This window comes from Canis lupus, chromosome 13 (genome assembly GCF_011100685.1).
Source record: "Canis lupus familiaris isolate Mischka breed German Shepherd chromosome 13, alternate assembly UU_Cfam_GSD_1.0, whole genome shotgun sequence".
Classification (NCBI taxonomy): Eukaryota; Metazoa; Chordata; class Mammalia; order Carnivora; family Canidae; genus Canis; species Canis lupus.
The window spans coordinates 21,019,325-21,091,413 of NC_049234.1; the positions used below are offsets into that span (position 1 = coordinate 21,019,325).

Consider the following 72,089-nt stretch of genomic DNA (forward strand, 5'->3'; position numbering starts at 1 on the left):
TCAATCATTCATGAGAACAGGAAAAAGAAGAAAACAATGTAGTAATGTTATTCTAAATGAGTGTTTAATGTTAAACACAATCACAAACACTGGGGTCTGGTGATACTTTTTTCAGATTTTCTCCTCTTTCTCTCTCTGTCTCTGTCTCTGTCTCTCTCTCTCTCTCTCCATATAGATATAGATAGATAGATAGATAGATAGATAGATAGATAGATAGATAGATAGATGATAGATATGTATGCATTTCAGAAAAATCCATGTTAAGAAAGGCCACATTCTAGAAAATCTAGTTTATGACTCTTATGTTGAATATTAAGCCAATTATTAAATATGCCTATGACATGATCTAGTCATATTTTATTTTTCTTACCTCCACATTTAGTATATAGAGAAAGCTCATGAATTACCCCCTGCCTTGCTTATAAACATCCAATAAACTAATTTGAGCATTTCTCCACTGGTTATTTAATGGGAAACTTCTGTGAATCATTTTGTAAAACAAATCAGTCTCAAGTCCTCTGAATGCTTGGCTATTTATGTATTAGATTTTTCTAGTATGGGGAACACCCATTTCTCCAGCAGGAAGGAGGACAACTCATTGCTGCAGGAAATGAAAGCTAGTCACTTTATTACTTTTCTTCACTGTCTCCGGCCCAGGCTAATCTTGTGTGGCCCAGGGAGGAGCTAAGTTGAAATAACCATTAGAACGCTGCACATACATCACCCGGGAAGTGAGTGTGGGTTGATCTGCGACACTGCTTTGTTTTGGCATTGTCACAGAATCCCCTCTGCTAACACGGAGAGGACAGATAAGCATCCCAAATTGATCATTCCCTTGGGAACACAGGGAAGGCTGCTCCTCCTCTCCATCACACATGAATCTGCAGTTAACCTTTGTATATAAATGTTGAAAGCTGTGCTTTATGGAATTTACAACCGTCATTCTCTTGTATTCCCAGCAAACTATCTTTAGCACGTGAACCTCATGGCAGGTGAAATTAAGGCGTTAGCATCCTATGTCGTTACCCTGATGAAACCTTCTAAATGTAGCCTAAGATTTAAGAATAGCATTCATGCATAATTCTTATAACTTGGAACCATAAATAAGTGAAAAGTGGAGTCATATCTTAAAGATGTCAGGCTAATAGTCGGAATGTGGCTTTTCCATAGTCGCTCATTTAGAACCAAAGGTGGAGTGGATGGATGCTATTATCAAATATACAAATCTATTTATATAAGTAATAAATATCATTTTTAATATTTATTTAATTAAATAAATATTATTGCCTCTTTAGTAACATTAGTATTATAGTTTGCCCCAGTGATGGTCTTAGAGAGATGTATACCTATTTTCCCGACTAACCGATTCATGTCACAGTAAAAAAATTAGAAACCAAGCCCTAATCCTGAATCTATTCATTGCTCTCAGCTCATCCTAAACATGGCCTCCCAAGGAAGACAGATAGTCATGTTGATCCTCAGCATCCTCCATTAGCATTTTTTCCTTCACATTACCTGTTGGTAATACAGATGCCGTTGACCTTAGTGACGTGTTGTCTATCAAGAGGAATTTGCAAAGCATTCATGAAATTTAGTCAAAGCTATGTTAGAAACATGACCAATACCAGGAACAATGGTTTCAGAGACTATCTGGGAGCCATTAAAGAGAGAGCACAGAGAAAAAGGTAAGTATCCATTCTTCTTTGCTTCTCTATGTAATTAAAAAGAACAAGTATTTTCCTAGAGTGACAATAGAAGAAGGAACACTTTTCAATTATATCATTAATCTCTTGTCATAATTCTACTCAGCACTTGGCTTTGTCTGTATGCACATAGGGGCATGTGTTTTCTCTTTTGACAAATCAGTCTTAGAAAGCAAGGAAAAAGGGGCAGAAGCAGTGACACTGCCCAAGAAGGGGCAAAGAAAGTTCAACGGAGTAGGTGATACTTGGGTTGGAATCTAAAAGATGATGCCGCTAGTTGGATGAAAATGGGGAAGGAAAATCAAGTCAGGAGGAATAGAGTTTGCAAAGGCATAAACAGGCAACAGTCTAGGCTTACTTTGAAAAACCATATAAGTTGAGCTTTAAGGCATGGCTTGTTAGCTTGGCAGTGATGAGAGGAATAACTTTCCATCTTAATTTTAGTTCTACCAAAAGAAGATTCTGAGGCAAGGATAGTAGTGCACAGTTTACTTGACAAGAGATCCCAGGAAACTCATTTAGGGGAATATGGGAGTAAACAGGGAAGGGGAAGAAACCACAATAAGGTGAGTTATGTAGCCATTATCATGGTGGACAACTGGAATCAATACTGTGAGGGCACTCTCGAAGAGTTTTTAGAATACACTTCAGGGTTTACCAAGGCCTGGGCAAGCTGGGACATTAAGTAACTAATTACACTGTCATCGTTGGAGAAAAGTACTAAGCTCTGGCATGTGTGGCTTGTTTTGTGCATGGGTCAAGTATTTTGTAGCCATCAAAGAAGTCCTTGGTCAGAGTCACAAGGGGTTTGCAGTGAGCAGCTTTCTGTGCGTAGGAGTAAATTTGAGGTGATATGAGAAAGGCATCAACAGTTTTTGCCCAGCCTTCCTTCCTACTATCTTAATGCTGTTCTTGTTCTCCTTCGGCCCTCCCCTCTCCCTGCCAGTCTTCTACTTACTTAGGAATGCCTCCATCAGAACTCATTCCTGTGCTATAAACAGAGATGCAGAGATGCTTTTCCCTCAGCTCCTGGAACACACTGGTCTCTTGGAAGAGAGATGGCAAAATAATAGTCTTATAAACTCTAAACCCCCAGTCCACAAATTGTTTTGACTTGACACTTTTCTACCAGATCCACCTGAAGATCCACTGGTTGTTGAAGTAACAAAATATCTGGTGAATTAGAAACAAGTAGAATACACTCTTCCCTTACAGAAGAGTCCAGAGTCTGAGCACTTCCTTTCAAGGAGGGTTTTGATAATCCCCTTCCAAAAACCTTAGTCAACACAGGAGCCCATATGTGTGGCCTTGTCAAAGAGTTAGATATTTTATACTCTTGTTAGGTTAAGAAAATGGAAATGAGGATTTACCTGAACTTTCACATTTTAAAAAATTCTCCTTTCTAGTTGAAGTGGGTTTGGAAGATCAGGCGTTCTGGTCTCCATATTCCTTGAATTGGTGTTGAGCATAATCTTGCTGAAAAGTTAAAGGAAGCTTCTGGTTCATGATACGTTCAAGTTATTGTCATCTCAAATGCATCTCAAGTGAATAATTTATTACTGAAGTAGAGATTTGGAGATTTGGAACTTGAATCATACGTTGACTTCAAATCACTCCACCTTTATAAATGTCAAGTTATTTATCTATAAATGGGAATAAAGGGAACACCTTCATGAGGTAGTTGAAAAACTAGATGAAGTTCTTTATGTGTGTGCAAGAATATATGGGTGTGTGTGTAAATTATTTTATTATTTTATTGTGTGTGTCTATACATTATCTTATTAGTCTACTTCTAATGCTAGAACTGGCTTTGTTTAAATAATTTAACTTCACAGCTACTAACTCTATAAAATGGATTGGATTATACCAGTGGTTCTCAACTGGGGCAAATGGATCTTTGTCCTTGTCTGAAGACAGTTTCGTTTGCCTGGGGTTGATAGAGACCAGAGATGCTGCTAAACATCCTACAATGCAGAGGACAACCCCCATAGCAAAGAATAATCCAGCTTAAAATGTCAATAGTGCCAAGGTTGAGAAATCCTAGATTAGATGATCATTAAAAAGATCAATATTAAGACTTTTTTCTCCCCAGTAAATTGCAAATATTTGTTTAGTACCAATGGCTTCCTGTTACAGTCAAAGGAAATCTAAAATCATCTCCAGGACCTGCAAAAGTCTGTAATCTGACCCTTCTTGCTTGCCTGGCCTTATTGCAAGTTCTGCCAATTTGAACTCATTCTGGTTGGGCCAGGCTGGTCTCCATACTGCTCCTTCAAAATGGCAAAATCCTCAGGGATTTGGATGTTCACTTCACTATTTTAGAAATCTCCTCCCTGCGTTTCTGCTTCTCTAACTTTCTCATTTTATATATGACTCTGTTTAGAATTTACTTTATCTGAGATGTTTCCTAATCTTCCCTTTTGAAATGCCCCCATGCTTCATCTTTATCTCCTTAGACTGCCTCCTGTTTTGGTCACTTTATTTTTGTGCACAGAGTCATCCCCAGTGCCTGGTACAGAGAAGGTGCTCAACAAACATATGCCAAATGAATAAATGAGTAAATGACTTGGGGTCCTATTGCCAGACACTTTTTTTTTTTAGCCCATAATATCTGAAGACTTTTCCACTTTTATTTTATTTTTTTAAAGGGTTTTATTTATCTATTCATGAGAGACACACAGAAAGAGGCAGAGACAGGCAGAGGGAGAAGCAGGCTCCCTTCAGGGAGCCCGATGTAGGACTTGATCCCAGGACCTTGGGATCATGACCTGAGCCAAAGGCAGACACTCAACTGCTGAGCTACCCTGGAGTCCCTTTTTAAAAAATATTTCATTCATTTATTCATGAGAGACACACAGAGAGAGGCAGAGACAGCTTTTCCATTTTTAAATACTGGTTTTAATTTTGTGATTGCAACATGAAAGATGCCAGACACTCTCACCACAAATAAAACTTAAGAGAAAAAAGATCTTATATGGATTACAAAGATTATAGATTTTAATCTTATGAAGAAAAAAAATAGCAATTATTTTTGCATAATTTGCAAGGATAAAGTTCTTTCCATTAGGAAGATAAAAATTCAGAGGAAAAGGCTCAAGGTTGCATTTATGTGAGGACTAGTGATGGACATAGTGATACTTTTCTGGTTGCTTCTTTTGTTTGCTTTACATTGTTTTGGTTTGATCCAGAATGCAAGAGATTCCCCCCTCACTCTGTGACATAGTTTGGAAGGTTATCCTGACTCCTAATGAGGGCAGGGCAAGATATTAGTTCCCCTTGTGTGCCAGTTCTTGCCTTAAGGCAAGGATTTGACAGCATTCATTATTTTAACAATCTTCTGAATCAGTATGATTCATTTGGTGTTTTATTTGCCTGTTTTATTTACATGAGCACAATAAGAGCTGCTGATTAATATACAAAGAACTTCTTAGTGTGTGGATTATAAAATAGCCCTAAATTATATTAAGACTTAAAAAAAAAGCCTTCATGTGGAGATTTTGTATATCCTCCAGGGTCATAATTTCAACTTTTGTGTGCCAGAAATATCGAATTGCCTTTATTAGCTTGCTTGTAGATAGCAAGAATCAATAAATATTGTTTACTTCTCAGGGCCTGGTCTGGCTTGCCTATCACAGCAGAAATATCTTTTTTTTTTTTCTTAATTCCGAAATCCCCCTAGCTTGTCTATGCTCCTGACCTGCCAGAAGGATTTATTTACCTTCTTGTAAAGCTGAGATCCTTTAGGTCATAGACCAGATAATAGGCCAGTTACCACGGAAGACTTTTTAGGTACCAATTCTCCCTTTTTATTATATTACCCAGAATTTCTAAAATAAACCTATTACATATATATATATATATATATATATATATATATATATATATATACAGGTATAGGAATGATGTATTCCCCTCTGGGCACATTGAGAGAGAATAGCTACCATCCATTGAAAAGTAATGCAAAAGGAATTTGGCAAACAAAAGAGGTAAGGAAAAACAGGTTCTGGTTAAGAACTCTAATTAAATGATAAATATGGTCTCTTGAAGTAGTATGGTTTCAATGAGGTGGTCTGATAATTGATTAAAAGACTTAACCTTAAATGTTTTCTTAAATATCAAGCCAATACCCCAAGGTATCTTCAGCTTTTCCTTCATCCGTGTGCCAGGTCCATGGTATACTCCACATGGAGGCTAAGTACTGAGCTGTTTGATTTTTCACAGCCACCAAGTAACAGGATTTCTGCAAGAATGGATGGCTTTCTGGTTTACTTTTCCCCTACAGGCTTAGATTAATCATTGGCACACAGTAGGGATGCAATGAGTGCTTGAGTGCTTTTTTTATTTTAAGAGTTTATTTAATTTTTTTTTTTTTATGATAGTCACACAGAGAGAGAGATTGAGAGGCAGAGACATAGGCAGAGGGAGAAGCAGGCTCCTCTCAGGGAGCCAGATGAAGGACTCTATCCCAGGACTCTGTGATCATGACTGGTGCCAAAAGCAGAGGCTCAGCCCCTGAGCCACCCAAGTGGCCCTGCATGGTTTTTTAAAAAATGTGTAATATAAACTTACTCAGTGATATTTTCCTCATTGAAGATATTTTAAAATAAATGAAAATAACCAGTGTTTCAAGAAAGATAAGTATCTAGTAGAGGAATTTAGATAATGGCAATATACATGATTTGATTCCCAAATATGCATTTTTGTTTTCATTTCAAACATCTTTTTTTAAGAAAGTAATATAAAAATGATAGATTGCTGCATTACATTTCCTGCATCTCAAAAATTTTAATTCAACTTCTAGGCATTTTCTTAACTATATACATTAACAGTATTTGCTCCTAATTTTGAATAGGAAGGGTATCCGTTTTCTGTTTCTTAACAGTGATATTTAGACCTTCTTTCTTTGATTCTTCAAGAAAATGGTTGACATTGAGTTTGAATAGTAATTGAGTCTGGTTCAGAAGGTATTGTGCAGTTATAGATCTCTCTAATTTTGAGAGCCTGAGATATTCAAGTATCCAAGTATTCAGCTTCATTTCCATGAGAAGGTGTGTGGATAACCATTCTGGCAACTTGAGATGACCCTGGAAGCTATTTGCAAATCCTGTCCACCACATAAGTGCTGAACTGGCTTTGGTGCCCACACAGGCTTTTGCAGCAAACTGGAGTTCAATATTATCAGCTTCAGCCTCCAGTGTTCTACTGCAATTTAGACTTGTCAAAGTGCCCCCAAAGTGCCAAAGTGCCAAACCATTTCCAGAACAAATGGCCCAAATCATTGTGAGAAAAATCAGACCTAGGATGTCCAGTAAAATCAACCAAGCTAGCCTTGATGCTGTGTGCCCAAATACTGCCTGCAGTTTCATGACCCAGAAGAAAAGCAAGTTGGTGAACATCAGTCCCACTATTTAAAAGCCCAGTGAAGATAAACCCTTATCCATTTGGAATCACAAAGGCAGTGCTCACTTGTGCAGCACATACACTAAAATTGGAATTACTGAGGCATTTGTGTCAGCCACTTGAGTAATCCAGTGGATTCAGACACCCCTGGGGCATCTTTATTGTGTTTAATGAGATGATAATCCACTTTTTTAACCATCAACTATGGGGCATCTTTCTCAGCATATCACTTAAAAATTCTTCCATCCATGCTTCATATTCCAGTTCTGATAAATGTCTGAAATGTTCTTTTCTCAAGAAGAGTTAAGATAGCTCCTTCCTGGGAGTAGAATAAAACTCTACAAAAGCAATCCAAAACTATTCAACCCAGGGGCGCCTGGATGGCTCAGTGGGTTGAGCATCTGCCTTGGGCTCAGTTCCTAATCCCAGGGTCTTGGGATTGACCTCCAAGTTGGGCTCCCTGCTCAGTGGAGAGTGTGTTTCTCCCTCTCCTGTACCCCCTGCTTGCATTCTCTCTCTCTCTCTGTCAAATAAATAAAATCTTTACAAAACCAAGCAAACAAAAATACTCAACCCAAAGAATAACTTTTATTATTTTTTTTCTTCCCTACACTCTCATTAAATAGTCCCTTCCACTTAGGGGGAAGGGCTTGCCACCATTCCCTTATGCCGCTGCACACTGACGTTGATCCGCCAGTAATTTCTGCACTGGTCTAAGAATTTCCATCAGGAGAGGAGCTACAGCTGTTGAAATGGCTAAGGACAGAAACTCTGCCCCCCACTGATCAAGCAGGAATGACCGAAACTTCTTTTATCAGTAGCTGCCTTGAGAAAGAGTCATTTCATGTGGTGCATTTTTTGGGTAAGGATCCAGATTTCCTTACTTTTGGTACTCCACAGGCATCCTGTTCTTCTGTAATTGAAAGCCCTATAAAAATGAAAGTATCCAGGCAGAAAAGCCAACCTATCACACTGATTCACTTCCAGGCCCTGACACTGATTACTCTGTGGTTAAATTTGTACTTGAGGGCAGTCCCAGAGGTTACAGGCAATGTGTTACATTTTCTCCAGTTGGTCTACAGAAAACAAACAAAAACAAAAACAAAAACACCACAGCTTAGTAGCAGACTGCAGGCCATAGATGAAGGTCGTCTTTGTTTGATTATCCTAGTAGTGGTAAAAGTCAAGATGATTCCTTCCAATCAGTGAATGTGTTTGTTGGCTTGCTTTTCTGAATTAGTAAGTATTGTAATTGCCTCTTTCTCTTCCCTGCTATAAACTCAATGAGGGAAAGGATCATGACCTGTCACTATTATAGCACCAAAACTAGGTACAATACCTGCGAAAAATAGATGCTCTGTAAGTATGCTGAAGGAAAGAATGCATGAGCCAGCAAAACTGTCTCTTAAATGCTCATTAGAGCACTGTGGTGAAATCAATTAGCCTTGACCTAGAAATCAAACATGTTCAAGGCATGATGCTCCCCGCCTTTTCATTACCTATCCTTTCCTAAATCTTGAAAGTTCTAAGCCTCAATCTCCCTAGCTGAGGAATAAACAGAAATCAGTGTGCCCAGCCCTTGTAAGACTTTGGAGCTTCTCCTAAGATAATGCAGATGAAAGCACTATGAGTTATAAGCTACTTTATAAATGTACACTCAGACATGGCATGTCACCCTGACACTGATCAGGGAAATAATTTAGGAAGGGAGCGGGGAGTAGAAGGAGGTGGAGAAGGTTTAATTTGCCAGAATTCTCAGGGGGGGGGCGGGGGCGGGGGTATGGTATGGTATACAGATGGAAGAAACATTTGATAAACTACTTGAGGTGTTGAGTGAGAGCCTTTACCACTCCTACACCAAGAGGCATGCTCCAATTTCAAATAATGCTGAATGAAGCTTCCTTCTAAGAAAGAGTTCTCCACTTCCTTGCACACTTTTGAATATAGAGTGGGACATAAGTATGGAGGCAGAGGTGCATTGCCTGTGGCACAGAGGATAATCCTCCCAGGCTCCAGCAACTTTTCCTGAAGATTAAAGAGCAAAAATTTATTCCTTTAAATTAAGACTTTGAGGGATGCCTGGGTGGCTCAGTCAGTTGGGCATCTGTCTTTGGCTCAGGTCATGATCTCGGGATCCTGGGATCAAGCCCCGCATCAGGCTCCCTGATCAGCAGGCAGCCTGCTTCTCCCTGCCCTGCCCCCTCTGTCAAATAAATAAATGCATAAATCTCAAAAAAATAAATTAAGAGATGATGTCTGCCTATCAAAGATAACAAAGTAAAAACCTGCCTGGGATGAACACATATTGTATACCCAACTTCGTATATAATCATGTCGGAGTCCTATTGGACTACACTGGACCTGAAGAAACTCCAGCCTGTGTATCAGAAAGTCAGAATATATTATATTCATGTAGGAGGGACCAAGCTCGATCTTATTAGCCAAAAAGTGAAGCTCACATAGCAATGTTTGGACAGACCTGGAGTCAGAAACTTCTGGGCTACCGAATGTTTGGAAGGTGATTATATTTTAGATATTGATTCAAACTCATTGAACACATTGCTTATTTGTACCACATTTTGCCATTCCCTGTCTCCAAATGGATAGACTCCATCCAAACTAGGCAAATGAAAACCGGTAACGGCTTGCTAATGGATGTCAGAATCTTAGCTCATTTTATTTCAGTGTTCTTTCATTTATTCCTTAATTCATCAAACATGTATTAGATGCCTGAATGGTCCAAGCATCTGGAGCTGCATAGGGAATTATAGTAAATACAAACAAACATTGTGTGTATGTGTGATCTGAAATGTTTACTAGCTGTGGTATGAGAGAAGAAACATACCATTAAAATAAAACATTTGGCTCTTGGGCTAATTTCCAAGATGTTTGAAAAAAAATTGTCCATTTTGTGCATTCCCTCTTCATGACTGGGTTGAATCAGGAATACAAAACCACCAGAGATTTGACTGCAGTATTTCATTTCTCTTATACAAGTTAAATAGAATACTGTCATTCAAATTATGCCTAATCTCCCCTTGATATTTTTGCAAGATTACCTGAAAACTTCAAAACAGTGTGAAATAGACTCACCTATTCATGAGTTAATTCAGCAAACATTTATAATACTTATCATGTGCCAGGCACAGTGCACAAGTACTGGGGAGGAAAGACCCAAATAAAGAGTTCTAAAAGAACTCATCTTTTGAAAATAATTAGCAGTTGAATAAATAACTTATAATTCACTATGGTGGTACAGTTCTATCAATTCATGCAAGATATAGAGGAAGCATAGAGGCACACGGAGGAAGGTGAGGTTCATTGGACCCGGGTGTTCAGAGGCTTCCCAGAGAACTGTTAAGCTTAAGTTATATTTGAAAGGAAGAATAGGGGGTGAAGGTAGAGATGGGCATGTCGATATGAAGGATCAACATTCATCAACAGACACCTGCAACAAAATGTGTGTCCTGGATCCTGGGAAATATAACCAATTCATGCCTGCCGGAGTAAACTATGGTAAACAGTACTTTTGTCAAAGTTGTGTTTTTTTGTGTGTGTGATATTACTAACTTGAGTATGATGAATCCTTGTGATTCATTAGTTGAGATTTGCGCGGAGTCTTCTACATTCTCTGAGTCTTCCACATTCTTTGTCTCTCCTTCAGACTGTGTTGCCTTTGTGATCGTAGAGTTATGATATGGTTAAAACCAACAATGTCCTTGTAAAAATGGTCAAATGATTGTAGAATTGACCACATGATGGCAAAGATAACATTGGGAGATTTAAATGCCTGTCTATGGTCACAGAAAGATTTGTCTAAGATCTGTATTCCTGTTTGCCATCTCCTCGGTAGCAGCTTTTATTTTCTATAGGCTTTTTCATCCCTCCCTTCCCCTTCCTCCTCTTCCTCTTCTTCCCCCTCCTCCTCCTCCTCCTTCTACTTGCCCTGCTCCCTGTCTTCCTTCTCCTCCCCCTCTTCCTCCTCCTCCATTCTCTATGACCCTCTATGTCTATGACTACATACTAAACCTGGACTTTCATCTATAAAGTATGTGTCTTTTTTTTAAGATTTTATTTATTTATTTGAGAGACACAGGGAGAGAGAATATGAGCAAGGGGAGGGGCAGAGGGAGAGGGAGAAGCAGACTCCTCACTGACTCCCCACAGAGCACAGAGCCCAGCCCGATGTGGGGCTTGAACCCCTCCCTGTAAAGTATTTATTATTTATTTATTATTTTTATTTATTTATTTATTTTTAAGATTTTGATTTATTTATGAGAGACACACACACACACAGAGGCAGAGACACAGGCAGAGGCAGAAGCAGGCTCCTCGAAGGGAGCCTGATGTGGGACTTGATCCCGGGACAGGGATCATGCCCTGGACCGAAGGCAGACGCTTAACCACTGAGCCACGCAGGCTCTGTAAAGTGTAAAGTGGTTTTAAATCTGTTCCTAGAATTCTTTAGAACTTCCTGTGAAGAATCCTTGGGGATGACTGAGTCAACGGCATTGCAGGCTTACTTTCTTCACAGATCTTTGACAGATTCATATAGATCTGCTATTTAAATTGGGGCTTTGGGCAAGATTTTATTTGTAAAAAGAGGATAAACTGAAGCAATCAGAGGGGCAGTGACAGTATCATTATTATATAGCTACCTAGGCAGAACTACTTTCAAACATGGGTCTTTTATTCTCAGATGCTCATCCCATTCAGTTATTCCAGGCGAGCAGTCTCCACCACATTTCCCCTTGTAGCAAAAGAAATCCCTGTCTGTGAACTGTAATAACAAAGAGGGTCATCATGTGATCCCTGTTTCCCCTCAACTGTAGACTTAACTGTCTCCTAACCTCCTTATAGCTTTTTGTTTAGAGATTTTATTTATTTATTTATTCATTCACTCATTCATTCATTCATTCATTCATTCATTCATTCATGAGAGACACACACAGAGAGAGGCAGAGACATAGGCAGAGGGAGAAGTAGGCTCCATGAGGGGAGCCCGATGCGGAACTAGATCCAAGGACCCTGGGATCAAGACCTGAGCCAAAGGCAGACAATCACTGAGCCACCCAGGTGCCCCTCCTTCTACCTTTAATCAGAAAACCTCTGTTCATAACTTTCCAGGATTTAATTCAGTTTGAAGATGCTAACCATGAATTTATTCCATTTATTATGCTCAGCCTTGGAAACACAAGGTTAAAAGTATATGTGTGGTCTTTGAAATGGAGTTTCTCATCACCTCCTCTGGGTATGGGAGACATCTACGTGCATACACCTGACTTCTTCAGTGAAACCAGTCTGCATTGGAGGCATGTTTTTATGGGTTGAATTTGTCCCTAGAAAGATATATTGAAGTCCCAACCCCCAGTACCTCAGAAAAGTGACTTTTATTTGGAAATGAGGTAGTTCCTGATGTGACCTGTTAACCCAGGGTGATACTGGAGTAGGGTGGTGGTCCTAATTCCACATGACATGCCCTTATAAGAGGATGGCCACGTGAAGATACTGAGACACAGGGAGAGAGCGCGTCAGTGTGAAGATGGAGGAGAGACTAGAGTGATGCATTCTCAGCCCAAGGAACACTAAGAGTTGCGAGCCATTATTAGAACTTAGGAAAAATATATGGAACAGAGTCTCCCTCAGAATTCTACCTAGGAAAGAACTAAACCTGATTTCAACTCCCTGATTTTGGACTTCTGGCTTCCAGAACTATGAAACAATCAACTATTGTTTTAAGCCACCCAGTTGGTGGCACTTTGTTATAGCAGCCACAGGAAACTGATACAGAAACATAAAGTTCACAGTAAAAAAGCCATTTTCAGCACTGCTGTGTGTCTGGCACACCACTGGGAGCAGGTGACATTTCAACTGGGGACTCAGAGTAAGTTGGGGTTGTCCAGAGGGAAAGGGGAGGATGGGCTTCCATAGGAGAAGAGAAAGCAGCAGCAAAGGACAGGGTTTGGAAAGATCTTTTGACGTTTGAGCAATGAATACTGGGTAGCCCTGTACAGCTCCCGCGTGGAACATGGGGTGCTTTGGGTAAAGGCTGTTGCAATGCCCTTTTGCAACAAGACAGTTTACTTAAATAATAATAATAAAAAAAAAACCTTCAAGTTTTGAAATCACTGTGTGTGTGTGTGTGTGTGTGTGTACGCGCGCGTGCATGTGTTTAAATATGTATCTATCCCCAGATGGTTTTTCTTTCTTTCTTTTAATTTCTTTTTAATTATGGCAGCTATTCTCCAAACATGTTTTTGTTTATCTCAAACTAAGTATACAGTTTCAACATATGGAGCATATTTTGTTTTACTTCAGTTTATCTTAAGAAATCAGCTTTCCTAACTCTTGTTGGCAGTGGACCCAAATGATTTCTTACTTTTTTTCCTCCTCTTTACTTTCTCCTCTTCCTTCTTTTCTTTCAGTTACAATTGGTCTCTCTCTCTCCTCCCCTTCTTTCTCCTTCCCTCTCTTCCTCCCTCCCTCCCTCCCTTCTTCCCTTCCTCCCTTCCATCCTTCTTTTCTTTTTCCTTCTGGAATGTTATAAAAGATTTCCCATGTTAATGAACTGGCTCATTTAGTGACAGGGAGCAATCATTCCTTGGCTTGTGACATTTAGTCAGCCTAGAAAATATACAAAGTGGAAATAAGGTGAATAAACGAGTCAGGAGTCATATTTGCTCTTCCAGTGATAACACCATGAACCTGGTATTCAAGTCTGTTCATCATCTGGACCCAAACTTTTTTTTATTAGCCTTGTGTTGCATGATGCTTTTCCAAACCTCAGTGTCATTGGCTCCCTTACTCTTCTTTCGTTAGAAAATGCATTTTCATCTTCTCAGCCGCCTGCACGCCACTTCCCCTTCAAGATCCAGTGCAGATGTCCCTCCCTTTAACACATTTTATGATGCTTCCTGGAAGAATTAATCATATTCTCCCCTGGATTCTCCTAGAGCTCTGTATATCCCTCCATCCTTGCTTTATTTTGGTTGGTATTTATTTTCCTATCTGTCTCTTCCACTAAACTGGGATCAGAAATGGTTTCTCATTGTTCCAAAATCTCCAGTCCAACAGAGCAGGGTCATAGAGTAAGCAGTCCATAAATTCTCACTGGAGTGAAAAGAGATGGCAATCCTTCTACAAGGATAAAAAGGTTGTCTTTAATATCCATGCAACTCCTCTTAAAATTATTTGCACACTTCCCAATTTGAAGAGTGCTTAGAAATGTCAGAAACTGGGCATCGGAGGCAGAGAGCCACCTGGAATGCTGAGTATAAGATTGTAGGGAAACTTATCCTCATAGCAGAAACTGGGCATCAAGCAGACTTTAAATGTAGCGTGGAAGTGCAGTGATACATTCGTGAATATTTCTGCAGTGACACTAGGAAAAGTGTTTACCACTTAAGCCAACTCTGAAAACTGGAATCAGTTGCATTATTTCTGAAATGGCTTCTGAGGGTAAGTGTGCTGTAAATGACTCATGAGGTCTGCCAGAAGCATGAAAGAAGGAGTAGTGTGGCACGTGTGATGCACTTAGCATGTCTGTACTCCCCTAAAACAATGCCAGTGTCTTTCGTTTTAAGACCCCCAGCACATTACTTGACACATTGAATACAATGGACATATGAATGAATGAATGAATGAATGAAGATTGCCTAACCCGATAAAAAGCAACAATACAAAACTGCCAGCTTCAGAGGTACAGCTCTATAATTCTTGCACCCCTCTATGATTATTTAGCCTTTTCAATGACCATGTGATATCAGACACTTTAAATATTATATTTCATGATCCCTAATTCCAGCAACTGAATTCCAGTATCAATGACCTTATTGTGGCTTTGTTTGTCCTTTAAACGCTGCTCAGTGGACATCTGTGCAGTGAGGAGGGTTAGTGGCCCATGAACTAAGCATACGTTCAGGCCATGTTACTTACAATGACTGGGGTCCCCTCTCTCTTCTCTGACCACTTTTTTTTTTTTTTTTAAGAGAGAAAGAGAGAGAGGGATGCCTCAGTGGCTCAGCGGTTGAGCGTCTGCCTTTGGCTCAGGGCCTGATACTGGGGTCCTGTGATCAAGTTCCGCATTGGGCTCCCTGCGAGGAACCTGCTTCTCCCTCTGCCTATGTTTGTGCCTCTCTCTCTCATGAATAAATAAAATCTTTAAAAGAGAGAGAAAGAGAGAGAAAGTACATGCAATGGGGAGGGGCAGAGGGAGAGAGGGAATCTTAAGCAGACTCCTCCTGCAGCACAGAGCCAACAAAGCTCAATTCCATGACCCTGAGATCATGACTGAGCCCAAATCAAGAGGTGGGCCCTTAACTGATGATCCACCCATGCACCCCCGACCACTTCTTTTTTTAACAAGGGGCTTGGAAGTAGCAGTAATATAAGGTGGTAAGGAGAAAAATGCAGAGAGGATAAAATGGATGAGGGGGATGCAGGTAGGCATGGGTGCTGATGGGTGTGGTCAAGGAGGAGGTGCAGTGCAGGGACCCAGTGGCACCAGGGTTCGGCCTCATCACACTGAGCCCCTGGACTTAACTGTGTTCCTCCTTGATCTCTCCTTCACTTCTTATGGGCAAACCAAACAGCTTCCTGTCCTGTTGTACTCAGACTTCTACATCTGTCTGGCACTTTCCACGGTAGAGCTGTGTACTGAACACTGATTAGGGTATGTTTGTGCCACATCAGGACTATGGGACTTTGTAACCTGGGAGAAATCTTACTGGGTTGTGTCCATCTTCGTTGGAAAGGTGGTGTGTGAAGGAACTGAGATTGCAGAGGGGAATTACCGAATGTCAAATGCTACAGACATGGCTTTATCCTGTCCTTGTGGTAGGATATTACTTCTCAATTGAGGAAGCTCCATCTCAGGCCCAAACCTAGAGATTGATCTTTCAATCAATCTCTACACGGTGTATCAGTGGCAGAGTTCTAGAACCTAGCCTTGTGGCTTTCACTGCAGTCTATATTTGTTTTTGCTTCCCCGACCCTCCTCTTCAGAAGCCAGGTTGTCTCTGCTAGGAAGTGGTTGGGTTTTTGTTTGGTTTCTTCGTTTGTTTCATTACAAAAGTGTAACCTCACTTATTAAATTATTATAACTATTATCATTTAAACTTACAGTTAAACAATTAAATAAGGAGTTTATGTTTATTCTTGGGAGGGAATTTTCTAGTTAAACATCTCACAGATCTGGTCCCTGAAGTCCTGAGTGTTTGACAAATGGCCTACCTGATGACAAATGAACTATAGCGGCAGAGCGGGGGTGACAGCCCCTCGCTGATACAAGTCTCCTGGCCCACTGCTGCCTTTCTTTGAGAGCTGAGTAATCAAGAGATAATAATCTTTCTAAGCAACATTAAACATTTCAAATGGTAATATGACAGTGGACTCCTAAACCACCTGTGCCATTGAGTCGGGAGTCTTAAGAGCTTTTCCACACCGATGTGGCATCTGTATTTAGCAGGCAGTTGTTCTTGGTTCTGAGTGAAAGAAAATGGTTATGATCAGGAACGATCCTCATCCGCATCTCCATCCCCATCCTCATCCCCATCCCCATCCCCATGCCCATCTCCTGCTATGGAGAGAGGGTGTGGTCCAGTCCTCCTTAGGAAGCAAACCTGGAAGGAAGGTAGGCAGGACTCCTACATGGGAATTTGTTATATTTTGCCACAGGACCACCCAGCTACCTATCAGTCACCAGCTGACAGATTTCCCTCCCCTTCTTCCTTGGCTTTGCATTGGGGAAAAATCCCTCACTGTCCTCTGTCCTGGGAGACAGCTCTTCCTCTCTTCAGCCAAGAAGCACACACTTATGATTAATCAAACTATGAATACATATTGTGAGTCTGAGGGTGGCTTCTTTAGAAACAGCCCCGGGCTGTGCAGTTAATGCTCTGAAGCACATTTTCACCCCAGGAGTTAAGCTAACTTTGTTGAGAATTGTCTCCAGCTCTGTCAAAGATGAAACAGAAGCTTCTCTGTAAACCTCAATTTCATGCCATGAAAAGATTGCCCTCTATGCTAAAGACTTTAAGAATGGTTTGGGGAGAAATGTTATAGACTTTTCAAACAGGAAACCAGCTAAACTCCCACAAATCTTCACATTAACATAGTGATTTCTAATTTACAAAGCACTTTCGGCTGGCTGGCCTTGTCTGTCTTTGACTTCAAACCACAGAACAGCCACACTGGTTAGGAGGAGTCTGTCACGGAAATCTACCCCCCTACATGCCATCCAGCCCCACTGACAACACTCGGGCCCTTGAAAAAGCCATGCTCCTTTTCTCTCCAGCATCTGTTGCCACTGTTTCCTTTTTCAGGACTTCCCAAAGGAGTCCTGCCCATTCTCTCCCTGCCTGTTTAATTAACTTCCTCTTATCCTTCAGTTATGAGCTCAATGCAAATTTTTCAGGGAAGTCTTCTTTGACCATCCTAACATTCCTTTGTCATCCTATTACGCTACACATCATTCCTATGTTCAACTTACTATTATTAGCTTACAGTAAGTAGTGGGGAAGGAAGTGAATGATCACCCCCCACCTGACTTTTCAGCTGAGAAATTGGAGGCTAAAAGCAACATACCTAAGATCATGTTACTAATAAGAGTTTGAGGAGTCAGACTTGAGATTTCACATTTCAACATTTCACATTTCAACATTGCCATGTACTCACTTGGGCGATTTTTCTTTAAATCTCTGGTTCTCTTTTCTTTATTTGTTAAATTCAGATAATAGAAACTAAGAGGATACTTGTTAAGTTCTACAAGAGATAAAGTATATATATATATATATATACATATATATAGATATATAGTGCTTCTCTAGTCAATAAACTCATTCATGTGTTTTAAGTCTGTTAGCTGAACTACTGATTCTAGTCTATGAAATGATTTTTGTCTTGCTCAAAGACATCAGTATCTCTTCCTATACATGGAAAATGTAAAGCAAAAAGAAAGTCAGTGCTAAATGCAATTATTTTCCTCTTTTCTCCTTTAGCTCATAATATAGTAGCAGAAGAGATTGTGAATGAGACCTTTTGAGGCAATAGAAACAAGCAAAACTAATACTTATTTAGCTTATTTGTCATCCTCCCAAGTGCCTGGTATAGTGTTTATTGCCTTCTCATCTATTCCAATAGACAAAGACCCTTTAAAAGACAGGCTCAAGATGGAGATGCAAATGTTCTGGACAGAATGAAAGGAAAGATTTCTCATGGGGAAATCAGATTGAACTCACTGTGCTTGTGCTGGTGGATTTGCTAAGAGATGGAGCTATGGAAACAGACAAGATGGTAGTTAAAGAAGTTGTCTAAGAGGGAAAAAAAAAGAAATAAAAAGAAAAAGGAAAAAGAAAAAAAAAAGAAATGAAATAGAAGAGGGGATAATCACCAACCATCAAGAGGTATTTCATTCCAGATTCTTGACACTTGCTCTGTGTTTGATCCACCAGGCCACCTGGGGTGCTCTATAATATTATGAAGTCCGAAGTATAATTGATGTCCTCTGAATCATATTCCTAAGCTAGTAAAAGTAGAACACAGACAAAGGATATTTATAGAAATTATAGTACTTCAATAGCAAGGGAATATAAAAGTACTATTCTTTAAGGATTCTATTTTAAGCTAAAGATGAGAGATAGATAATTGGAAAACTCACATGTATATGACTTAATATAAATTATCTAATTCATTTAACCTCAAAACTAAAATAAGCCACATAAAAATAGCTACATTAGAGGCAGTAATTACACATATTTAAAACTAGTTAGAGAGAGCTGGTTGAGATCATTGATCTGTATAGCAAGATGTTTTTATGTACGAGAACAGGCAAGGGAATTGTAGTAAAACAGACCTGGGTTCAAATTCTAGCCATGCCATTCATTGTATTATCTCTGTGACATTAAGGCTAGCAAATTAAATGTAGGGGTCATAATGCCTACATTATAGGATGCATATGATTAATAGGATTGAAAATAATATGAGTAATGTCCATATACTAACACCTATAATATAGTCTATTTCACAAATTCTGTTTTCCCCCATTAAGGCATTTATTCTTTCTGACTCTGATTTTCTCAGTACATTCTTATTTTTTAAACAGGAGAGAAAGGATAAAATATCTCTGAATACTAAATGGTATACAGTTGCCATGCTGCTGGAAACCAGAAAGTAAATGTGTTTTATTTACCGGGATGATGCTACTCTCATCCACTGTCCACCTGATTCCTTCCTCCTCCTCTACCTTTTCAACTCAATTTCTTTAATAAATACAGTGCTATTCAAGTTATCTACATCTTCTTTTATGAATGTTGGTATTTATTGACTTTCAAATAATTTTTCCATGTCATCTATTCACCAGTAGGTGAATTTATTGGTATGAAGTTGTATATAATATTCCATCAATATTTTTATATACATAACATCTATATTGATGTCTCATCTGTCATTGTAATATTGGTAATATGTGTTTCTTCATTATATGTACTTTAACTAGAGATTTATCACATTTATTGATATCCTTAAAGAACCCATTTTTTAATTTTTGATCTGGTTTTGGGTTTTTTTTCTGTCATTTTTTCCTACTGTTGTTTTTCTTTTCTTTTTTTTTTCTTCTTTTTTTTTTTTTATTTATTTATGATAGTCACACAGAGAGAGAGGCAGAGACACAGGCAGAGGGAGAAGCAGGCTCCATGCACCGGGAGCCCAATGTGGGATTCGATCCCGGTCTCCAGGATCACGCCCTGGGCCAAAGGCAGGCGCTAAACCACTGCGCCACCCAGGGATCCCTACTGTTGTTTTTCTGTTTTTTTATTCCACTTATAGCCACTGTAGCCTTTATTATTTCCTTTATTGCTAACTTTAAATTTTATTTCTCCTCATTTTAATTTCTTAAGATGGAAGCTGAGGTTATTTATTTGAGATTTTTTTCTTAATATTTATATTTTATTTACAAATCATATTACAAATAATAGATATTTATTTCATTACAAATTAACCTCTAATTCTGCTTTAGCAGTGTCCTGCACATTTTGAGATTTGGTGTTTTAATTTCATTGAGTTCCAAGTACTGAATTTTAAAAATTTCTTTTTTGATCTTTTTTTGGCCCAAAGTTATTTGGGAACGTATTATTTAATTTCTCATGTTTGAGGATTTTTCAGATATCTTTGTTACTGATTTCTAATTTTATTTCATTGTGATGAAATAACGTATTTTTTACTGGAATTACCTTACATTTTGGGGGAGAAGGGCCCAGAATATATTCTACCTTGGCAAATATTCTGTGTGCACATCAAAAGAAATATCATAATGTTATTGAGTATTGTGGTCTGTAAATGCCAATTAAGTTGGCTGATAGTGTTGTTTTAGTCTTACCTATCTTACTGATTTCTGTGTACATTTTCTGTCAATTAATGAGGAAGTAATCTTGAAATCTCTGATTTTAATAGTGGATTTGTCTATGTCATCTTGAAGTTTTACTAATTTTTCTTTCAGTATTTGGAATTTCTGTTGCTTGAGGCATAAACATTTAGGATTATTATGAATTTTTCCATTCTTTATTATGAAATACCTTTTCCTTATCATAGTAGGATTATTTGTTTTGAAATCTATTTTATTCAAAATTAATTAAGCTACTCTGCTTCCTTTGATTAGTGTTAATATATTGTTTTATTTTATTTTAATCTATTTTTATTTTAATCTTTTTGTCTTCTTTATATGTAAAGTTGTTTTATTACAGAGTATATAATTGAGTCTTGTATTTAATGCAAATATGGCTTTACTGTCTTCTCCTTCACAATGTTTCAGTGAAAATCTGCTGTCCTCATTTTGTTCCTTTGTATATAATGTCTTTTTTTTTTTTCTTTAGCTATTTTAGGACTTCTTTTTATCACTGATTTTAAGCAATTTGAATGTAATGGGCCATATTATTTTCTTCGTGTTTTTGGCATTTGTGTTCATTAAGCTTCTTATGTATACAACTTATTATTTTCAACAAATTTGGAATATTTTCAGCCATTATTTCTTCAAAAATTATTTTTCTCTCCTCTCTTCTCTCATTTGAGAACTCTAATTACTCATATATTAGGCCTCTTGAAGTTCCACAGCTGATCGATCCTAACAATTTTTTTCAACCATTTCTTCTCTATGAGCTTCATTTTATAGTTTTTACTGTGGTGTCTTCAAATTCACTAATCTCTTCTTCTGCAGTGTCTACTATGACATCCATCCCATTCAGTGTATCCTTCATTTCAGACGTTGTCGTTTTAATCTATAAAAGTTCAATTTAGGTATTTTTAAAAATATCTTTTATGTCTCTCTCTATATTTTAAATATCCCTTCTGGATAGATGAACATACAGAACACTGTTATAATGTCTGATTTAATGTGTTTTCTACTAATTTTATTCTGTGTTCATGTTGTATCCGTTTCAACTGATTGGCTTTTTCCCCTCAGTATTGATTGCATTTTCCTGCTGTTTTTATGAACTTTTAATCTTTTTTGGATGCCACAATTGTGAAGGTTTTTTGGGGGGAGTACTTTCCAAAAATATTCTGAAGCTTTGTACTGAGATGTGATTAGGTTATATGAAAATGTTTTGTTTCTTTGAGTCTTCCTTTTAAGGCCTGTTCGATCAGAATAGGCAGTTTTTAATACAGGTTGCATTTTCCCCACTATTGAAGCATAATTATTCTGAGTGTACTACCTAATGCCCAGTTCATGATGAGACTTTCTGCTCTGAGTAGTTGGAACAGACACTATTAGTGACATTATGTGACCTCTGGATGTTGTTCCTTTTCATTCTTTTAGTATATTTTTTTCCCCTCAGCTTTGGGTACTTTTCTTATGTGCTTATGCTTATCAGTATCCAGTGAGTATCTTGGATAGTATCTTAGATAATCTTCACCAAACTCTAAGATTTTCTCTCTGTTAAGCTTTCTCTTCTCTGGTATTTTGCCCTGTGGACTCTTGCTGTCTTGTCTTTCCTGGGCTTCCTGCTTCATTTCCTCAACTCTGGGAGACAGCCTGGATTCCCTCTTCTTGCACTACAGTCTGGAAACTCTCTCCAGGCAATAATCTGAGACAAGCATGAGATTCATCACATTTGTTTCCCATATCTTGATTGTCACTGTCCTTTAATATGTGATGTCCAATATACTGAGAACTGCAGTTTCACATATTTTGACAAGTTTTCTGTTTTTTTTCCCTGGTGTTAAGATAAATTATATCCCTTTAATTTCATTTCTCAAGAAGTAGAAGTCATAAATCAGATCTAGCTTTTGGTTCTAGGTCTATACTTTACTTACTTTGAAAAGTCAGTAACCACAGTAGATACTTTATTGGTCCACATGGAGATTAAATATCTACTTTATTTCCAAAACTTTTTTTTTTCTTTTTTCAAATCAGATATAACATTTATGTGAATGACTAGAACCAATTGGCAGGGAAATAATAATACTGTACTCTGTAATGATACAATATATTTATTCTTTCTTCCCTCCTTTAGAAAGTTCAACCACCTAGGAAAAATCATTTGAAAACTGAAAAAAAATTGCACTATGCAAATGATTTAATTTGAAATTAAATTTTAAATCTATACATATTTTGTTTTTTTGTCTTTATTTTCCTGGAGGGAACTCAGAACAGCCTACAGTGACAAGTAAGGACAATAGCAAACTCTTTTTGCCAAGTGATAAGTTTTATTTTCCATAGTTATTGCCCTTCATGTGAGAATTTTTAATTACCAAGCATAAAAAGTGATTATAAAAATCTAACTGAGCACCTGGCTGTCTCAGCTGGAGGAACATGCAACTTGATCTCAGGGCCATGAGTTCAAGCCCCACATTGGGTGTAGAGATTACTTAGATAAAAAAATATTTTTAAAAAATCAAATAGAAAGATTTTGAAATTTTGCAAAAAAATATATTATGGCTCTTCATGCTTAAATCACACTAATACTTCCTGATGAACTTCAAATTCAAATTCCGTATGACTCATGTAATGCAGCCCTATTATCTTAAAATTTGAAGTCTGCATGGCCCACAGATCCTTAATGAAATTATCTTTCTTCCCTGGGCATTTGGACCTTCTGTTTGTTGTACCTACAAAGTTATCTCCTACAGTAAATCCTTCAGACACATTATTTCTGCTGCTCTAGTATTTTTTTCCATGATTATTATGTGGCTGGATTCCTTTCAACATTTAAGTTTCAACTCAAATATTACTTCCCTAAGAAGTCTTTTTTGGCTATGCTAGTTAATGTTGTGGGCTTATCTACTATGGTAGTGGTCAGAATTTTAAGATGACCGACAAGTACCTACAACTTTGTATAATCTACTGTCTCTGAATACGCAGGAGTCCTGTGAATATGTTGGGAGATCCCTGTCATCATTGTGCTATGTTATTTGGCACAAGGAAGTATACAGATGTAATTGTGTCCCAAATAACTTGACTATAAATTAATCCAAAGGGCAATTATCCTGGGTGGCCCTGAGCTAATCAGGCAAGCCTTTTGAAAGAGATATTCTTCTGTTTATGTGGAGGAAGCAATCATTTTGTGAGGGTCTATGGAGGGAGACGCATGGCATGGACCTAAGGGCAGCCTCAAGATGCTGATATTACCTCCGACCAACAGCCAACAAAGAAATAAGGACTTTAGTCCTACAATTAATTGCAAGGAACTGAATTCCGCCATCAACATGAATGAGCTTGGAAGAATAACCTGAGCTCCACATGAGAATGTAACTCCAGTCAACATTCTGATAGGGGCCTGATGAGACCTTCAGCAGATGGCTCAATTAACTGATGCCCAGACTCCTGACCTAGGAAAACTGTGAGTTGATAAATTGTGCTGCTTTAAATTGCTAAATTTCTGGAAATCTGTTATGCAGAAATAGAAAATGAATATGCTCCAAACCACTCTCTATCATGCTGCTTTGCTTTATTTTTCTTCGTAGCTGAAAACTCTTTGAAATTATCTTATATGTGTTTCTTGTTTATTTCCATTATCTACCCCTAGAATTTACATTCTACTAGAAAAGCAGTTTTGGTTGTCATTCAGCCAGGTTGATTCTGACTATTTTGGCTATTTGGGAGGTAGATTGGAGAGAACTATAAATCTGTTTCTGTTTTGCTGTTTTAAAAAAAGAGAAGCTAATATATACTGTATAATATTGACATTTTCTCAGTGGGACAAAATAATCTTTCTTTGGTATTCTTCAATTTACTAAATAATTAAATATGAAAGAAAGACTAAAAATTCTTGAAAATGAGAGAAGCACCGAGCCAAAATTTCACATAAATCAGCGGCATGCAGCTCTGTTATTTTTCAAATAATACAATTGTTTATGGAAGCCATGCAACATTTCAGCACAGAATTTTATTTTGCATAATGAATTTTTTTTTTTTTTTTTGGATTTCACCCTCTGTAGTTATTGTGACCACATGTGGTACTGGTGCCAGAACATTCTTCCCTGGTGTGTTTCATGCCCAACATGATCCTCATATTCAGGGCTTCCAGCAGATTCTGTCTGTTTTGTGAATTATTGCTATTGTTATCCTGAAAAGGTAATCAGCAACTGCCTGTGCCAAAGAGGAGGGAGAGAGAGCTACAGGATTGTCCTTGTCCTCTTATGGGGAGAACTGAACTATGGGGCACTCTTTCCTTTTTACTGAACTAGCAAGCAAAAAAAAATATATTGTTCATTGTTTTTAATCATCATATTTTCAGGTAATGTATTCCTTTGGGTAGAAATTCTTCAAGTCTAGAACTTTGTGGCCTGTTATATTCATGTTAAGTCTTAGAACTAAACAAAAAAATGTTGCATTTGTTATCACCTTGAATTCCAATGTATTGCAACATTCAGGGTGTGCTCTTCCCTACTGTCTAATGTTTGTGGCTGTTAGCAACTATAAACGTGTGTAATATGCAATCTCACCCTCAAATCCTAGGTCTTTAAAATGTCACCAATTATTTTGGATTAAGATGCCTGCCTTCAGCTGGTCAATCTGTTAATGAAAGCCCTAAATCCTACCCTCTCCATTTAAACCAGTTTCAATAATATCATCTGAATCCATCCCGAGATTTCAAACCTGGCAAACAGCTTCAGACATATGTGTGGAAGTATTAATCAGTATCTTTTTGCTATGAGTTAAAAGATTCTAGAAATCACCCTCTCCAAAAGAAATATCCTGATCCTCATTGGCATCTAAAATTTTACCATTGAATTAAAAAAAAATTGTGCTCAAGATTTACTGCTTACAGAGTGATGGAGGTAATATACAAAATCTCTCATATAATGCATTTTTGTTCCCTGAAACAGAAATCCAGTTTAACCTGGTAGGCAGAAAAGCATATTGAAAAAGGACCAGCCAGGGAGTCCTGGTTTAAATCTTGCCTCTATCTCTCATTAGCACAGTCTTGAAAACTTCTGGGCAAAACCTAATACAATAGCACTTACCTTACTAGATTATCATAAATATATCAGATAACATAAGACAAAGACTAAAATAAAACATGATTATTAGTAGCTATTATTATTATTCTTTTAGATGGTCACCTAAAATACTAAGGCATTTATTGAGTGTTTTCTATATGCAGTTCACTAGATATACACAGAAATGGAATAGGTTTTGTTTTATGTGTCTTCCAGGACAAAGGAAGAATCAAATAAGGAAACTCTATGAAGAGACAAAGTTCACTCTATTCCAAAGAAAATAAAAGATAAATTACTATTTATCTGTGAAAATTAATACAGGGAAACTTCACTAAAATGGAGTTGAAAGGCCAGAAAGGGAAACTCTCATGGCCCTACCACTTGTTGTCGAGCAGCCCAGCCAATGAATGAGAGACAGTCACAACTCAAAGAAAAGCCACTAAAAAAAAAAAGGAAAAAAAAAAAAAAGAAAAGAAAAGCCACTACACTTCAAACTCGCACTTTACTTCCATGGTCTTTTTGTTTATAACAGCCCTTCCCAAACTCCCCCTTTCCTCTATAAAAGAGTGTTGCTCTCCTTTGTTCTCAGGCTTGCCTATGGTTTTGCCATAGCTTGCTTATCCCTGACTGCAATTCTCTGCTTTTCCTGAATAAACATTTTGCTGGTAAAATAACTGACAATTTTATTCTTAAGGTTAACAAGTCATGTTAGTAATGTTGTTGCTACTATTAATTGACTGATGATTTCCTATAGGCAAGATAACCTTGCTAATTGCTTTCATGTATTGTTAAATCTTCACAACACAATAGTTACTACTATTTTATGGCAAAACATACTGACCACGGTCACAAAGAGCTATGGAGCTATGTATGATTTGACCTCAGGTATGTCAGATTACAGAGAGGATAACAAATGGGACCTATAGGACTGCTGACTTGTAAGTATGATGTAATTCTCAATTAGACTTTGTATAACTTCACTTAAATTACTAAAGATTTATTAAAGTACTTAAACTCTGGATTAGTTATCATGGAGGTCTTACCTGATACTATGACATTTATTCCACATGGATATTTGGGGAACTTTGGGGATTTCAAATAACGTAATTGTAAATTTTGAAAGCATTTTGGAAAATTTGATTTGTAATAAGGAATATTTAGTCTTCCTCCCCTTTTCCTGCACAGAGTTCCCCAAACCCTTGTAATTTCTTAACTGGTGAGAGCAATGAAGTGCGTTTTGTTATGTTAACGAATGACTTTCAGAAAGCACCTGAGGATGGGAACTGGCTACCAGTGGATCTAACCTTGTCTTTAGAGAGTTGAAACGTTCAGTTCCACCCCACTGACCTCCAGAAATGGGAGATGGGTTAGAGATTGAATCAATTGTCACTGGCCAATGATAAAATCAATCATCCTGTATAATATAGCCTCCATGAAACCTCAAAAGAACCAGGTTCAGAGAGTTTGAGTTGATGAAAATATGGAGATGGGAGAAAGTAGTGTGCCTAGGAGAGGGCATGGTAGCTCTGTGCCTCCTCTCACATAGCTTGCTCTATGCATCTCTTCTATCTGGCTGTTCTGAGTTCCTTCCTTTTATAATAAACTGGTAGGAATGACTGGGTGGCTCAGTGGTTGAGCATCTGTTTTCAGCTTGGGTCGTGATCCCAGTGTCCTAGGATGGAGCCCGGCATCAGGCTCCCCACAGGCAATCTGCTTCTCCCTCCACGTATGTCTCTGCCTCTCTCTGTGTCTCTCATGAATAAATAAATAAAATCTTAAGAAAAAAATAAAATGGTAATTCTCTGAGTTCTGTGAGCCATTCTAGCAAATTAATCCAACCTAAGAGGGGGTGGTCTTATAGGACTGAACCTTCTGTCTGTAGAATCTGATGCCATTTGGATAGTGTCAGAATTGAGTTGAATTCATGTTGCTGGTATCTGAGAATTGCTTGTTGAAGGTATTGGAAAACCGCCTCCCCCATGTTGGAATTGGGTCTCAGACATCAAAACAATTTGCAAAAATAATTGAAGACATAAAGAGAAGGGCATAGTTGTGGATTAGAAAATGACCATAACATCACAAATAGTTACAAATACAGGTTCAATGACATCTAAAGCATCCCATGAAGTTAGTTAAAATGATGTAGAAACGTATTAATGACTTTATAAGAATTATACCCATAAGAAACCTCTAATAGCTGCTGATGGTAGTGATAATGGCTAAGCGACTTAAACCAATATGACTCAATAAAATTAAATGCATGTATTTGCAAATTTATGTATCTGTGTATCATCTCAGGGTGTAGCAAGCAATCCTATATGAATGTCAAGGACTGGAGCTGATTCTGTTCAGCAAGTATTTTAGTGTATTTTCACTCAAACTGTATTCAAAGAGGATAAGAAATCATCCTGCAAGGCTCTTTTCATTTGCTATTCAAGTGTGATCCTGCACAATTCTGGCTACAAAGGTTAAACTTGAGTGAGCCAGCTTGGGTACTTTTCTCGGTGGATCTTCTAAGGTTTTGCACACCTGGATAGATTGGACAACTGCCCAAGGTATATGGCTTTAAGGACACCAACATGAACTCATATCCTGCAGACAGCCATCCAGTCTTCTGAAATGGTGGCACTGGGATCATATCAATGGAACTTTAATTTTTAGGTCATGGTGCTAATTCTAGTAAAGACAGGCTGGATTGTTCTGGTTACAGAGATTTCATTGAGAGTTTTTGTTCCTTTTCTAAAAACAACCTTGATAAGAGGAAATTAAAAATCTTCAGTGGAGAGGAGAGAATTAGAAGAAGGAAATTAGGGCTTTCAGATTATGGGTATAGTTTGCAAAACAGGCTTTTAGTAGAAAAGAAGATACTTGAATCAGACAGCAATCCATTCAATGTAAGGATTCAGTAGAGCTTAAATCCCTGAATTTTAACATTGCTTTACGCTAGATAACAATCTACCAAGTGAAAATTTTCGTGACTTTAAAATAAGTAATAATAATACATGCTTCATTGGATTTGTGGAGATCAAATGAGATAATTTATGAAAATTGTCTTCTACACATCTTTACCCTACCTTAATCAAGATAATTTATTTTTTTCTCAAATTTACCAAAGTCCCAGAAATTATCTTTGTGGGTTTTATATTCTTTTAGACATGATTGATTTTAACTAGGTTATTGATTTTATGTCTATCATTATTATAAATATATTTATCATATTTTCCAATGTTAAAGTTATTTTTATTCCTATCATTTCATTACTAAGCATTTATTAGTTCTATCACCAGGTGTTATTGCAGTTGTATGTGAGTTTAGAATGTCAAAACAGGACATCAAACAATTGATGTTTTGGAAAAATGTGTTTTAGTTTGATGATCAAGTATTGATAATAACTGAGTATCCTCTGAAGGCTTATATTTGATACTTAACGAAAAATGAGTTTAACATTTATTCTCCTAGTATGACATTTTTTTCCCAAGATCTGTGAAAATTTATGAAGTCATGCGGTTTTAGATTTTAAATCTGAACATTTGAGGAAATATTTAGTGCAACCCTTCAATTCATAGATGAAGAAACCCAGGCCCAATATTTATGATATTGTCTATTAAATAAGTTACAAGATAGGAGTATGCACTTATATACAAATAATTATATATAATAATGAGGAAAACAATACACAACCTGTCAATGGACCACAAGGCTGTCATCTGGAACACTCTTCCCCACTCCTTCGTTTCACTCTTAAACCTCTCCTTATTTAAAATTTCTGTTCAGTTGCTTTTCTTTAGAGAAGCTCTCCTTGTGTATCTCTTGTGTGTCGAATACACACTTCCTTACATTGTCAAATGAAATGAAATGTATAGAGAACTTTTTTGGTGTCCAGTTTCACACTTAAAAAAATACATTGTGGAAAGATCACTTAACTGGAAATCTACCGTCTCAGCAAATACTCAGCTATACAATATATTACTGTTTACTGTAGGTATAGTGTAGTGCAGCAGATCCCTAGAGCTTATTCCTTTTGCTCCACTGAAACACTATGCCCATTGATTATAATTTCCACCTTTGCATGTATTACTTTCTCATTAATGTGCATATCCCCACTAAACTCTGTGTTCCAATACAGCAAGGGCACTCCCTGCCAGATGTTTCTCACCATGGAGTTCCCAGTGTTGAATACAAATATTGGCACATTATATATGCTCAATAAATATTTATTGGATTAACAATAAATAAGCAAAATGTAATCCAATGCTATTTTGAAAGTAATCTTTAAAAAATCTAGAATTTTAGGGGACATTTTTCTGACTACATTTGTCATCCTGGTGGTCTTTAGAATCATGTAAGTCCCCAGTTTATTCTTTTTTTTTTAGATTTTATTTATTTATTCATGAGAGAGAGAGAGAGAGAGGCAGAGACATAGGCAAAGGGAGAAGCAGGCTCCATGCAGGGAGCCTGATGTGGGACTCAATCCTGGAACTCCAGGATCACACTCTGGGCCAAAGGCAGGCACTTAACTGCTGAGCCACCCAGGTGTTCCCCCAGTTTATTCCTAATCATAAATATTTCTGGAAGAATTCTTAGGTACCTCTTCTGCCTGTATTGCAGAGCAAATCTCTGTGTGTGTTTGTGTGTGTGTGTTGAGAGAGAAAGAAAGAAGGAGAGAGGGAAGGAGAGAGAGGGAAAGAGAGGAAATAGAGAAGTAAAACATTAAGAAGCAAAGATCAGTTTGTTGCAAAGAAAGGGAAAGGTTCCATGAAAGACAAAATGAATAACACTTGTGGTGAAACCCTAATATTAAAGACATTAAAATATTAAGTATGGGGAATGTGTGGCTAATAGTCATTTTACCCTCACACCATATGAATGTATATCTTATACAATAGAGGATGTGATTATAATGTTTTTCTAAATATAAAGTAACAGTAACAACTGTATTACTTTTTGAAGTTCACTCAGTGATGTGTGTCCATTCTGTGATTCAAATCTCTATTCTTATTAACCCCATTTCGAAACAATAAAGTGAGGTTAATCATAATAACTCGTGTAGTACTTATTATATAGTCAGATACTCTTGCTGAAGCATATATGTGTACTAACTTATTCCCAAATCCTCATGATGTACATATACTTCTTTTCAAAATCCCGAAATTGGAACTGAATCTTAAGTACATTTATTGTAATGTCACAAAACAACGTGGTTGCTCATCATGAATTTCCTCTCTGCCTCCTTCCCACTAATGGGAAAATGTAGAATGTGATCAACATTGAACCAGCCTTCTTAAATCCAGAAAACAGGCCATATTTTGAGGATGGCAGAGCCACTGCACAAGCCTGGATCCTTGGATAACCTGGAGAATGGAACAGTTTACCTACAGTTGACCACCCACCTAGTTTGGGGCTATTACAGCTGAGGGAAAGAAATGCTTATCTTATTTAAGCCACTGCAATTGGTAGTGAATTTATTATCAGACATTACCCTGGTCTCTAATAGCAAACAAACAAACACGCTGTCTACCCCAGTATTTTGGGGATGGGTAGAAAGTTCTTGAACCAGGTAGAACTGAAATAAAGTTTCAAATAAAAGAAAACCCTCATGAACAATATCATGGCTTGTCAAATAGCAAAATCATAGCTTCTCATTTCTGCAAGGAAGAGATATATACTCTAGTAAATGCACCATATCTAGAATCTCAATGTTGCAGGCCAACATATCTAATATTGTCATCACATGAACATATCCATCTGCTGAGATAGATTAAAATGGACCAAGTTCTTGAGCCTGATGTATAAAAACAATGCCAGCTTTTGAATTTACAGTAAGAAATCATTGTCACACAATCAGAGATTGTCAAGTTCATGTAACCAATTTATTTTCCTCATGTAGTCAAGATGAACAGGATGCCAAATTATAATCAGAAGCTACTGCACAATTTTATGAGAACTGGATATACTCAAAGCCTATATAATCAGCCCCTTGAGTCCCTGTAGGCAGATGTACACGGGAAGCCAAATTTTAATCAGAGGTTGCTTCATGACCGTGGAATCAGTTGTAAGGAGTTTGATGATTCAGATGTCACGTGGTGCATCTCACAACCGTGATTCTCTTGGCAATGGGAACAGATATGCTCTTGCACATCTTTAGCTAAGATCACTGTCGTAATGGTAAGCCTTTTCCATCTGCATTTCCAGATTTGGAGTGATATTATCATGAGGATCAGAAAAACTCAAAGTCAAAACAAAGGCTAAGGGTTATCCACTTCTGCCCTATTTGTTTCCACTTCATGTGTTTGCCTCATTTTCCTATGATTCCTCTTCTGAACCACTTATTCTGTTTTTAGCTCTGTGGCTACATTAGTTTGAACTAACTTGCCATACTTTTGCTGCAGTTTCCTTAGTTGATTTATTGCTTAGTTTTCAGAGGGGAACTTTGTTTCAAACACTTCTGCATTTTGAGGGCCCATAATTATAGCTCTCAGCTACTAACAATAAAATAAACTTTTTCCAAAGTTACTTTTTTTTTTAATTGGTGTTGAATTTACCAACTTACAGAATAACCCCCAGTGCCCGTCACCCAATCACTCCCACCCCCCGCCCTCCTCCCCTTCTACCACCCCTAGTTCGTTTCCCAGAGTTAGCAGTCTTTACGTTCTGTCTCCCTTTCTGATATTGCCCACACATTTCTTCTCCCTTCCCTTATATTCCCTTTCACTATTATTTATATTCCCCACATGAATGAGAACATATAATGTTTGTCCTTCTCCTACTGGCTTACTTCACTCAGCATAATACCCTCCAGTTTGCACATGTTTTTAACACCTCCTTGCTCCTTATAGGATATGACCCCTCTTCTTTTATTGAACAGAGTAAAAGTATTTCAAACTTGCCTGAAATGTTGGGGGTGGTGATAATGGTGGTGGTAGAAGGTGGAGTGGTTTCACATTCTAGCACAGCAAATTAAATATGCTCTTGGAATTACCTATTAGAAACACTTAGTGAGAATTACAAAAATCCTGTTTGGATCTCACCCAACCAATGAAATCAGAAGTTCCTGCGGGGGAGCATTGCCTTTTGGTTTTGTTTGTTTTAATTTACGTAAGTTATTTTAAATGCAACCAGGTTTGAGAAACACTGACTAAATCCATTAAATCACTCTAAGGGCCTGATTTTTCATACTAAGAAAGTTCATCAATGTATTTTTACAAATAAACAGTCTCTCTACAAGAGAAATACCTTCCCCTGGCTTCCTGACTTTAATAAAAAGCATTCTTTCCACCATATGAAGTTGATTTGCTGTTTCATTTCTATTTCTCTTGTTAGATTCTAAGCTCCATGAGGACAGGTTTAAGATAATTGTCTTGTTCATTAATGTTTCCCAGGAAGGAAAAATCCCACAGTGCCTGAGACTTCTTAATCACTCAATAAATGTTTGTTGAATGAGTCAATGAATTTACAGTTTCAGAAAATTTGTAACAAATAAAGAATATTTATCCATTTGAAAATTGATGCGGAAAGAATTAAAAAAAGATTTTAGTAGTGACTATTTTTATTAGAAAATGCTTCCGTAGGAGTTTATTAATATAAATTTGCGTTATGAGTAACTTTGATTTCTCATAAAATTATCATACTAGATTATTAAATTTGATTGCAGGCGAGGAATCAGAGAGGAAATAAACTCCTTTTAAACCTCTAGTTTTTCAAACACTGACTCTAAGAATTACTGAAATAAGAAAAAGAATTTCAGATAGTAGGAGATATTATTAAGTATGTATTCCCAACAGGAAACAGGGTGAACAGATTTGGGAACTTCAGCAGGAAACTTCTAGCAAAGATTTGCTGCCGTATGAGAACAGAGAAAGAGGACGGGGGCTAGCCCTTGCTGATACTTGTGTGGGTATCCTTAAAGGGGGGAAGAGAGGAATGGACTTTTTCCACAGCTGAATTCCAGATTTATCCAAAGGAACACATTTTACGCTCCCTGATGTCAACTGTCTCCTGACTCCCTCACTAATTATTACAGATTGGGCATTGTAAACCCATGTCAATCCAGGCACCAATTCTCAATGCTTCTGGTGTATGGTGCCAGTCTGATCTCTGCTTCATTGCTTAGTAATAGCAACAATAAAAAATAGTGCCAGGTAATGAGCACCAACTGTTTGGCATATCTTTGCATATATTATCTATTGTAATAGCACAGCTAAACCCGGCAATTACCACCGACATTTTACAGATGAAGAAACCAAGGACCAGAAGGTATAAAGAGGTTGTTGGTATTCAGAGTTAGTAAACAGCTCAGTAGCCTCTCAAACTGAGCATTTCTTTGTAGCAGTGTTTCCTGCTAAACCTAAGAAAGAAATCCTTAAAGAATGGAGGTCAAGATTAGATGTGAACATTTAATTTCAGGTCTTCCTTCCAGTCTCTGGGTCAACATAAGGTCCAAACAACAGCTCTGTTCAGACCACCCTTTTTGGATAGCTGAACTCTTTAGTTAACTGAGTAGCCCACAAATAAATGAATTGTCAGTTTGATCTTTTAGAGTCACAACATATGATGTCTTAAAAACAAATCCATGGTTTTGTTGGTCTCAGTCTCGCAGTTGAGATACAATTATTAAATAAATTAGGGATTTATGGCTTTTGTGACTTCTATATCTTATTTGGTCCACTTTATGGTACTTCAGAGATTTAATGGTTAAAAAAATATATTTATCTTGTCCAGCCAAAACCGTGTTTCTTAACCTACCATCAAAAAGGTTTCAGACATAAGAGGCAGGGAGATGGCCAATTCAAACCTTCTTCCAGATGTTTGGGTTTTGAGACAGCCAGTGCTATTTGCCAGCTGGAATGTAATTGGATTTGGGAAAGGATAATTTCCACCATGAAACTTGAATAACTCATTACTTTAGCCTTCAAGACAAGATCCCTGATAGATCTAATCTCAAAACTCTAGAAGGAAAAGGAAAAAAATCGTCTCTTAAAAAGAAGCTATAGAAGCTTAGGACATGAGGTCTGATTTCTCAAAGACGGTGATTCTGAAGGATTAATCAGTGAGACACAGAAAATGCTTTATGCTATGATGGACACTTGTTATTTTCATACCATAGTATCCACAATACAAGTCTCTGCTTGGCTGCTAGTCTTTGCTCGCACTGCTTCTCCAAACCAGAGCAAGTTCAGTCTAACTTTGAGGATTGATCTGGGCTGAGTCCTTCGGGATCTTTTAACTCAAGACAGAACAATTATAACTAGTATTCTAGTACTCAGCCTCAAGCACTAATTGTGTACCCAGTTCAGCTCTATTTCTGAGATGTGGACCTCTTTGGTATTTCCTATTTGGTAACCAGATCCCTATTTTCTTCCTTGTACTTAACTTTTTAAATTTGTGGTTCCGTACCTCTAAAACTGGGATCCAAAATTATTCTTTTCAAGCCAGTTGCAAGAAACTAAAGTTCTGGCCTTGGCTCTTTGCCTTTACGCTTGTGACATTTTTACTCAGTTGCAGAGTTGTGCTAATACCTACCCTCTACCTCAATGCCTATTACTTGCTCTGAATTCCCATCCCTATAGTAAACTTCGTTATCTACTTTTTCCCTATCTCATAATAAATGCTTCTAGAAAATCATTTGTCATTATTTTTTTTTTTTTTTTTTGCGTTGGGATTATATGGATGGACTAGACTTCCTTCTATACTTGTGGTTGCTGGCTCACTCATCTTTCCCAGGGCATTTCTGTTTGCCCCATTTCATTGCATCACTAAACTTTGTGCAGACCTATGACACACAGGATCCCATAAATCCTAGCTGCTGAATACGCACACAAATATCCCATTCTGGTCAGTGTGTGGGATTGCATAACTCTACATGCCATATAGCACTGCTGGCACATTTTCTTGCAGGAACAATCTTCTTCCTGGAAATAATCACAACCAGAAGTATTAAATTTTGCAACACCCTGGGAAACCACTTGAATTATTCCATGAAAGTGAGGAAGATATCAAGTGCCAGTTCTGGAATCAACTTTTGTTAGAACAAGAAAACTGTATTTGTGCTATCTCAATCCCAGAAATTTCTTCCCAAATACTTTGAAAAAAATACATGTGCTTACACTGCTTTATATATTCAGGTATACAGTACCTAAATTTCCCACTTCAAATTGTGAGGATATCTGAGCAATGGAGGTGCTTTTCCAGAGGTCTTTAAAACCAAGATAGGTTCTCATTATTTGGGATGCAGCTCAAAAGCAAAATTCTACCCAAATTTCTGGCTCCATATCAAACCCTAAATCTCTAGGCTGCATTTTGTGGTGTTCATTTTGGCTCCTAAAGACCTATTTTATATAAAGCATTTATCATTAAAATTATAAGAATTATAAACATGTAAATATATGCATATATTTGTATATATGTAAATATATGTATATTTAGAGAAAGACACATGTATGCATGCACACATATGTGACTACTACATGGTATTTTACAAAATTCATTTGTGTGTTATGTTTCATTAAACGTTTTAATATACATTGGAAATTAAATACTATCTCCATTTTATAGATACAGAAGCAGAAACCTTTTTTAAAAGATTTTATTTATTTATATGAGAGAGAGAAAGAATAAGCTGGGGGAGGGAGGAAGAGAGAGAGGCAGACTCTGTGCTGAGCAGAGCCCAACGTGGCACTCAATCTCACGACCCTGAGATCATGACCTGACCAGAAACCAAGAGGCTCTCCCAGAAGCAGAAATCTCAAGTAGGTTGATTAAAATCTCTAGCAAAACCATGAGCTGAATTTAGGTCCTGTGGTTCTAAAAGTCCCTCTGTTTCACCAAGTCTCACTCACCAAGCTCATTGCCTTAGTCATCACCCCTCTCTGTGTTGGGTATCAGTATGGAGTATGTTATTCTGATACATACACTATAAAAGGAAGACACAATCAATTTCAGCAACGTATCCAGTCTGGTAAGTTGTAATATTTTATATGTCACTTATCTTTGAGAAAATATTATTGACTCCATAGATAACCTAGGATAGAAAATTGTATCATTTCCTAGAATTGGAAAGGAGAGTAGCAAAGTCATCAAAACCTGCCCTTGAAAATCAAACATGGATATTTCATTTTTTTATTCATTTAGCCAAACAACACACTTTGATTAAGCATCTACTAAATATCAGCCACTGTGATAGAAATTGAGAATACAATGATAAGAAAAAAATAATGTCTATTCTGAAGCTACTCATAGTTTTGTGGTGAAGGCTGTAAATGGTTTTAATAGAGGTATCTGCAAAAGGTTATGCTGATGTAGAGAGGGAGACTCCACCCTATTTTTGAAATCATAAAAAGCCTTACTAAGTAAAGAGTCACTTAAAGAAGGCAAAGGAGAAAAATATACACCAGCTAAGTGAGAAATTCAGATTGAAGTAAGCCTATATATTAAGACTTAAAAAAATGAAATCATAAACAGCATTCTGGAATTAATGTGTTTTCGATACATAGTATCTTTCTGAGATGAATCACAGATATCCCTGTGAGATTTTTCTACCTATTCCATAGACAGTGGGGTGCCTCTAGGTTTATAAATGGAAGCATGGAAGGAAATCTAAAATCTCTTGGCCAACTCCCTGAATTTGATTTCCCTCAAAAGCAGAGCCCGAGACAAGTGCAAATAAGAATTGGGATGCACACTCAGGAATCGAGGTGAGAGAATGGTTAGGGGAGATAAGGAAAGGAGAAAAGCCAGTCATGGATGTCAAAATATCACAGTGGTGATATCTAGGGCTCAGTTTGGCTTTGGATTCACCAGGAGATACAGAATACACCAGAGTGTTGCCCTACTGCCTATGAGGAATCTGGGACATTCATTGACACACTCTACTCTTCATCCATTGAGGATAAATCCTGGGGCCTTAGCTCCCCAGAACTTCTCACCTGACCTACACTAGAGCACTCCCATGTGAAAAAGCCTTTAGGTGGAGAGATGAACGCTAGCTCTTAGGGAAGCCATGTGTAGGTAATCACATAGGTGGGCCTAGTTTGGTAGGACTAGAAAGAAAATCGTGTGTGTGTGTGTGTGTGTGTGTGTGTGTGTGTGCATGTTTCTCTACAAAGTGTGAAACTAGCCTATTCTATCTGGGAGGCATCAGTGGAGACCCCCCTTGAGGGGGCTGTGAATTTTAAGTCATTAGGGTTTTCTTTCTCGTCATCTCCTTCCATGAGTCTGCCTCCATGCTAAATCTGAAACATGCCCAGGCTGTATGGCCCATGATAGAATCTCACTGCCTGCTGGGAAGGTTGACTTTTAAGAGCTGGGGTATCCTAATTGCAGTCAACAGGCTTCTTTTGAATGCCTGTGGGGCTTGGGAAAGCAAACTGTGTGGTTGTTATTTGTCCTCCCTGGGATATACAGTATCAAGAAACAAGGCCTACCTTCCATCTCTTTTGTTGCTCCAGATTGCAAATGACATCCTTGTGTGGGATGCATTAAGATCCTTTGTATCCTGGTATCAGCCGGAGGCCTGCTCAGTGTACTCCCTGGCAGCTCTCATTATGAGGAATAATAAGCAACATGTTTCCTTAAGATTTGTTATCTTTTCTCACTCAGCCCCAGCCAGTGTGTCTGCTGGGCATTTTCAGGGCCCTGCTTTGCTGCAGGAACATAGAAAGCGAGATAGCAGAGCAGCATTTGTTATGGGATCCCAGCTGTAAGCCTGACATCTGCTGAGTATTCTCTAACTTTCTTTGAACATAATTAAATACAATCACTAGCCTCCCCCTTGGCCTCCCACCATAGACCCCATTAGAAAAGAAGAAGAATCTGACATCAAACCTATGTGGAAAATGCTGAACAATGAGGCTAATTCATCCTCAGTGCATCCATCCGTTTTTGCTGAAGAAGCATTTGAATCGTTATTGTCCTAAAAATTGCTTTTCTTTTCTCTCTTTCTTTCTTTCTTTCTCTTTCTTTCTTTCTTTCTTTCTTTCTTTCTTTCTTTCTTTCTTTCTTTCTTCCTTCCTTCCTTCCTTCCTTCCTTCCTTCCTTCCTTCCTTCCTTCTTCCTTCCTTTCTCCTTCCCTCTCTCCCTACTGCCCTCCCCTTTTTTTCTTTTCCTTCCTTCATTTTATTGGGGGGTGGAGGGGAGCCTACACAGTTCAGAAATCCTTACAGTGTTCTTTTTTTCTCTCTTTCTTACATCCTTTCCTTAAACAAATATTTATCCAGTACATTCTGATACCCATGCAAGATAGACATCTACCCTTAGGAATTTCAAGTCATCATTTAAAATGAGTTCAGAAACACAGAAGTATAGTTAGTGGGAAAGTCACTGTCTGTGGAGTCAGATGTATGTGGGTGTAAATTTCTCCTCAACTATGTGCTGTTATTTTACTCCATGGGGCCTCCTTTCCTTATGTATAAAGTGGTTACTAGTTTGTAACCTCACTGGGTTGTTGGGATGCAGAAACTAGTTAATAAACCCCAGCACATAATGCAACACGTTATAGCTTTCCTTTGTTCTACTTGGCTCAGATGGTCCTTTGAAAAAGGGTGAGACACTCCCTGTGTTCTGAATAAATAAATATTGAAAGAGAATACAGGATGGTGTGTGGCCGGATTAATATATTCCCATACTCAAAAAACAAAACAAAACAAAACAAAAACAAAAACAAAATGTTTCAGAGTCAGGGGGCACTTCTACTCCCTATAGACAAGGAAGCAACTTGAAGCAATATGCCTCAAGTCATACAGCTAGTTGAAGACAGAATTGGCCGAAACCAAGTCTTATGGTTTCTTTTCCAGGCCTCCTTCACTTTCATTGCTCTAGAGTCAAGTTGAAAATAGGAGCAACCAGTCCAAAGTGGAATGGAGTCTATGCTACTCTGTTCCAATCTCTCACACACCAGGACCTATCTGCTACTATTTATTTTCTTTCTAAAAAGTGTTTGTAACACTGTCAGAGACATTTTTGTGGTCCAGAAGGTGGATTGCTCACACAGCTGTCACCCTCTTCCTCTTCTGAGGAGGACTTTGTACCACATAGATCTTCATGCTGAGAATGATCACTGCTTCTTTTTCTACCGTGTTCTGAAGCTAAAATATTGGTATGGGATTAATACAAGCTGATGGTATGGAAGGGGATGGGTTCTGTTACTTACAACTTACAAACTGTTTGTTAAAAAAGGTAATTGAAAATAAGAAAAATAATCCATAACATATTTGTTTGCATGTCTTTGTATATATACACATCTATGTGAACTCACACATAGACAACACACAGATAGATGGCCACGTATGACTAATATTTTGAAAACTTTTCCATATAGTATTACTAATTTCCCAAACAATTGAAGATTCTCCTATCCCATTACTTTGACTCCATAATAGTCTAATTTGTGACTAAATGAATGTTTATTCAAACAACTCTCTATTGTTGATCATGTAGCTGATTTCCAACATTTTATTATATAAATAACATTTTCATGACCATCCGTAAAACTAGAGTTGTCTTTCTTTCCCCACAGCATGAGTTTTCTCAAAACACTGCATCTATAATGCATTACTTTATAAAGAGCCTGCAAGTAACAAGTCACTCATGTAGTATTACATTTTCTGAAGTATTCTTATTATATTCAATATCTCTCTCACCCTCTCAGGGATCTTTTGAAGAGATAGCTGTTATTAATTCTATTATTTTCAGATGAAGAAACTGAGGATTAAGTTTGACTGGTTTTCTTTTCTTTTTTTTTTAAGATTATTTATTTATTTATTCACGAGAGACACACAGAGAGAGAGAGAGGCAGAGACACAGGCAGAGGGAGAAGCAGGCTCCATGCAGGGAGCTCAACGTGGGACTCGATCCCGGGTCTCCAGGATCACACACTGGGCTGAAGGTGATACTAAACCACTGAGCCACCCAGGCTGCCCTTGACTGGTTTTCTTAAGAGCTAAGCTAGTATATGGCATGTCATTAGAGGTTCTTTTTACCTTAAGGTCTAATACCTTACATCTTTTTTTTCTTCCTCTCTCCCTGCCCATATCCTTGTCCTACCCACCACCATTTTTTTGAGAAAAGAAGTCATTACTCCAGTCCTTGAGAACACTGGAAGAGAAAAGCAAGTAAATTGTTATTTACATTATCTTGTGAAAAATGCAGTTATGATACAATGAAGGAGTGGCTCTTAAATCAAACAGGACTGCTATGCAGAGTTTTCTCGGAAAGGTAAAATTTAAGGTAGAGATACTTGAATCAAACTTCTAATTCTCACTAAAGAGTTTAAAGTACCCTCTAGTCAATTATAACCTCACTTTATCCCCATTTCTTTGAAATTACAGTATTACATTCCAATAAGGCAGAGTTCCTCCCTGTCTTTGGCCATCAACACTTATCCTCAACTTGGCCATACCCATCTTCTTCCATCTGTATGCAATGTGTAGTCTTTTTTCTTTTTTAAGATTTTATTTATTTATTCATGAGAGACACACACAGAGAGAGAGGCAGAACCACAGGCAGAGACAGAAGCAGGCTCCATGCAGGGAGTCCAACATGGGACTCAATCCCAGGTTTCCAGGATCATGCCCTGGACTGAAGGCAGCGCTAAACTGCTGAGCCACCCGGGCTGCCCAATGTGTAGTCTTATGAGCACTTATCCCACTTAATTTAATCTTCCAAAATTTCTATCTCTCTAAATCCTATTCATTACATGGAACCCGCTTCAAGGTTTATGTCTTGCATGAAACCAGAGTCAATTCCTATGGCCATGCTGAGAAATACCAAATTCTCAGAGCATCCTTGAGAAGACTTCATCATGTAAAATTTTCCATTCTCTTACCAGAATTAGACACTAGATTGCACACTAGAATCAGTTATTGTGACTTGGACGAGGGCTACAGAAATATTTGGGTATGGTCACTATCATGCAAAAGTCATTGCAATAGTCCAGGGATAGTACAAGATCCCTGAAATGACCTCTAGATGTGTCCTTTTTATTTTTACATATTTCTGTCCTTGCAGCTTTCTGAGAATGGTGGCTATCAAACTATAATGGTCTTGCACATTAATTTCTTAATCTCCTCAGAGGTTAGAATAGCTTCACAACTGAGACAAAATATCAGAAGGCTGAAGAGATGCCACTCAGAGAGGAGATTGAACAAAGCTAGAGAATGGAAGAATGCCCTTCAAATATACAACAAAGAGGCAGCCTGAGAAGGTGTTGATTGACAAAGAAATCCCCTCAATGGGCTTTGCCTTTGGAAGCCACTTCCCCTGATTCTCAGAGATTTCTGATAATGCTTGGCAACACTGTTGCTGTTGGAAATGGCATTTAGCTTTATGTCAATAGACTTCACTGTAATTAAAATCAATCAAAGCATTCAGGGGATTTGGAGAACTTTACCATCTTGGCACGAGATCAGTGCACTAGAGAAAAGGCATTTTGGTTGATAGCTAAGCCATACTCCTAGAAATATCACTCAAGAACCCAGAATTTTTGGCACTGAAAACAAAAGTACTTAAATATATTGCTGAGGGCAATTTCCATAAACTGAATCTGAGTTACCAGACCATTATGGAGAGCTCAAAGACAGGCAAGTTATGCAGGCCATTAAAGCTAAGTTGGCAGATATAAATAAAAAAATCAGCTCCAGAATGATTTTGTATTCTGGGGAACCTGTCCACACAGAGAAATACATTTAACATTATAATAAATACTTGTATTAGTTATGTCTTACTGCATAACAACCACATTTTTTTTAATTAGGACAATGCACATTTATTATCCCAATGTTTCTGTGGATCAGGAAGCTTACCTGGGTTTTCTGAACGGCTATAATCAGTCAGCTGGGCTGCATTCTCATCAGAAGGAATGGCTGCTGAAAGTCTCCTTCTTACCCCTATGTGAAGATGTTCACATAGGTTTTTAGCAGAATTTATCTTTGTGTTGAAGGACTGATGGCCACATCTTCTGGCTGGCTATGCATTCAAACCTGTTCTCAGCTTCTAGAAGTTACCACAATTCCTTGACATGTGGATTTTTCCAACATGGCCCTTTAATTTGTCAAGATAGCAAGAAGAATCTCTAGTGTTAGTTAATTAGCAAAGTAGAGTCTCATATATTTTAACCCAATCATGAGGGTGATATCAGAGTCATCCCCTTTGCCATATTTTATTGATTAGAAGTAAATCACAAGTCCTTCCCACACTCAAGGAGAGGAGATTGCAAAAAGCTATAAGGAGGCAGGGATCTTGGTTATTCTTTAGATGTGTCTGCCACTATAAGGAATAAAAAACTCATAGCTGTAGGGCTACCAGGTGGCTCAGTTGGTTAAGTGTCTGACTCTTGACTTCAGCTCAGGTCATGATCTCAGGGTCATGAGATTGAGCCCAGTGTTGGGTTTGTACTGGCTGTGGAGCCTGCTTGAGATTCTCTCTCACCCCCTTCTCTTTGACCCTCCCCGCCTGCTCTCTCTCTCTCTAAATGAAACAAAACAAACAAACAAAAAACAAAATAAAAACCTTACAGTTGCATATGGATACACTGAGCTCTAAACCGAGGAGTGGTCTTTAACCCTACACCTTTCTCCGCTGGACTACTACTTCAGTTTCCTAATCTGTCTCTTAGCTCCTAATTTTATCACTGTAAATCATCCTCCAGAGAACAATGTTTTTTAAAGTCCAATTTTGGATTTAATTTCTAATTGGATTTATTTATTTTTTTTTTTGGTTTTTTTTAAGATTTTATTTATTTATTTATTTATTTATTTTTAATTTATTTTTTTTTATTGGTGTTCAATTTACTAACATACAGAATAACACCCAGTGCCCGTCACCCATTCACTCCCACCCCCCGCCCTCCTCCCCTTCTACCACCCCTAGTTCGTTTCCCAGAGTTAGCAGTCTTTACGTTCTGTCTCCCTTTCTGATATTTCCCACACATTTCTTCTCCCTTCCCTTATTTTCCCTTTCACTATTATTTATATTCCCCAAATGAATGAGAACATATAATGTTTGTCCTTCTCCGACTGACTTACTTCACTCTAATTGGATTTAAAATCCAATTTTAACATGTTACAGACCTGCTGGGTCCTCCTCCCTCCCCTCTTCCAGCTGCCTCAGGTTAAATCTAGAATGGGTGGAACTACTGAATAGGTACATCTCTCCAGTTTTATTTCTAGCATTTTCAGCTCTGCCTCTTATCACACTTCTTGTAGTTCCTTGCATACAGTATGCTACTTCTCTGAGCATTTGCCTATGGTTACCACTTTCCCTCAAATAATTTCCTCCCTTCCTCTGGTACTTCCTTCATTTGGAAAATTCTAACTTGTTCTTTAAGAAATTTCTGGCTTCACCTCCTGTAAGAAGGATTCTCTATGATTTCCTTGTAGAATATCTCAAATCATTCAATGCTCTGTATCTCTCAACAACTTAGAACTAACCCATTATTTTTTTTAAGATTTTATTTTTATTTATTCATGAGAGACATAGAGAGAGAGGCAGAGACACAGGCAGAGGGAGAAGCAGGCTCCCTGCAGAGAGCCTGATGTGGGACTCGATGCCAGGACCCCAGGATTACAACCTGAGCAGAAGGCAGATGCTCAACGGCTGAGCCACCTAGTCTTTCCTAATCCACTTTATTATACTGATCATTTTGTTATCCCATCTCTTCCACTTGGCTCCGCACTAATTCAGGGAAAAATCATGTGTTTTTTTCCCCCTTTCAAAGTTCCTGATATTTAGCAATGTCATTTGAATAAATGGATAAATTAACAAAATTGCTCTGGTCAGTAAATATATAATATCAGTTTTGCTCCAAGACTTTTGTGGATTACATTCTTAGATGCAAGTGTTTCATAACTTTAGTAACAGTATCTGTTTCTATTTTATTGTTTGAATTTCACCTATTTTAGAAAAATTTCTAAAAGCTTATGAACATTAGCTTTTTGAAATATAAGTTGCAAATATTCCCCCTTAATTTATTATTTATTTTTGCCTATTACCCATTTGACCCTAGTTTTTAATATTTTATAATGGCAAATATTTTCTGTGATGTTATCTATCTTCTCTGACTGACATAGAAAATTAAATTGTCCATTGAAAGATGAATGGATAAAGAAGCTGTGGTCTATGTATACAATGGAATATTACTCAGCCATTAGAAATGACAAATACCCACCATTTGCCTCGACGTGGATGGAACTGGAGGGTATTATGCTGAGTGAAGTAAGTCAATCGGAGAAGGACAAATGTTATATGGTCTCATTCATTTGGGGAATATAAAAAATAGTGAAAGGGCATAAAGGGGAAAGGAGAGAAAATGAGTGGGAAATATCAGAAAGGGAGACAGAACATGAGAGACTCCTAACTCTGGGAAACGAACAAGGGGTAGTGGAAGGGGAGGTGGGTAGGGGGGTGGGGGTTACTGGGTGATGGGCACTGAAGGGGGCACTTGATGGGATGAGCACTGGGTGATATGCTATATGTTGGCAAATTGAACTCCAATAAAAAAATAATTAATAAAAAAAAGAAAATTAAATTGTTCATGTGCCAAAGTAGAAGAGGGGTATTACTTGTTCTTTGGCTAACACTCATACATACCATATCAGAATAGCCCCAGAAGATGTCGCTTGAATAAATGTACATCTCACACTCACACTGTCTCACACACATCAGGTATCTAATAAATAGATCAGTAGTTCTGATCCACTATTATTTGCATTGCCATCTATGCCTATAAACATGAACAAATAGAGAAATACAAACTCACCCATGCATATATTCCTATTTCAGAAGCTGAACATCTTTAGGGTTTTTCTGAAACTATTTCTGAAATATATAAAATATATAAAATACATAAATATATGTATATTATGTTATATACATATATTTGTTTTAAGCCATATATACATATACAAAAGTTACAAATACAAAAATTATTTATCATGTCTCACCAGTCAATGATTTATTCAGTTTTCTGGGTTGTTCCCTTGCTAGGGCCACTTGAGGTCACACACATGACCACAGTCATCTGGTTGTCTACCTGGGGCTAGAGGCTCCCACAGGCTTCACTCTCATGTCTGGTGATGAGTGTGGACTGTTGACTTGCCCCTCTGTCCACATGGTGGGCAGTGTTTCCTAAGAAGACAAGTACAGATGCTACAAGGCCTCTGGAGACCTTTCTCAGATGCCATACAAAATCACCTCCACTGTAGTCCACTGGTTAAAAGCATATCATGAGGCCAGCCGAAAGTCAAGGGGTAGGAGAACAGACCTCTTATTGGGGTCTGCAAAGAACTGAGGCCTATTTTAACCCACCAAATGTTTACAACTGGGAGGGGCTGCAAAGAACTGAGGCCTATTTTAACCCACCAAATGTTTACAACTGGACAAGAGGCCAAGTCCTATTGGGGTTCCATTCTGTCATTTGAGCAAATATCAGAATATCAGAGGAACTTAAATATAGCCCTGAGTGAGCCAAGGAAATTTTAAGAATATTCTTCTCCTGTTCATTAATCATTATGAAAATATTACATTGTGTTAGGTGCTCCCCACATATAACAGGGAGCACTTGCAAATTTCCTTAGCCTTTACATCCACCAACCTGGTTTCCTTTTAAACCTAACTTCACTTTACGTATAGCTATGTGTACGTTCATATACATAGGAATACATAAACATATATATCATTTACATATAAGCGTGTTGTTATTCACAAACTGTATATAAATATATTTCCATAGTAAAAAATATGTTAAAGTTTCAATCCAACTTCTTTATTGTGATTACATAAGAGAGGAAAGTAATTTATGTAAATATCGCCTGAAAGCCTTTCAAAAATTCCCTATAGCACATTTTTGGCTTCTCCCATCATTTGTTGATATACTGTGTGTGATAAAGACCACACAAGATTTCTAATTGTATATATTTTTTAAAATCACGCATACAAAAAATAAGATAAAAGGCAAGGTTGGAAGCATTTTCTCAAAGTGTCACTTTCAGTAATTCTTCACTCTGGGTTAGATTATAGCAAAAGCATGAAGGGCATCTTTGGGTAAAAATGGCACAGATCGGTATAGGAAGGCTTTGAAATTTGTGACTCTTTTTCTGGAAACTTCAGCATGTGTCTTGCTAACCCTTTATAGTTTAAATTGACCCAGGTCCTGTATCTGGCTTATTTCAACTTCCTGTATTCCTAAACCTAACCTCAAAATACTTTGATCTGCCTATACCTTCTTTCTTAGGAGGCAGGTAAGCAATTCTATTAGGCCAGAGATAATCATAAATTACAATAAGATACAGAATGATGCTAACAGGAGATTAACAAAGAACAGAGACGACTTTTGTGATATAATCATAAGACTTAAAAAGACATTGACAGAGAGTCTGAAAGAATAATGGTGTAAGCAGATCAATGGGTTTTGAGTTGTATACATCACAAACTATATACATATCAGTATATCCAAGATCTTTGTCTAGATTTATCCAGTGCCTAGGACTACAGCTGGTAAACTGGCCTGTGCTACAAGTCCAGCTCACCCTTCTGCTTTTGTAAATCATGTTTTATCGGCACACGCTCACTTGTTAATGTATTCTCTGCTGCAGCTTTCACTCTAAATAGCAGAATTGAGGACATGGACAGAGACCATGTAGTCTGCACAACCTCAAAAATTCCTGTCTCTCTACAGAAAAGTTTGCTGATCCCTGCTCTAGGGTCTTGATTTCCCTGTGGCTAAGTCAATGAGAACAAAAAGTAGAGAATGAAGGCAGGAAATATTTGGGGCTTACTGAGAATAATATTTTTTATCAGAGTATTGTCAAAAGTTTTGGGTTTGAATTTTGGACTCGACGCAAGCTATTTAGCCTTGGATTCTTCCCTTTCCAAAGTCCCTGCTACCCAGAATGAAAGTTCATTAACATTCTCCAACAGCTTTGTGAATCGCAAATCTGCAGCGCATATGTGAATTATTATTCATCAGAGTAATCATTTAGTATTGTTGACCAATGTACTTCTATTTCTTTAGCCTTCCATAAGCTTTGTAAAATTGCACTTCCCTGTCTTCTGGGAATAAGGTATGACTGCAGAGCTTGCTTAGGCCTATGAAATAGGAATCAAAATGATCTGTGTCATTTTGCAAGAAGAGTCACTTAGTGGGATCTGGGAACATATTAACTAAAAATGAAAAAAATCCAAACTAAGTGTTAAGTCAATAATACCATATTAATAGTGGTTCATTAGTTGTTCCAAATGTACCATAGTTATGGTCAATGTTAATAATAGAGAAAACAGGGTGTAAGGTTTACGTGAACTCTGTCCCATCTTCACAGCTTTTCTGTAAATCACAAACTTCTAAAACAAAAAGTGTTTCTTTTTTTTTTTAAAAGATTATCTTGACAAGAATCCCTAGGGAGTCATATTTTCTCAATAATCAAGCCTTCAATATCAACCAGAGTTTTCAGGGTCATGTCAAAGCTTGGAACAAAATGTTTCATTTGCTGTTCACATATGTATCCATTTTATTAATTCAGGAACGCATCAATTCATTCAAATGAATATTGCTGAATAGCCGCCTTATAACAGACCACATTTCAAACACCAATCTAGACACAGGAGATACGTCGATGAACAGCTCATCAAGTTTCATCAGATTTTATCCTTTCTCATTAATTGAAAAAAAAAATCCTTGGGTCATTCTGAATTATACTTGTTTATCTTCCACTATCATTATTATAGAATATTTCAAGAGTAAAACCCTCAGTTTTTAAAGGGTGTAACAATTGAGTTCAGGGTATTTCTTATATTTCCTTCTTGCCAAAAAGAATGGATATAAATCTCAGCTTGGCCATCTTGGCTCAAAAAGCAGAACACAGAGATCATTGTTTAGAGGTGAAGATGTAATGCAGAAGGAGAGAGAGAGAGAGAGAGAGAGAGAGAGAGAGCAGAACAGTGCAACAGGCACAACTCAGTACAATTCCCTGGTGCTAAGTCATTGCCAGCAAACTTCGTTGTTGAATGTATTGAAGACAGAGAGAACCTTCTTAAATTCAGCGAATTTTAAACAAAGACCCAGCATAGTTAAAGATAATGAAGACTGAACTTTATTTGATTGCAAACTAGGAGTTGTGCATTTTCCTCAATCCCTGATACGTGCTTGGATGCATAAAAACACCCATGGCAATGCAAAAACAACCAAGGCATAAAGAAATGCAGTAGAATGTGCAAAGTGGTTAAGGGTGTTTCAATTCTCAGGGCTGAGATATTTGCAATTGGTATTCCTCTATATCATTTAGAGTTTGTTTTGGGAACAAACAAGAACACATGTAAGATTAACTTTCTGGTAGGCTTTATAAAAATTCTCAGACCATAGTGGGAAGTTCAGTCAGTCTAAAGGAGGAAAGTCTCTCCATGAAATATTGTGTACATATACAGGCTCGTTGGAACTGATCTGACAGTTTCTTTCAGGGCTGTCATTTAGGTGTGCCGGAGAATCTTCTCTGTGGTTTTGTGTGCATTCTCACAATGGCACAGTCTGGAATTGCTATTTCCATTTAAATGAGGAAATGAGCCCATATGAGTAAATTAAACTGCCAAATATAATACGGCAAATTAGCATTGGATCCAGATTCAAACCCATCTTCCTAACGAGTATGACCGAAGTTCTCATTATCAAGGTAGGCAAAATTAATTATGATCCCCTATCCCCCTAGAGAAGGCTGTTTTTGCTAGAACTGTATGTGTGTGGTACACCGAACATAAAATACATATATTCTCACCGGTGAAACTGCTCATGATGAGCTGGTTAGGAGCAGGAGAATAGGAGTCTCATTATTTGCTACGGTTTCTCATGAAACACACTAATATTTTTAAGCTGGGATACATGGGGTAGATTTGAGTAGAATGACTAGGTGGCTGGACCAAGAAAAAAACAAAACAAAACAAAACAAACTTTCTTGAGAGATAGCAGCCACAACTGAGTTAGCGGAATGGTGTTGGGGTTATCCAGAGGATATATATTACATATATATTCTTTTTTTTAAGATTTTATTTATTTATGACAGACACACACAGAGAGAGAGAGAGAGAGGCAGGGACACAGACAGAGGGAGAAGCAGGCTCCATGCAGGGAGCCTGACATGGGACTCGATCCTGGGTCTCCAGGATCATACCCCGGGCTGAAGGCGGCACTAAACCGCTGAGCCACCTGGGCTGCTCATTACATATATATTCAATCTCATTTCCCCATCTACTACTCATGTTATTCTTTTTCTCCTCCACCTTACTGATTTGGGGGGCATTTTTAATTTATATTGACATATTAAGCATTATGAAGCAGATAGGACACATTTGAATGGCTAAATAATAATGATAAAACAAATACCTGTGTAGCCAATACCCAATCAACAATTTTATGGCCCTCAATCTATCTTCTCTCATCTTTTCCTCCCTGCAAGGGGTAACTCTAATCCTCAATTTTGTCTCAATTATTCCCTTGTGTTTCTCTGTACTTTTACCACCTACTTACATATCTGCACTTAATAAATTATTTAGTTTTGGTTGATTCTGATCCTTTATGTATGTAGGATAATCATATATGTTTATTTGCCATCGTTATGTGTTTGAGATTCACCCCTGTTGATAATGGAATGAATTCTTGTCTCCTGAGGCTACTACTTCAGCTCATGAGTACTGCAGTTTATTTAGTCATTTAGCTGGGCTGAGCATTTAGTCTTTTCCAGGAGTTTGCTGACAGCGTTGACAATATCTTGGTGCCTGTTGCCCAGGTGCAAGTTTACCTAGGATAAACACCAAAGACAGGAACTGTCGTGTATTATGCCATGAACATGTTCAAATTTACTAGGTAATTTCATTACTCACTCCTCAAACTGTTGTGCTAATTTATGCCCCACTAGCAAGGGATAATAGTCTCATTGCTCCACATCTTCATCAACATTTTATATAATCCAGCTGCATAATTTTATCAAACTGCTCTATGTGAAATATCAGCTTAGTGGTTTTATTTGTGTTTCTCTGATTATACAATTGAGCAACATTCTATAGGTTTATAGTCATATGCATTTCTATTTCCTGAGAAATGCCTTGTTTGTGTCTCTTCTCATTTTATTTTCATTTCTTTCATTTTAATAAATAGGAATTCTTTTTGTATTCTGGACATGAGCTCTTTGTCCATTACATGTGTTAAAAAACATCTTCTTCCTGTGTGTGGCTTATCTTTTTCACTCTCTCCATGGTATCTTTTAATGATTAAGCATTTGTGTTTTTAATTTTAATGTGGTTACGTTTATCAAGTTTCCCCCTTATGTTTTATATTTCTAATGTTCATTATAATTTATTTAAATATCACTTTAGGGGGCTGTTTCTGGCTTGCTGGACTGCGTTCCTCTATCGTATAGGTCATATTTATACCACTGGAGCCTCCTTTAGCTAAGCCTTCAAGTTTTTTCAGTTCATTGCTTCTCAAAAGTTGTCTGGACTTCTCCACTCTCCTGTCTGAACCTCCTTTGTGGGGTATTGACGTCACTAATTGAAAATTACTCTAAATACCCCCAATGTCTAAAGAATCACTGCATGTTGGCTTAAATATCAGCTTCTTTCCAACTCTACCTCATATCCGGTACACTTCCTGAAAGGTCAGGAACATCAGAGTTCTCTTTGCTTGTCAACTGATTGTAGTCTGAAATCACAGCAATCAGGCTCTGTGAGTACCTTCCTCTCATCTGGGCAGGAATACTGTATTTTAAAAAAAAGAAAGGTTTTCTTTCTAATCCCACCCAGAGATACATTCCTTTTTGTAGCCAGATACACATCAAGATGAATCATTTGCTCTGATTTTTAAACACACTTGAAGGAATTGTTTACCTTAAAAATGGTACAATTAAAGATCTTTTTAGGTTTCTCTTCAGCCATGCAATATGGCTCTTGGCCCAGGCTTGTTCCTAACCACAAGATCTCCTACCAAACAATAGATGCACAGATATATTTGCAAGCCTTACAAAAGATACGGATAATCTTCTAAATACTTTTTCCTTTGTGATGAAGTGAAAAGCAATAGTCTGGAAAAATTTTTGGATTGTAATTCAGAAGATGTGTATCATAACCATAACTCTCATAGTAAGAACACTCCCTGTGCCTTAGTTTCCACATCTGTCAAATGAGGGTATTGAACTAACAGTTTCAAAATTTTTCTTTATTTTTCAAAAAAGATTATTTATTTATTCATGAGAGACACACAGAGAGAGGCAGAGACATAGGCAGAGGGAGAAGCAGGCTCCCTATAGGGAGCCCGATGTGGGACTCGATCCTAGGACCCCGGGAACACACCCTGAGCCCAAGGCAGATGCTCAACTGCTGAGCCACCCAGGCATCCCACTTTCAAAATCTTTCATTGTTGGTTTTGTTTAAAATATATATTCATTGTTTTAACACTGCTTCTAGAAGTAAAGACCCCACATTTTCAAATAGTCAGGATTTGTCCTCTTTATTGGTTAAGCAGATTAATTGCTGGATGAGGTAGTAAAGCCCTTCAAACCTTGATACTTTGGGGTAGGGCTGGAGGCAGTTCACCAGATTGGCTAAACATAACTGGACATAGTATCTTATTCCAGACACTGACCTCATTTGCCACTGTGGAAGGAAACAACCTTAATTCTGTCCAGCTGTATTTTCCAGCCATATTTTCATTGTCAGTGAACTCAGACAAAACTCAGTATTACTTTCAATATAAGTTGGTCTTGATTATACATTGGTATGCCAAATTTCAGATTCACTCCCAAAGAGGAAAGAATTTCCATTAAAACGTGTTTGATTTTAGACATTTTCAAGAGATCTTTTCTTCCTCCCCTCCCCCACAGGTTTATAAAAGAAATTCTGAAATACAAGATAAAAAGATAATCCTAAAGTCCTCTTTGAATGTGCAAAATATAGTGTGAATTCACATGTGAATGCTTACTATGGAGTAAGAATGTCAATAGTTGTTCTGGTCATTCATCTAAATGTTTTATTGAAGATCAGTTTATGAGAAATGTGTCAGGCTAACTCTTGTCCCAGTTCTCATGAAACAAATGGGAGAGAAAGACTATGGAATAGTTTTAGTAGGCATTATTGCTCAATCTAGAGATATATGAGAAATATAACTTCATTGTGTATCTATAGCTTAATATACTTTTCTAAGTTCCCACTCTGCTGAAGGAAAATGGCCTCAGTTCTCCTGAGGGTTTTATGTCTTTAGAGTTATGTCAGTGATTGTGGGTCATTGTGGGGTCACCATTATGGTCCTCAGCCCTGGTCTAGGATCACCATTGTCTGAGCTTTGTGGTCCCTTTGGTTCTTATAGTTTTCTCTGTTGCTTCTGTGCTGTTTGGGGCAGAGTCATATTTTATTAGAATTTATATTTGTCTAGTCATCCCGTACAACCATCTTTTCCATTGGGTCTTTCTTGTTTCCCCAGCAGATCTGCCAGGAAGTGGTGTTCTGACATCTCTTCCTCCCATTGCTCTCTTTCCCTCACACAAGGCCTGTGTGGTAGGTAGGGTGGCTGGAATTTCTTTCTAGTCTTGGACAAACTTTCCTCACTTCCTGCTTCCAGTAAGACACCTGTCCTCTGAAGAGATTACATTTAAAACAGATCTCAAGATAAGAATCTAGTCATTCAGAATGAGAGGAAACCATTTTTCAAGTAGATCCAGCAAGGTTTGTTTGTATTTGGAGAACTATTCTAAATATATTACTTCCACTATTCTCTGTATTAACTCCATGAAATAAGCACTTCTGACTTAATCAATAAAAATTAAAGTCTGTATTGTGAAGTAATGTCCCAAAGTCCTCAGCTTATAATTACAAAATAACTATTATTTTAACTGTGATACTTCCTAGGACTGAAAAGAAAATATGTGAGATGGGATAAATTGGGGTACCTGTCTTTGGAGAAGAAGAAGAGATTCCCTGAGAATAGATGTATAAGTGAATCGCAAAGAATGAAGAAGAAGCAGTTGAGTGAAAAGTTAAAAGAAAAGCTTCAGGTTATGAGGACATTGTATGTGAAAACCCCTATATGATAAAAAGGTGAACTGTTTGATGAATCAAATGAAGACTAGAGTTCTAATACCGAATATGAGGGTGGCAGTGCCCCAACAGGAGCCTAAAGAAAGAAGGAACAGAGATGTTGCCTAACCTCAAGAATCAGAATCAGGATTTGCAACTTCAGATTGTCTTATGGTTACTTTATTATACGATACTAACTTCACCATAGAGAAAAAAAGAAAAAAGAGGAAGAAAGATAAAAAGGCCCATGTTAGTTTCTGCTTGCTTCTGTGACAAATTCCCACAAACTTAGTGGCTTAAAACAACACATATTTATCTTATAGTTTTTGAGGTCAGAAGTCCAAAATTGTGTCTTATGGGATTAAAATCAGAGTGTCAGCAAGACTGCCTTCCTTTGGGAGGCTCCAGCAGAGAATCCATTCTTTGCTCTTTCCTGCCTATAAAGGCTGCCTGCACTCCCTGGTTCATGGACCCCTTCCAGTAATGACACTATTCTCTGATTCCATCCTTTTTTCATCTCCTTCTCTGACTCTGAGCCTCCTGTTCTCTCTTTTATAAGAGCTCTTGTGATTGCATTTGGCTCACCCAAATAATCCAGAATAACTTCTCCATTTTAAGATCTTTAGCCTCATCACATCCACAAAGTCCCTTTAACCATGTAAGGTAACATTCACAGATCCAGGATTATTAGCCTACAGATATCTCTGAAGGACCATTAAAATGATTTAAATAGGTACAAAGATTTTAGAAAGATTAGTAAGGGTTGTTTTGTACTTTTTATAGAACCAAATAGATTACACCGTATTGGCATAATATTAAATAGTAAACAAATGGAGTACCAGAACAGTATTTAGTGGTAAAATAAAAAAATGGACTAGAATAGATAACAATGAACTAGATCCTATTTTACATAACAAGTAACTAAAATATAAAGAAAATATAAAAATTGAAATGGGTTAAATAATTTGAAGTCTGATGAGGGACATTCATTTTTTTTTCTCCTACAAGTGAAACTATTCAGAGGGATGAGATGGTATCAGATGAGAATTATCTACTCTTTTATGAAAGAAAGAATCCATATAGAAGAGTGACAGCTGATTTAGAGATGTGTTAGTTATCTTCCCTTTGCCCTTGCAGATCTACTTTCTACCTTTTCCCACTCTGATCTCTATCCCAGAAATCTGACCTTCATGGGCTACATTGGAGAATGCCCTTGCCCCCTGACTTCTGGTTGGGCTAATACAATAAAAGCAATTTCAGAGAGCAATTTTTAGGGTTGGTGAATCTATTCTCCCTGGCCCCTTCTCTGTGAAGTGAGGTTGCTGCAGACTAACTCATCCCTGCATCAAAGGCAGCTCTTCCTAAAAACCTCTCTCCTATTGGTTTCTCCTCATTATTCTCTTCCTCCATTCCATTGGGGCAGCCCTGTTTGTTGTGGCTCCCTACACTCTACTCACAGCTTTGTTAATTTTGTTAAAGCTTCTTCAGATAATCTTATTTTGTAAAAGTCCATCTGTTTCTTGCTGGGGCTCTCACTGATGCAGTATGTCAGAAAGAACCATGCAACCAAACACATATGTAAAGAAAAGAAAACTGTGAGAAGAATAGGTGATACATGGTAGAGTGCAGGAAGCGCTCGCAACTTGGAAGCAGATAAAATAGAAAGGGGAAATAAACATGAGCAGAAACAGGAGTGTCAGGTAAAAGTTCATACCTGAGAAGAGTCAAACCCATTTCTCACCTCCTCACACAGGATGCTAGCAGGCAGTCTATTCTTACCCATTCATCAGGAGACTTACATGTAAGAAAATATATGAAAGCAAAATTTACATAATTTTTTTCCAGATATTTGAGTACCCATAAGATTAATTTCATGTGTACCTGTTCTAAGTAAGGTACTGTAGGATGTGCTTTAGCAAAAGGGGGGAAGAAGAAATAAACAAAAGTAATCAAAGAAGACAGGGGATCTGTAGGAGAGTAAGAAGAGTAAAAAGATGTCCCAAGATGACATCTATATCACTACATCAGAAAGCATCTGGTTCTTGGTGGAGCAGAATGGAAGTCTCCAAGAAATGAAAGATAATAGTTTATGTGCTCTCTTAGCCTTACTTGGAAGGTTCACATTTGTTCTTACTTTAACATAAATAAGAATAGACAACTATATATTAAGATATTGATTTTCCATGTTTGTGACAAATTATTTTCCAGTGTGTTGTGGACAACTAATGCTTCATTATTATCTTGTTGTGGTATAGAAGTTTGAAGTTTATATTTAGTTAAACACTTGAAATACTTCTTTTATGATTTCTTCTATCACATTTCTTTTTTTTTTTTTTTAAGATTTTACTTATTCATTTGAGAGGGAGAGTACACAAGTGGTGGGGGTAGAGGGAGAAGCAGACTCCCGGCTGAGAAGGGAGCCCAATGCGGGGCTCAATCCCAGGACCCTGAGATCATGACCTGAGCTGAAGGCAGATGCTTAACCAGCTGAGCCACCCAGCGCCTCTCTTCTATCACATTTCTACACAGAAATTTGTACTGCTATAAGGTCTAATCAAATATGTAACTAGTATTTTTTTTTCTCTAAGTTGGACTTAACTCTTTGATTTTATAGATATTATTTTGGTTTACAATAGAAAGGGGATAATTTACTTGAGTAGTTTTCAAAAATAATTTCCATTATTAACTATTCCCCTTTTTAATTGCTCTTATTGTTTATGAACTTACATATTGGAATTCAGCACATATATAGTAAGTGCCTAAATCATAAATGTTGAATTTTCATACTATGTGCACATCTAGAATAAGGAATATATCGTGACCAATAGCCCCAGAGCCTCTGCATGCTTCTTCCCTGTTACCATCTCCCTGATATCCACAAACTGTTATATTGAATTCTAACACTCTACACTAGTTTTACCTGTTTTTGAACTTTATGTAAATGAAATAAGAAAATATCACAAATTACATCGAGTTCTGTTTACTCAACATTTTATATATTCTTTAACATCCAAACATTTGGGGATTTTCTAGTGATCTTTTTGTTGTTGCTTTCTAAGCTTAATTCCTCAAAACTCAGAAAATCTTTCCAAAAAAAGGGAACATACTGTTATTCAAATTCTTCCTTTCCCATCTGACAAGCAGTACAATTGCTGAGGCAGGGAACTCATCCTTTGGCACCATATTTGATTGACCATGATGAAATGTCTTAGGCCATAGAAGAAAAGAGCATTATCCTTTTATATCCAATGGCAACTATCTTTGCTGAATTTGGCCAGCAAAATAGGAATCCCTAGTCCTCCAAGGTATACTCTAAAGACAAACTCTAGGTTGGGAGAAGAAAGTAGCAGCAGCTTTCTGTGAATCTGTGTCCAGCATAGCTTGTCCCCTTAGATGAGCAAAACAGTCACAGGGCATCTGCAACACCAGAAAGTGCTTGAAGTGTCTGTGTCTGCCTGCCACGGGCAGGATGATGAAGTGTAAGTTTAAAGCCAGATTAAGTTTGTCATTTTAAAATGCGCCCTTAAATGTATGGTAAGACATTTAGTTACTCCCGATAAGTTGTGATTCTTCTTGTGAAATTCTCAGAAGCTCTAAATAATGCATTTTTAATGGATTCATAAAAAGTCATCCTTCAAAAGTGAGTGTCGGTTTTGGAAGTAGATTTGAAGTGCCTCATATAAAGATAGGTGAATGGCGTGGATAATATCATTTGGCATCAAAAATGATGTGAGATTACAGACAGGGTTGTGTCGATGATAACTGTCTCAGTCCGTCTGACTGCTATGAACAAAATGCAATAGATTGCATAGCTCACATAACAGACATTTATTGCTCACAGCTCTAGAAGCTGGGAAGTCTGTGATCAACGCGCCAGCTGATTTGATTCCTGATGAGAGCCTTCTTCGTGGTGTGTAGATAGACTCCTTGTTGTGTCCTCACTGGGCAGAGAAATCACCTCTCTCATGACTCTTCTTATGAGGGCACTAATCCCCAACATGAGGTCTCCATCCTCATGACTGAATTGCCCTCCAAAGCCCCATCTCCAATGCCATCACTTTAGGTTCAGTTTTCAACACATGAATGTTGGAGAGATATAAATATTTACCTCATGGCAATAACGGACTCTGAAGGCAATTCATGAAACAAGAGCTCAGCTATCTTTGGAGAAATGATGTGACACTTCTGCCCAAATCGGGTCTTATTCTAATTTTCACCATCTTAAATAAAGGCATACTATTACTTGGCAATAAGTCGCAAACTACAATTATTATTAAAAATTTATGTACTTGGCTACTGGTATATTTTCAAGCTTCCTAACATATGTTCTCCATGAGGAATGAGATCTAGTTTCTTATGTTCCCAGGTGTCATATAATAAGTATTAATAACTCTTCACTGTGTAGAAAAGTAAATAAAGTGTTTTTAGTCACATGAGTACCTAGTGTTTCTCTTTTTTCCATCTTCTCTCTAGTGTTATGGGTGTCAGGGCAGCCTTGATCCACACAGCACTCTGGTGATGCTAATAGGCTCTTTCTCAAAAGCTTCTCTCAACACATTGCTAAGGCTGTGTTCTTGCTTCTGATCTGTCAGATGAACACAATGGCACTTCCATGAAAGCTTCGGGGAGCTTTCAACTGATACCAATGTTGAAATGTGAAGAATCGATTGAAACCAAGCGTTTTAGCTCTCAGACATAGAACAACTATTCTGGTTGTCTATTACTATTTAACTACAACCACAGAACTCTGTGGCTTAATATAGCCACTTAGCATTGTCTCTCATGGCTCTGGAGGTTTGGACACTTAGCCACGCATTTCTCATTTGGTATTTCTCATACAATTACAGTGAGGTTGCAGATGGGGCTGGAGTCATATGGAGGCTTTTTCACACACATGTCTGGAGTTTGAACTAGCATTGCTAGCATAGCTGGGGCCTGGTACATCTCTATACATAGTCCCTCCACATTTCTAGCACAATTGTCTCAGGGCACCAAAAAGAATGTTCCAAGGAAATGGAAGCTGTCAATATTTAAGGAGTTGGCCTGGAAACTGGCTTACTGCCATGTTTTAAATATCCTATTGGTCATAGCAGTCTCACCCAGATTCAGAGTGGGAGGGGTTTTATTACACTTGGGTTTTCATTGGTTCTGTAAAAACCAAGCTGCAAGTGAATGGTTACTCATGTCGAGCATGTGTTGGGAAAGGGGAAGAGGCTGACAGCTTCTGATGAGGTTAAGTATTTGTGTTTTAATTGGAAAATAACACCTAAGAAATCAGTGTTTTGGTACATAAATTCTCAAAATCTGAAGGAATTATATTTGAGCCTTTGAATTATAAACACAATACACATTTATATCAGTCTTTATACAAGCCTTAATTCAAAATCTGACTTCCAGAGTCAGTTTGCTTTTAACAAGTTTAATTTAAGGTTAATTTAACAAGGTTAATTTTCAGAAATCCAACCTTGGCTGATGAATGCTGGAAGAAATAAAATATAGTGCTTGATTGGAACAGGGTCATTTATCAAATAATACCCACTCACCCCCAGAAAAAAAAAATCAACCTGTGTTCTTGAATTATATTCCAACCAATATAAGGAAACGTTCTACAGTCACAACCAAATAGACATTGTCCATATGGGAAAACTGAGGAATGGCTAAAATGCTGTCACATAGCCGTCAGTCTCTCCAACAGACACAAAAAATGTGAAGTTATGAAATAAACTAGAGGAGATCTTTTGAGCCATTGGCAGCAGTTGAAACAATTTGTTGATTGCCAATTATAGCAGGAAAGGTCCAGCCTCCTCACTGCCAAGCAGATCATGTAATCTAAGAATCAGTGTGGCACTTGCAAAACAACCTTACCACTGAGAAGGGGATGGCTTGCATTGAACCTTGACATCAGACCTGGAAGATCTCCCCAGTGCCAGTGCTCTAATCCAAATTTCACTGTGTGTCTAAATTATTTCGAGATCCTGATAAAACATAGATTCTTATTTAGTAGATCTGGGCTAAGTACAGAGATTCTGCATTTCTTTTTTTTTTTTTTTTTTTTTTTTTTTTTTTGAGATTCTGCATTTCTAACAAGCTCCCAGGTAATGCTGATAGTGGACCACACTTTGAGTAGCAGGATTCCAGCCAACATACCATTTTAGTGGATTGTTACGACTGTAACTAAACTTGAGATGGGAGTTTTTATGACTCAAAAGTCCCATGAGGTGTGACAGCAAGTCTCATTATGGAAATTAAACAAATTACATGTAATGTTCAAGAATTCCAAACCTGATGGAGACCTCGCAAACTGTTTAATAAATTAACTGAAATTAAGGAAGATGACCCAGCCAATCAGGACCAAGTCACAGCAGTGCAATGTATTTGTGTTCTAGACTATTTCTGGGAACCCAAGATGGCTATACATACCTTAAGATTATCAAATTGTACGAGAAACTCAAAGAACTGATGACATCCATAACAGTTTTCTACAGAGCTCATCATAAATGCAGTGACAAAAATGTAGAATTACTACAATGATAGGTTTATAACATTCTGGCATATTCCACCCTGATTACAAAGAGCTCGCTTGTGTCATTATTATGATAAGGATCTCGCTTAAGAAAAGAAATATCACATACCCACTTACTTGTTTTGGCAAGCCACCCATACTGCTATTAGAGAAGAAAATTTAGCATGAGATAACAAGTCTCCACCCAGCCATGCACATCTGTCAGATTCTTTCTCATACACACCCTTTCTGGTGGGTTGAGTATAACATAGCCTCAAGCTATATCACTCCGTTCTTAATTAGGTGGGAAAATTGACTAACACATAAGAGATAGTGTAGGATTTAATATTAAGTTGTGTAAGTATGTGTGCTTATACTCCTATCTTTGTATTTATTTGTATCTTTCTAAATGTCTGTCTATAGATAAGCAAAATCTTTCTTTAAGAAGGCTCTGAATTTTGAATTGGATCACAATAAACCAGAAGTGAACGAGATCTTTTCAGGATCGACTTAGGGGAAAGGGGATTTTTTCCAAAGGAATTTTATAGGAGAATTGGTCATGTGGTTGAGTCTGTTTTTCCCAGAAAGAGTCTGGAGAAATAAAGTTCTAGCAACTCAAGTCTCTCCAGAATGATCCTTAGCTTTAGTTACCTGAAAAGGATCTGATCTTAGGACTGTGATTTCAAAGTGCAAAAAAGGGGATTTGCTTCCAGATACTTCCATTCCTATTACTAATGCCACCCTTTCATGTCACATTAAGAAACAAATTGCAGGGCACCTGGGTGGTTCAGTGGTTGAGAGTCTGCCTTTGGCTCAGGTTGTGATCCCAGGGTCCTGGGATCTAGTCCTGCATCAGGCTCCCCTCTGCCTATGTCTGCCTCTCTCTCTGTGTATCTCTCATGAATAAATAAATAAAACGAAAGAAAGAAAGAAAGAAAGAAAGAAAGAAAGAAAGAAAGAAAGAAAGAAAGAAAGAGATTGCAAATGCCAACACCCCTGTTGGTTGTTGACTTATTTGGCTTCAAACATTCAGTTTAACTTAGTATTTCTGAATTTATGGAGGAGTATGATGTGCCCATCACTGTACTGGCTACCATGCAATCAGAATAAGTAAGACATCCCCTTGGCCTAGGTTCTCTAAAAGCAAAGCTCAGGGCTTCAGGTCTTCACTGCATCATGTCTCATGCCTTCCAGAATATCTGGCTACTCTACTACATTATGAGGCATCCATTCTATTTATGTTTTTTCTTTTTTGAGAAAATGAAGACATCTTTTCTTCTTCCCAAAAAGGATAATTATAAGTCAAATCAGATATAGAAGCTCTTTCAATATGTTACTTAGCTAGTTCTCACATCCTGGAAGCCTAAGGTGACAAGACACTAAAAAAAAAAGCTCTTGTCTGCAGGTTATCTATAGGGATAAATCGATCTAGAAATCAAAATGTGGTTTAAGAAAGTGTCTAGAATCCAGTGACAGATGCTGTGTGAACACTGTGGCAATGAAATAACACTGAAACACAATGAAGCTCGCATTGTTCGTTATTCATGTAAAATGGGGATACATGACCAATTGGCCATGTGGCAGGGTTCACATTGATCATGAAATAAAAGTCTTTGAATACTTAAAATCATAACAGATATCTAAGAGACTTACATGGTTACTAAATCAGCTGTGCTGGATTTTCCTCTCACTGGCTCTCAGCTGTATCAGCATCTGAGAAAAACCTTTGACTTGTTCTGTGAGAGCATTGCTTGAGATAAGAGGGATTAATGTGAGGTTATTGCTTATGTTCAGAAATTTCCATACTATGAAGGCCATACCACTTCAACTCCACAGGTGACTTACTCTTCTGAATGATGAAGTCATTTGTGCCATCACTGTTCTGGATGAAAGCAGTGTCCTCAAATGTGAAACTGGCTTTAAGATGTCAAGCTATTCAATAGGCCACAGGCAGGAAAATGGGAAAACACGAGGTAGTTAAGTGTTCTGGAAAGTATCCCTTTCCTAAGGAATTGGCCTCTGCCATGTGGAAAATGACCAGGACTTACAAGGTAGCAATAGATTTAGACAGAAGATGATATGCGAGTGATTAAAGTCAATGTAGTTATGTTTGTAGCACTCTTTGGCTTATCTTGACTATGGTTATCTTCTCTTCCAATGCTTTCCTAACAAAAATAAGGAAGTTCAGTTACAGAAATTGGTCCACGAAGATAGAAGTTAAACTACATAGTAGGATAGACAAGTTATGGAGATACACACATCCTTCCTGCTTCTTTCCACTAAGGACAAGCTGATCTCTTCAATATGGGGTAAAATTTACTCTAATAAGGGGGTAAGTAGCTCTCAATATGGTATCTGGAAGATAGTAGGAATCAGAAGCCCAATGCAAGTTCTTTCTTTTCCCTTCTGAATAGAAAGACAACCCTCACAGCACCAACACTAGCTTTTTACAAAAATTTATCTCACAAAGGCAATGGAGATATTTATTTTGGGCCCTAGCCATTGACTAAAACATAATTACCTCACCAGATAAACCATTGTAAACTTGCCAGGAAGTCATATAAAGGATAGCAGTCAAAGAATAATGAAAGATGAGTCTTGTGTTTTCCTCTACGTATAGCAGAGTTGGAAAGATAGCTATTGATGGAGGTCCAGAGGTTGGGAAGTTCTGGTCAGGGCAATCTGATGTAAAATTGTGAAATCATTATTCCACTTTATATGCCTGTTATATTTTTGAAATCCATGGAATACTCATGCAATCTCATCCAAAGTTCAGCACAACCTGTCATTACTCCCATTTTTCGGATGAATGAACTCAGGATGGACAACTGACTTACCAAGGTCATATAAACTCTTATAGATAGAACCAGAACAAGAGCCTAAGCCTTCTGATTCTTTCTATGACTTTCAAATATGTAACAGCTACTTCTATAATAGTAGCTAGGTGAAGGATAAGAGATGAGACAAAAATCTGGACAGTAACTTAGTACATACTTGTCCCTAATATACCTTTGAAGTCTCGCAAGGGGCACACACCCCAAGCACTCTTTCCTCAGTAAGTAGACATATGTAAAGAGAATAACAGAACACAAAGGACCTATAGAAGTTCAACACTGACATCACACGTAGTAGGAAACCTCATCACCTACAGTGTTTAGAGACACCAGTTCATCACACTGCCCTCTGGTCCTATCCCTCATTCATAAGGCAAGGAGTGAGAGAGTTGGGATAGTGGGTTGCCTTCAGATTCCCTTTTCAATGTAGAGTGAACACTCTACAAGTTTGTACTGGATGAGCTGTGAGGGATTAGGGTAGTGAAGTGAGAAAGGGATTATGTCCATGTTCTGCCTAAGCAAGTCCAGTTGTCTGCCTTCTATTGGATCTCTGCTCAAATCCAAGCTGTGCTGATGTGTTGACGTCTTGGATGCCCATGAAGCTTTTCCTAACACCTAGATGAGGCTATTGAAAGCATAGCAGAGGAACAAGAATCTGTTGGTGAATTAGGTTTGATCCAGTGCTTGATCATAGCAGTATTTCATGGAAAGACCTCAATGTCATGCAGAAGAAGTGTGAAGTGCCCTTGGCTATGCTTCAAACCCAACAGCAATGAATGCAAATGTTTTGTGAGTAGTTGGAGTAGATAATATCCCGCTGGTAGGGAAAAAAAAAAAAGCATTTGGTAGATCTAGCACCCACAGAGACTCAGAAGACAATGTGCTGTTGACCAGATTATTCCAAAACAGATCCTAGCTCTGGCAGGGACTAAGCCAATGATATCTTGTTCCTCCTATTCAGGTTTCTCACCTGTTTCTGGGAAGTGAGTTCACTAAGTATACCTACCTTGTTGAGTTGGGGTTAATTAATTTCCATTTTTATTTTGATTTAATTTTAAGGAAAATCATACCTGGAACCTAGTGTTAGAAATATAGGAAAGTAATAGCTGTAAAAAGCCACCAACTAGTTTTTCAGATAAGGAATTAGGGGTTCATAGGTGTCAAAGACTATTCCCAAGGTCTAGGCCATTAGTGACAGATCTAATGTGGTAAAAGTTGTATGTGCAGAGTATTTATTGTGTACTACACACTGCAAAGCACTTCACACAATGTTCTCTTAAAATTTCATCACAATCCATTTACTTCTACAAATAAAGAATATGAGAATTTGAGAAGTGAAATAATTTGCCTAAATTATAATAAGTTACAGTAATGAATCTCAACCCCAAGACATGATATGAGAGCCAGCCATGTTTGGCTCAGCCTATGCTCTAGTTTAAAATTCCAGAGCACTTAATTTGCTGACTACTATAAGGTAGCAGAGCTGGAGAGCTTTGGTCCTATAAACCACTGGTCATGGAGTGATATGCAATGTAGCTCACCTCTTTGTATTATTCTTATATTCTTTTTTTCTCTCATACATCCCTGGCTCTTTTTTCCACCTTGCAACCATCTTCAAGCCAGCTGGTCTGGATAATTAAGTTAAAAAAACAAAAAAGGCATATTCCAGGTATTGTAATTATATATTTTCAAACTGCTTCAATACCTTCCTTATCTTCATTTCATTTGGAACTCTTATTTTTTATATCACCTAAAATTATTAAGCATCATAAAATATCTTCCATTTTATAACCCTTCATTATGCTTGCTTCTGGATCGTTCTCTGAAAGCATAGACTATTTTGCATAACTCCTCCTCTAAATAAACCTCCCATGCCTTTTCCTTTGCTCTGATTTAGTTTGTTACTTAAGCCTGGATTCTAGGACTCTTCATTACAGATACTAATCTTCCTTCTCATCTTGACCTCTTAGTGCCCTATGAATGGAGCATAAAGCCAAGCTCTCTGAACTTTACTTTTCAGGGTTGTATACCCCAGATCTCTGAACCTTTGATTATTCTATTTTCTCTCAGTATAGTAATAAACATTTCTTTCGCTACCCCTTCCTCAACCTCTCCCAGTGAAAGTCCCTTGTATCTGTCAAACCACATCACAAAAACCATCTCCCACATGCAGCTTTTCCTGTCTCATCTTCCCAAAACAGGATTTGCCTTCTTCCTTCTATGAATTCCCATAGCATTTTTTTTCTTGGTTAATTACCATAAGCCAGGTTCCCCAGAAGCAGACTCTTAGAGATTTGCAAGAAGGAATTTTTTCTTTTATAATTAAGATTTAATTGGTTGGAAAATGTGGGATGAAATCTCATGCCATTTGTGAAATCTCATGCCATTCTCTTGCAGCGGCCATACTAATATTCTCTGTATAGTTCCAATTTTAGTATATGTACTGCCCAAGGGAGTACTGTGTGGAGGCATTTTATTAGGGGAAGCAAGATTGTGCAAGCAGTTAGGCTACAGAACTGCCTCTACCATGGCCACAGCCAATCCCTTGGGGGAGCTCAGGAGCTGTGAACAAGGAGTCAGCGCCTTTGCCTCTCTCTGTCCACTGCCCTTGGCTCTGAGGACCTTGGGCAAGGAGCACCTAAGGAGTATTTAGCTATGAACTGTCAGCTGCCAGTATTCCTGGGGGAATGAATACTTGCATCTGAAAAGGACCAAAGACTGGAGTAGAAATGTGAGGGATACACCTCAGTAGCCACTGCATCATGCTAGAAGGACTCTAGCATACTCTGCTTTGTAGGTCGTATCTTTGTCTTCTGGAAACTAGAAATAAGTATTTCCTAAATATTTTCTGAATTTCTTGTAGCTGTTAGTACAATGTATAAGAGATGCTAGGTAAATAATTTGCTGAGATCATTTATCTTGTGTTCTTTCACAGAACTTTCACTTTAAAGATATATTAATGAGGTATGTCAGACACATACTATCTCTATTTTATAGAAAAGAAAAGTAAGGCATATACTGATAATGGGAATTGGTCAATAGCACAATTTGTTTAAAAGTTTTCAATGAGAAAACCTGGTGTCAGGACTCTCAAGCCAATTGCCTTGCAAAAAAAGAAAGAAAGAAAGAAAGAAAGAAAGAAAGAAAGAAAGAAAGAAAGAAAGAAAGAAAGAAAGAAAGAAAGAAAAGCATTCAATTAACCAAATACAAATAGTAGCTCAAAAAAGGGCTATAGTTGGGTCAAGAGTTAATAACCTTGCTCCCTAAACCCCTTCTCAAAAATTCTTGCTTCTGGGCCTCCCTGAGGTGCCTCAACTTGATAAGCTATTAGACTTCCTTTTGGCACATATTCACGTACAAAGAGCCAAAGCTTTCAACTGAGATTTAAAACAACTTTGGCTCCTTGCCCAGGGTTCATACTGTGGAAAGAGCAGAGAGCATCCTCCAAGAATCTTTAAAACAATCACTATGGGGAAGATGACCTGAAGTATAATCCCTGAAATCATTTTTCAGGAGACTTGCCACAGTCATAAAAACAGGTGAAGTCATAAGCAGCCTTTTTAAAAGATAGCAATGTCCCCTTCTCTCTCCCATCCTTGTCCCTTGCGCCACCTCCCATAACTACTCTATTATCCTCACCCACCCCAAATCATAGCTTTAGCAGAGAATATCATCTATGATGTAGCCTATTTCTAGGGAAAATAGAACCTCAGCCATGTGCATGAATCTGTTTATGTTACACAGATGTGGGCTGGTACTTAGCAGGATTTCTTGTTTACGGCTAAGAACTCCAGGAGATTGGGGCAAGAGTAGGCCTGCTTCTATTACCTGCAAAATCAAGTTCTGGGCATCATCACCTTGACTAGTTACCTCCTTTTCTCTAGATTCTTGACATATAGAAAGAGACACATGCATAGAGATGATATATAAGTATTTGTGCCCTGGCTATATATACTGAGTTGTTCAAGCAGTGCTAGCTTTCAATTCTTTGTCAAATCAATTGTCCTTAAATATGGCTTTTTTTTTTTTTTGTCCTGCCCAAGGACCAGCAAACACCCTTGATCACAACACCAAATCCTTAGCCTAAATCTGCTGACCCTCCACAAAGTAATTTCAAGCTCCTTTTTAAGTTCTATTGCCCACTTCTCCTTGGCACAAGTCCTACATTTCAGCAAAATCCTCCTATCTATTCTTCTATCAAAAGCATTTCCCAAGATTGCCAGGAAAGGTGCCCTCAAACACTCTGGCTACTGACAGGTACTTTAGGATTCCCCAAATTCTGGAAATGTGGTTACAGAAACCAAAGTTTGCATTCTGCTAAGAGAAACTGTCCAACAGATTTCCAACTCTTGAATTTCAATTTATAAACATGTTTCAAGGACAACAAATTCACCTGCTGGACTGGAGATGCCACTCACAAATTTCACATAGAAATAGGCATACTTTATATTTTCACACATGCACACACACACACACACACACCTTACATTTTCACACTTGCAAGTTTTTTGGTGCTTTTTTTCCCCTGCTGAGAAGCCATTTCTTGTTACACTGGTTTTAATCTTACTGAGGCTTCAACGTTTTATTCAGTTGCCATCTCTTCTTCGAAGAGGTCTGGTGGCCCACTGCCTAGCCCACAGGTGGTTCACATCATTTTACGCTTTGTATTATTTGTGTTCACAACTCATCCTGTCTCTATTAATTAGTAAAATGAGGCAAGGGCAGAAGCCAGAGGTCAACCATTCTTCTCTTCCAACCATTATTGGCATGATACACTGGGACAAAGTCAATATTCAGTGAAGAATTTAAAAAGCAGGAGGCATATCTTCCAATAGTCACTGAAATATATATAAAACAAATTTGGAAAATACTTTGAAACATTTTTGTTACCATATGTAATATGTAAATAACTACTAAATATACAGGCTGAAAATTTGTAAAAAGTGGTTAAAGGCATGTAATCATCTCCAAGAATACAGAACATTATTTATACTCCAGAAACAACCACATCCCCCTGCCTTACAGTCAATTCCCAAAAGTAATCGCTATCCTGATATCTATCATCTTAAAATGCTTTCAGCTCTTTTTATGGATGGAATAGTATGGTCTGAACTCCTGTGTGTTTATTTTTTATTTTGTTTTGGTTTGATTTTTTGCTCATTATTATGATTATAGATTTATCCATTTGATTGTTCCATAGCCTTTATTCATTCTTTTCATTGCTAAATTATATTCCATTATACGAATATGTAACAATTTATTAATGATAACGGACATTTGGACTATTTCTAGGGTTTGGAAATTATTAATAAAGTTCTCTGAACATTTGTGTATGGCTTTTGGTGCAATGTGCATTCATTATGTTTCATATTTAGCAAGACCTCTTCCACACTAAATTCCATTGGATATTTATTTAAAACTGTAGTCATTCTGGTGGGTTTATTTGCATTTCCCTGATAATAAATAATGACAAGAAACACATTTTCTTATACTTTCTGGTCATCTATGAAATGTCCACTTAAGTCCTTTGACATGTTTAAATTGTACTGTTGTATTTGTCTTATAAATTTGTGATGTTTTTAGTCTACAATTTTTTTTGGTTCAATTTCTTTGTCAGATCTATGATTACAAATCTCCTCCATGCTGCAATTTGCATGATAGCTCTCTCAATGGTGTTTTGATAAGTAAAAATTATCAATTTTCATTAAATCTAATGCATCAATCTTTTACTTTATGGTTAGTGATTGTTCATGATTATGTTCTTGTTTAAGAAATCTTTGCCAAATTTAAGATCATGAAGGTTTTCCTTCATATTTTCCTGAGGAGCTTTGTTACTTCACTATTCAATATTGAGTCCCAGGTACATATGGGATAAATTTTGGTGCATGGTAGGGGAAAGGTGTCAAATTAATTTTTACAGAATATACAATTAATCTTGAGTCATTTATCTAAAAGGTCACTTTTTCCCCCACTGCACTGCCACAATACTATAAATCAGCGACAGTTTATGGTTGGGTGTAAAGCTGGGTATTCTATTATGTTCCATTTGTCTATATTTCTATCTTTGTGCCAAAATCATAGTTTTTAATTACCACTTTATTGTTTTATTTTTAAATGTTAGTTCATGTCTTTCAACATTGTTTATTTTTTTTATTTTCTTTGATACTTGAGTCGTTTGGATTTCTATATATATTTTAGTATTTAGCTTGCCAATTTCCACAAAAAAATAACCATATGTGATTTATAATTAGAATTTTATTGATTCTATAAATCAGTTTAGGAAGAATTGACATCTTTAAAATATTAAATCTTCAAACATATAAATCTGGTATATACTTCCATCTATTTAGAACTTTAAAAAAACTTACTCTATAATACAGTTAGTTCTTAGTGTAGAAGCATCAAATGACTTTTGTTAAGTTTATTCTGAGGCATTTATATTTTTGGTACTATCATAAATTAAATGTTTTCTAATGTTCAATTTTGATTTGTTCCTAATAATTTGAAGTAATAATTGAATTTTACATATCACTTCTCATCCAACAATGCTATTTTTGATTATTACATGTGCTTTATCTATAGAATTATTTTACATGTTTAATATACACAATTGCATTGTGCATGAGTAATGACAGCTATTTTTTTTTTAATTCTTATACCTTTCACCTATTCTTCTTGCTCTGCTGTATTTGAAGTGCTATAAAAATACTGAGTAGATGTTATATTACTGGGTATCCATAGCTCTTACCAGACTTCAATGTGTATCTTTACTATTTGATAATCAAATAAAATTTAGAGGCTTCTTTGGGTAGCTATATTTTGTCAGACAATTAAGGAAATTTCTTTCTACGTTTATTTCATCATGGATTAATCATTGGTGAAGAATTTTGCTAAAGATTTTTTATGTATCTTTTGAGGTTTTCACATGGTTTTTATCTTTTATTCTGTTATATTTGATTTATTTTCAAATATTAAACCAACATTTCATTCCTGAAATAAACTCAGTGTGATTGTAATAAAGTATTATTTTTCTATATTTCTGGATTTAATTTTCTAATATATTCCTAATATATTCCTTAGATTTTCTTGTGTGCATGCTCATGAGAGATGTTGGCCTCTACTTGCTTTTCTCTTTTTTGCATGGTTCTTGTCAAGTTTTGTGTTAAGGTCATGCTGGACCCATAAAATAAGTTTGCAAGTGTTTCTTATTTTTCTGTTCTCTGGAAGAGTTTGTTTAAGATTGTTTTCTTTTCTTTAAATGTTTAGGAGAATTCACCAATGAAGACATTTGATCCTTTAAACTTATTTGTGGAAATGTTTTCAATTAAGAATTCAACAATTTTGTGCATATTTCCTATTTCTTCCTGTGTTCACTTTGAATAAATTGAGTTTTCATTTAAATTGTCAAATGTTTTACAGTGAAATTTTCTTAGTATCTTCTTCTTTTGTTCATGTGTGATATATGTAGTGACATGTTCTCTTTCACTTTTTAAGTGAATAAATTTTATTTTTATAGTAGTTTTAGGTTTACAACAAAATTGAGCAGAAAGGACATGGAGTTCCATATACCTTCCTGTTCCCACATATATATTACCTCCTCCACCGATGTCCTGTGCCAGAGCAGTACATTTGTTACAGTAAATTTACACTGAACATCATTATTATTCAAAGCATATAAATTACATAAGGGTCATCCTAGGTATAATACATTTTTGGGGTTACCACAGCTCTATAATGACATGTATCCACCATTGTAGTGAGATGCAGGAGAGCTTCACTGCCCTAAAAGTCATTTGTCCTCTATTCATTCTTCTCTCCCCTCAAACTCTTGACAACCACTGATCTTTTGTTTCGTTTTTTGTTTAATTGAATTGTTTAAATTCAATTTAGTTAACATAGAGTATATCATTAGCTTCAGGGGCCTAGAATTTAGTGATTCATCAGTTGCATATCACATCCAGTGCTCATTACATCATGTGCCCTCCTTAATGCCCATCACTCAGTTACCCCCATAAAAACAGAGAGCGGGGCAAACCATAGGAAACAAATTGAGGGTTGCTGGAGGGGAGGTGGGTGTTTGTTTGTTTTAAATATTTTATTTATTTATTTGAGAGAGGGAGAGAGCACACAGAGGGAAAAGGAGAAGCAGATTCCCCACTGAGTAGGGAGCCCAACATGGGGCTTGCTCAATCCTACGTCCCTGGGATAGATGCTTAACCGACTGAGCCACCCAGGGACCTCTGTTTGTTTGTTTTTGACAACTGATCTTTCTTACTGTTTCTGTAATAATTATCTTTTTCAGAATGTCATGTAATTGGAATCATATAGTATGTAGCCTTTTCAAATAGACTTCTTTTACTCCATGTGTTTTCATGACTTGATAGCTCATTTCTTTTTTTCTTTTTAGTGCTGAACAAAACTGCACTATTTAGTGTACCACACTTCATTTATATATTCACCTACTGACTAAGGACTAAGGACTTCTTGGTTGCTTCCAAATTTTGGTAATTATAAATACAGCTGCTATAAACATCTGTGTGCAGGTTTTTGTGTGGACATGTTTTCGATTCATGTGGGGATAAATAGCAAGGAATGTGATTGCTGGATTTTATGGTAAGAGCTTATTGAGTTTCATTAGAAGCTGTCAACTATTTCCCAAAGTGGCTGTACCATTTCGAATTCCTACTAGCAATGATGTCCTCCCCCTTAACTGCATTTAGTGTTGTTAGTATTCTGGATTTTAGCCATTCTGATAGGTATGTGGCAGTGTTTCATTGTTGTTTGAACTTGCATTTCTCTGATGACATATGATGCAGAGTATCTTTTCATATGCATATTTACCATCTGGGTATCTTTTTTAAATGAGATTTCCATTAAGAACTTTGGCCCATTTCAAAATCAGGTTGTTTGTGTTCTTCTTGTTGAGTTTTAAGAGTTCTTCATAAATTTTTAGTTAACAGTACTTTATCAGATGTATTTTCTGCAAATGTTTTCTTCCAGTCTGTGGCTTTTCTTCCTTCTCTATTGACAATATCTTTTATAGAACAGAAATTTTTATTTATTTTTTTAAAGATTTTATTTATTTATTCATGAGAGACACAGATTGAGAGAGAGAGAGGCAGAGACACAGGCAGAAGGAGAAGCAGGATCCACACAGAGAGCCCAGTGCAGGACTCGATCCTA

The 72,089-nt window shown here is 37.4% G+C and overlaps 1 non-coding gene and 1 pseudogene across 1 annotated transcript; both read right to left on the bottom strand.

The window, feature by feature from the left end:
* Positions 1 to 6,493: 6,493 nt before the first annotated feature.
* On the bottom strand, positions 6,494 to 51,247 carry LOC111098648 (annotated as a pseudogene).
* A 14,011-nt stretch (positions 51,248 to 65,258) lies between these two features.
* LOC119865534 lies at positions 65,259 to 65,365 on the bottom strand. Its single transcript, XR_005369135.1, has one exon. It is a non-coding gene; the product is annotated as a U6 spliceosomal RNA (small nuclear RNA).
* Positions 65,366 to 72,089: the final 6,724 nt, after the last annotated feature.